This window comes from Malus sylvestris, chromosome 16 (genome assembly GCF_916048215.2).
Source record: "Malus sylvestris chromosome 16, drMalSylv7.2, whole genome shotgun sequence".
Taxonomy (NCBI): domain Eukaryota; kingdom Viridiplantae; phylum Streptophyta; class Magnoliopsida; order Rosales; family Rosaceae; genus Malus; species Malus sylvestris.
In genome coordinates, this window is record NC_062275.1 from 39,773,822 (window position 1) to 39,845,438 (window position 71,617).

The window sequence follows — 71,617 nt, forward strand, 5'->3', positions numbered from 1 at the left end:
GTTGTACCTAGAACGGTACAAGACGATATCAATACAAGCCCAGGATCAGAACCATGGCAACTGTCAAGTGAGTCCTTAAGTATTTAAGAAATACTAAAGGATAAATTCCTCAAAGATCGAGGAAGAATTAGAGTAACGTAATGGAAGCGTAAATGTATTAGATTATGAATCTAATCCATCATTGGATGTTTCTTCATTACGAATGAAGAAATAAACAGATATCTCTTTATTATGACTAAAGAGATATTTGGATGGAAACATTAAAGTAATGACTTTAGTGTGTTCCATTATGAATGCAAGATATATTGCCATATAGAAGTTTACAACAATGTTGTTTGGATGGGAAAGTTCATTTATGAACTCTCTATTCGGTTCCAACCAGAAAGTGTATGACACTAATGGGGCGATAGCTCAAGCCTGGGAATCAAGGGCTCATCAAGATCCGAACACAAATGAGAGACTGAACCACATGATTGAGAATCATGTATAATGGTGACGTCGATATTCTCAACGTTGCTTCTATGGATAACATATAGATATCCATTGTCTAGGCCTACTTTTCAGCCATTTATGAAATGACTACAGAAGAGGTATCATCACTGATGACCAATGCTGATTGGCCCTAGTGCAAGTGGGAGATTGTTGGAAATGTGCCCTAAAGCCAATCATATGATGATACTTTACGGACATTTCACATGTTAAACTAATCTAGTTTTACATATAAAGGGCAAAGATTATTGTTTGAGCCGTCTCATATAAATGTTATATGCTTAAACGATAAAGTCCAAGGAATATGTGATTGGGAGAATGTAATCTAATGAAGTTAGATTCATGAGACCATTCTTTCGTAGACACATCCTAAATGTTCCTGATCATAGGATTGTCAATTGGGCATTGACAGTCCGTAAAGATCGGTACGTACTATGTCTTCTCTCAGGGAGAGTGATTAGTCTCGAGTCATTGGTGTGTGTGACATCAAGACAAGTACGTAGGTGCTCAATAGAGAATGAGTACACTGAACGTGATCAACGAAGAGTTCTCATATTCCATGTCACATAAGAACTCATGGTTGGGATAATGCAAAGTAGTCCTTTGACCTGAGGCATCACAGTTGTCTTGTGGTTAAGTCCTTGATCTTTGATTATGTCAAAGTCACCCCCTCGGGGTGTCCACGGCATCGTTGGGGTTAAGCCACTTAGCTATGGAGACAAGTGAATGCGCAACAAGGGATCTCTAACCTTCAAACAGTTGAGGGAGAATACTCTATGATATGATTTGGAATCTCTGGCCAGAGTATGAATGAGATTAGGGAATGCGTTCCAAATCACATTCAAGGAAATCATATAAGCAAACGATTTACATTGGATAGTAGACATGAGTAAATAAACTATCATACCAAACAATGTGGTCAAGAGTATTAGATTAGAGAAGGACCGTATTGCATTTGTAATCCCGAACTGAATAGGTTCTCCACCTCTTCTGATTAGCTTGGGTAACCATGATATGCTGCTAGGTGTCACTCATGGTTTGTGGAAGCCCTAAACGTGTGTAATCACTAAAGGGAGAATTGAAAATAGTTTCAATTCACAATCGATGTAAAATGGTTTTAATCGCCCACTACCTCGTTAAAAGGAACCTAATGGATCGCACACCGTAAAAGGTAGAGATTGGAGATTAAACGGAAATGAGTAAGAATGATTAAATGGTTTAATTATTTAATTATGGCAAAGGATTAATTAATATGTTAATTAATCAAACGAATAAGTTCGTTAAAGACTTCGGGATAGTTTTGGACCTTAAGGCCCAATGGGCTTCGAACGTCAAGCCCATTAACTTAAATTGTATGACAATTTAATGAATAAAGATTCATTAAAGCCCAAAAGCCCAAACATCCCTAAATGGCCAGCCATATTAGATGAATTAGGGTTTTGGTTGTTTAGGTTACTTAAAGAAGTGACTATATAAATGACTTTATAGCCAAAATTCATTAAGGAAAAATTAAGGGTTTATTTTGGGAAAAAAATTGGTGAGAATTGTCTCTCCATTTTCTCTCTAAAGAGGCCAACACCTTGGAGGGTACATCTAGCAATCCTACTACTCCAAGGTCACTCATTTCTTCTACAATCAAACCTTGGTGAAGAGACTTAGAGGTTCCCTATTTTGGGAACTTGGAGAAACCTATTTTTCCATCCAAATCCATGGATCTAAGAAGCAAGGAATGAAGGCCCTATCTCTTTGGGTGATTAGCCTTTGCTTATGCAAAGAGGAATCTACAAAGGTAATAATTTCAACTCACTTTGTTTTGAGTTGATTATTGGTTCACCAATCTACTAGGCTTTGAATTTCATGGTAATGTTTTGTTTTTGAGTGCATGCAAGCATGATTCCGCCTTTAATTGTTAATTGCATGCTATATGATGTTGCTCAAATGAACATGTTTTCACAAAATAATTCCTTCATATTATACCTTTGTAGATTCCTCTTTGCATAAGCAAAGGATAATCACCCAAGAGATAGGGCCTTCATTCCTTGCTTCTTAGATCCATGGATTTGGATGGAAGAATAGGTTTCTCCAAGTTCCCAAAATTGAGAACCTCTAAGTCTCTTCACCAAGGTTAGATTGGAGAAGAAATGAGTGACCTTGGAGTAGTAGGATTGCTAGCTAAACCCTCCAAGGAGGCCGGCCACTTTAGAGAGAAAGGAGAGCTTATGTTCTCATCCTTTCCCCAAAAGAAAACCCTAAATGAATTTTGGCTATAAAGTCATATTTATACCTTTATTTATTGGAGTGGCAAACTTGTAATTAAGTCCAAAACCCACTCCTTTAACAAAATGGCCGGCCATAGGGTTTCATTGGGCTTTTAAGGCCTTTGTGAATTATTTGTCATTAAGTTGTCATACAACTTAAGTCAATGGGCTTGACGTTCGAAGCCCATTGGGTCTTGAGGCCCAAAACTATCCCGAGGTCTTTAACGAACTTATTCGTTTGATTAATTAACATATTAATTAATCCTTGCCATAAATAATTAAACCATTTAATTATTCTTACTCATCTCCATTGTTTCTTCAATCTCCACCTTACACGGTGTACAATCCATTAGGTTCCTTTTAGCGAGGCAGTGGGCGATTAAAACCATTTCAAATCGATTGTGAATTGAAACTTACTTTCAATTCTCCCTTTAGTGATTATACATGTTTAGGGCTTCCACAAACCATGAGTGACACCTAGCAGCATATCATGGTTTCCCAAGCCAATCAGAAGAGGTGGAGAACCTATTCAATTTAGGATTACAAATGCAATACGGTCTTTCTCTAATACAATACTCTTGACCACATTGTTTGGTTTGATAGTTTATTCATGTCTACTATCCAATGTGATTCGTGTGCTTATATGATTACCTTGAATGTGATTTGGAACGACTTTCTAAATCTCATTCATACTCTGGCCAGAGATTCTTAATCATATCATAGAGTATTCTCCCCCAAACGGTTTGAAGGTTAGAGATCCCTTGTTGCGCATTCACTTGCCTCCATGGCTAAGTGGCTTAACCCCGACGATGTCGTGGACACCCTCCTGATGGAGTGACTTTGACATAATCAAAGATCGAGGACTTAACCACAAGACAACTATGATGCCTAAGGTCAAAGGACTACTTTGCATTATCCCAACCATGAGTTCTCATGTGACATGATTATGAGAACTCCTCGTTGATCGTGTTCAATGGACTCATTCATTATTGAGCACCTACATGCTTGTCTTGTTGTCACACACACCAATGACTCGAGACTAGTCACTCTCCCTGAGAGAAGACACAGCACGTACTGATCTTAACGGACTGTCAATGCCCAATTGGCAATCCTATGATCAAGAACGTTTAGGACGTGTCTACGAAAGAATGGTCTCATGAATCTAACTTCTTTAGATCGCATTCTCCCAATCACATATTCCTTGGACTTATCGTTTAAGCGTATAACATTTATATGAGACGGCTCAAACAATAATCTTTGCCCTTGATATTAAACTAGATTAGTTTAACATGTGAAATGTCCGTAAAGTATCATCATATGATTGGTTTTAGGGCACATTTCCAACATATAGTCCATATGAGGATGCAATGCATTCGTTAGTAGTTCCATATAGTCTCGCTTATTTCATCAAAATAGTGGGAGTATTATATACTACTAATTCATATTAACTTGGACCAATGGTTGTGATATGCCCAAGTTCTTTTAATAATATTAAAATAAAATTGATGTAGCCCAACACTACTCCCTCAACAAAACGAATATTAAGTTGATAAGCGAGAGATGCTTTGAACATCTCTTCGTAGGCCTTCCGCCATGGTGGGCTCCAATCGTTTGTGACTCCTACACCGGCTTCACCCTATCATGGGGAAGTTCAAAGTATGTGCTTACATTCAAGAGGAGTCCATATGTACATACATGATGTGGTGAGGTAGGCAACGAGGATGGCCGACATCATATCATTGTGAGGCTATTCTTGAACCCCTACATGAACTAGCATGGTGGGAATAACTTAACTAAGTGCAATGGTGCCAACATCATATCATTGTGAGGCATCATTCTCTAGAGGCAAAACTAGATGGGTAATTACAAAAGTTGTAAATGACTAAAGCGTTATTCTCTCATCATTATTTTTGCTAACCAACATTGTATCATCGTGAGGTGGGCTTGGTAATGGTGAGCCTCCCATACCCCGCTAAGAGTTCAACATAACTCTCGAATTCCATTGAGGGATGTGGAATTTGCCAAAAATAGTGGGTGGTACTATTTGATTTAAGACCCAATCAAGTAGTTTTAAAATCAACAATGTAATACGATTTCTGTTATGTTATGTAGTTAACGACATGCCTAAAATAACACCCACCATTATACTTGACAAAAGGGGCCTTAGGGGCCTACGTTTCCTTGCTTGGTATCGCCACATTGAGAATGTCTCAAAGGTGAAAGACGTATTGTATGTGCTTAAGCAATCCCCTCCTCATGTACCTCTTACGAAACTAGCTTCAAATGAGGAGTGTCAAAATTATGCAAGACACTATGAGGATGACTTACAAGCCAAATGCTTAATCCTCACTTCACTTAGTGAGGAGCTTAAGAAGCTACTTGAGCACATGGACACTTCTTGTGCCATGGTTGATAGTTTGCATAAGATGCATGACATTGAGACTAGTAACGTACGATTCTCAAATGTTTGTAATCTATTGAATGCCAAAATGGCAAAGGAGGCATCGGTCCAAAAACATGGACAAAAGATGGAAAGGATCTTTCAAGATCTTGAAAGTTTAGGAACTTCCATCGATGGGAAAATGGCCCAAGACTTTTTCCTTGCATCTCTCTCGGATGATTTCACTAAGTTTATTGTAAACTATAAAGTGAATAGATTTGATCATACTTTTACCGAGATGATTGACATGTGTTGTAAGTTTGAACAAGGTTTCAAAAAGGACAGTGGGAGTGAGAATGCAATCACAAGGAAAAGGTTGCATAAGAAGAAGGCAAGAAAATCCAAAGGAACATGCTTTCATTGTGGAAAGGATGAACGTTGGAAAAAGAAATACAGGGTACGCATTGCGAGCCTTATGACACGAACTTTTGAAGGGACTATTTCTGTCATAGAGAGTGCTTTTACAATGAGCTCCAATTCCTGGATATTTGCTTCAGGCGCTAGTCAACATATCTGCAATTCGTTGCAGGGACTAACAGGGAGCAGGACATTGCGCAATGAGGAGATGATTGTGCGAGTTGGGAACGGCACTAAGATCTCTGCTAAAGCAATAGGCACCTACATGCTTAAACTGCCCTCTGGGGAAGTCTTGGAACTTAAAAATTGTTTATATTTTCCTTCATGTATAAAGAATTTGATTTCTATCTCTAAGCTTTTACGAGATGGGCACTCAGTATTGTTTGACAAAAAGAGTTGCACTTTAGACCTGAACGTGAAAGGAAATATTGTGAAAAACATGTTCATTTGAGCAACATCTATAGCATGCAATTAACAATTAAAAGGCGAAATCATGCTTGCATGCACTCAAAAACAGAACATTAACCATGAAATTCAAAGCCTAGTAGATTGGTGAACCTTGACTCAACTTAAAACAACATTTGTTAGTTGAGAAATTATACCTTTGTAGATTCCTCTTTGCATAAGCAAAGGCTAATCACCCAAAGAGAGGGCCGTCATTCCTTGCATCTTAGATCTATGGATTTGGATGGATGAAATGGTTCTCCAAGTTCCCAAATTGAGAACCTCTAAGTCTCTTCACCAAGGTTAGATTGGAGAAGAAATGAGTGACCTTGGAGTAGTAGGATTCTAGCTAAACCCTCCAAGGAGGCCGGCCACTTTAGAGAGAAAGGAGAGCTTATGTTCTCATCCTTTCCCCAAAAGAAAACCCTTAATGAATTTTGGCTATAAAGTCATATTTATACCTTAATTCATTGGAGTGGCAAACTTGTAAATAAGTCCAAAACTCACTCCATCTCTAAATGGCCGGCCTTAGGGTATTATTGGGCTAATTGGGCCTTTGTGAATCATTATTCATTAAGTTGTCATACAACTTAAGTCAATGGGCTTGACGTTCGAAGCCCATTGGGCCTTAAGGTCCAAAACTATCCCGAAGTCTTTAACGAACTTATTCGTTTGATTAATTAACATATTAATTAATCCTTGCCATAAATAATTAAACCATTTAATTATTCTTACTCATCTCCATTGTTTCTTCAATCTCCACCTTACACGGTGTACGATCCATTAGGTTCCTTTTAGCGAGGCAGTGGGCGATTAAAACCATTTCAAATCGATTGTGAATTGAAACTTACTTTCAATTCTCCCTTTAGTGATTATACACGTTTAGGGCTTCCACAAACCATGAGTGACACCTAGCAGCATATCATGGTTACCCAAGCTAATCAGAAGAGGTGGAGAACCTATTCAGTTTAGGATTACAAATGCAATATGGTATTTCTCTAATACAATACTCTTGACCACATTGTTTGGTTTGATAGTTTATTCATGTCTACTATCCAATGTGATTCGTGTGCTTATATGATTACCTTGAATGTGATTTGGAACGACTTTCTAAATCTCATTCATACTCTGGCCAGAGATTCTTAATCATATCATAGAGTATTCTCCCCCAAACGGTTTGAAGGTTAGAGATCTCTTGTTGCGCATTCACTTGCCTCCATGGCTAAGTGGCTTAACCCCGACGATGCTGTGGACACCCGCGGATGGGGTGACTTTGACATAATCAAAGATCAAGTACCTAAGCACAAGACAACTATGATGCCTCAGGTCAAAGGACTACTTTGCATTATCCCAACCATGAGTTCTCATGTGACATGAGTATGAGAACTCCTCGTTGATCGTGTTCAATGGACTCATTCATTATTGAGCACCTACATGCTTGTCTTGATGTCACACACACCAATGACTCGAGACTAGTCACTCTCCCTGAGAGAAGACACAACACGTACTGATCTTAACGGACTGTCAATGCCCAATTGGCAATCCTATGATCAGGAACGTTTAGGATGTGTCTACGAAAGAATGGTCTCATGAATCTAACTTCTTTAGATCGCATTCTCCCAATCACATATTCCTTGGACTTATCGTTTAAGCGTATAACATTTATATGAGACGGCTCAAACAATAATCTTTGCCCTTGATATTAAATTAGATTAGTTTAACATGTGAAATGTCCGTAAAGTATCATCATATGATTGGTTTTAGGGCACATTTTCAACAGAACGGTCGTATTATCTCTCATGGTAATATGATAGAGGGACTTTTTCACCTAGTGGGATACACTGTATTGAAAGCGGGAATACCTCAAAACCCAAAAAGGCTAGAGAAGAAGTTAACCGAGAAAAGATGTGGCATCTTAAACTTGGACATGTGAACATTGATAAGATTCGCAAGATGTCGAAAGACGGATATTTCCGCCCATTAGGTAATGACCAAATGGGTACTTGTGAATGTTGCTTAAAAGGGAAGATGACCAAATCTCCATTCATTGGGAAAGGAGAGCGTGCCACTGAAATTCTAGGGTTAATCCATACTGACGTATGTGGACCTATGTCTACTACGTCGAGAGGAGGCTTCTCCTACTATATCACATTCACCGACGATCACTCTCAGTTTGGCTATGTGTATCTTATGAAGTACAAGTCAGAATCCTTTGACAGGTTCAAAGAATTCAAGAATGAAGTTGAGAAGAAAACTGGGAAACAGATAAAGATCCTAAGATCAGATCAAGGGGGAGAGTATCTAAGTAACGAGTTCCTAGATTATCTCAAAGAGTGTGGAATAATATCACAGTGGACTCCACCGGGAACTCCACAACTTAATGGAGTTTCTGAAAGGAGAAATTGAACCTTGATGAACATGGTTCGTTTTATGATGAGTTCCGCTGATCTACCAGTAACATTCTTGGGATACGCTCTATATACAGCAGCTTACTTGCTTAATAGAGTACCTTCCAAGTCAGTTTCACAGACGCCCTATGAGATATGGCATGGAAGAAAGCCAAGTCTTAATCACATTAAGATTTGGGGTTGTGAAGCATATGTCAACAAGCTTGAAGCTACTAAGCTTGAAGCGAGATCAGCTAGGTGCTATTTTGTGGGATATCCTAGAGAAACTATGGGATATGAGTTCTACCATCCTGACGACCAAAAAGTTTTTGTCGCCAGAACTGCTAAGTTTCTAGAGGATGAATTTGTTCTCAAAGGAACTATAAGTAGAATGATGGAAATTAATGAGATTAATGATGAACCACAAACAAGCACTCGACAAGTTGACAACCCTGTTCCTGAACCCCTAGCTCCACGTAGATCTAAAAGGATTAGCAAGCCACCTAAGAGGTATGGCTTAGATAATGACTTTGGGGAATTGCACCTTCTAGGTGACAATGACACAAAGGAAGACCCTAGAGACTACACTGAAGCAATGTCCGACATTGATTCAAAGAGATGGCAAGAGGCCATGAAATCCGAGATGGATTCCATGTATCAAAATCAGGTCTGGACTCTTGTAGACCCTCCAGAAGGTATAGTACCTGTTGGAAACAAATGGGTCTTCAAGAGGAAGATATGCGTTGATGGGAACATGGAGACTTATAAGGCTAGACTAGTAGCCAAGGGTTATAGGCAACGAGAAGGGATTGACTATGAAGAAACCTTCTCTCCTGTAGCCATAATTAAGTCCATTCGGATTTTGCTTGCTATAGCTGTATACCATGATTATGAGATATGGCAAATGGACGTGAAGATGGCCTTTCTGAACCGCTACCTAGAGGAAGAGCTTTATATGACTCAACCCGAAGGTTTCGTGTCCAAGTCTGAAAAGACTAAGGTATGCAAGCTTCAAAGGTCCATTTATGGACTTAAGCAAGCCTCCAGGAGCTGGAACATTCGTTTTGATACTGAAATCAAATCGTTTGGTTTTACTCAAAATGAAGACGACAACTGTGTTTATCAAAAGGTCGTTGGGGATGCAGTTGTATTCCTAGTGTTGTTTGTAGATGACATATTACTATTCGGGAATGACACTGCAGTACTTTCTTCTGTAAAAGTGTGGTTCTCCAAAACCTTCCACATGAAAGATTTGGGAGATGCATCTTATGTACTTGGGATAAAGCTCTATCGTGATAGATCCAGAAAATTAATTGGATTATCCCAATCTATGTACATAAATAAAGTGCTAAGTAGGTTCCAGATGGAACAATCTAAGAAAGGTCTTCTTCCTGTAAGACATGGAATTCACCTTTCTAAGTCCATGGGACCTAAAACTCCTGAAGAGATACAGCAGATAAGTGCTATTCCTTATGCTTCCGCCATAGGAAGTCTCATGTATGCCATGATATGCACAAGGCCTGATATCGCGTATGCTGTGAGCATTACTAGTCGATATCAATCTAACCCAGGATCAGAACACTGGGCAGCTGTCAAGACGGTCCTTAAGTACTTAAGAAGAACTAAGGACATGTTCCTCATTTATGGAGGAGCAACAGAGTTGCGAGTGGAAGCCTATACAGACGTAGATTTCCAATCTAACGTCGATGATAGAAGTTCCAACTCCGGATATGTATTCACTCTAAATGGTGGGGTTGTCAGCTGGAAAAGCAAGAAACAAAATGTAATTGCTGATTCCAAGACAGAGACTGAATATGTCGCTGCAGCTGAAGCCGGCAAAGAAGCGTTCTGGATGAAGAAGTTCATTACTGAACTTGGAGTGGTTCCAACCATTACATCACCAGTAACTTTGTACTGTGATAATAGTGGGGCGATAGCTCAAGCCAAGGAACCCAGGGCTCATCAAAAGAACAAGCATTTTGATAGGCGCTTTAATATCATTAGAAGATATGCTGCCGAAAGGAAAGTCAACATCCTCAAGGTTGCCTCAGCCGATAACGTAGCAGATCCACTGACAAAGCCAATGTCTTAAATCCAACTTGACCGCCATATGGAAAAGATGGGTATTAGATACATGGGAAGGTGGCTTTGAGTGCAAGTGGGAGATTGTTGGAAGTATGCCCACAAAACCACTCATTTGATGTAATAGCTTTTGGAATACTTATTGTATTAAACTATTATATGTTTAATGAAGGGCAAAGCTTATTGTTAATCACTATTTATTGTATCATGTGTTTAAGCAATAAGGGAATCCAAGGAATGTATTTGATCTAAGAGATTAATGATTTAAGTAAGTTAGATTAACGAGACCTTTCTCTTATGTTCATTCCTAAAACGTTCCTAGCCGTAGGATTGACAATTGGGCATTGACAATCCGCTAAGGTTAGTATGTGTTATGTTAACTCAAGCGTGAGTATGACTAGTCTCAAGTCATTTAGTGTTGGACACTAAGACAAACACATAGGTGCTCGAAAGAGTGATCGAGTACACTGAACAACGATCAAAAGAGAGTTCGAACATACATGTCATGTAAGAACTCGATAGTTGCAATATGCAAAGTAGTCCTTTGACCTGAGGCATCATAGATGTCTAATGGTTAGGTCCTTGATCTTTGATCATGTCAAAGACATTCCATTGAGAGTGTCCACGGCATTGTTGAGGTCAAGCTATCTAATCATGTAGGCATATGAATGCACGACAAGGAATCTCTAACCTTCCATGGTAGAAGGAGAATACTCTAAGATATGATTCGAGAGTGTTTGGCCAAAGCATATGAATATGACTTAGGAAGTTTGTTCCAAATCATATTCAATTGAATCATATAGAGAAGTATCACATTGGATAGTAGACATGAAACAAACTATCACTCAAACGATGTGATTAAGAGTATTGTATTAGAGAAGGACCGTATTGCGTTGTAGTTGTAACTGGATAGGTTCTCCAACCACTTCTACTTAGCTTGGGTAACCATGACATGCTGCTAGGTGTCACTCATTGTTTGTGGAAGCCCTGAAGATTAGCAAACACTAATCTTAATCAAAGGGAGAATTGAAATGTAGTTTCAATTCATAATCGATCGTTAAGAGTAACAATCGCCCACTGCCTCACTAATTGGAACCTAATGGATCGTACACCGAGTAAGGATGAAAGTGAAGAAATATAAATGAAAATGGATATGCAATTAAATGGTTTAATTGGAAAATGGTCAAGATTAATTAATTAGTTAATTAATTTTACGAAAGGTTCGTATTGGGCTTTTAAGTTGGTTTTGGGTTTCGGGGCCCAAAAGTGTTTTGGTCCACAAGGCCCATTATGTTTAAGTTGTATGACAACTAAAACAAAATGGGCAATAAGCCCAATCACTTAAAAGAGGCCGGCCATAATGAGGGGAGTGTGAAGTTTTGCTTAATTGCAAGTTTGCCACTCACCTAAGAAAAGAGATATAAAAGCATCTTTATAGCCTTTTCTCATTAGGATTTCTTGAGACAAAAGATGAGAAACACTTTCTCTCTTTTTCTCCAATAGAGGCCGGCCACTTAGAGAGGAGATAGCTAGCAATCTTTTCTTCTCTAAGTCATCCATTTCATCTTCACACCTCATCCTTGGTGTGGAGACTTAGAGACACCAAATCTTTGGTGTTTTGGAGATCCTTTCCTCACATGCTCAAGGAGCAAAGGAGCATCAAAAGGAAGAAAATCACAAGGAAGATCCAAGGAGCTAGGAGGTGACTTGAAGGTCCTCCACTTGGGTGAATCCCTTGTGCAAACAAGGATGAGCTTCAAGGGTAATAAATCTCTAAATCCTTCATTCTCTTTAATGTTGTTAAAGAGTCTCATGGTTCACCATTCACTAGGCTTTGAAAGTCATGGGTTTTAGAATTGTTTTTTAATGCATGCCTACTTTAATGTGTTAATAGTTTGCATATGTGTTCAAATATTCTCACATGTTCTTAGCTAGGACAAAATTTTTCCTTCAGGCGTGGGAAATGACGAAATTTGAGGCTGATAAGGCTAGAGAGGAGGCAAAAGCTGCAGCTGTTGAGAGAGCATTTCAAGCTAATGAGAGGGAAAGAGAACTACATAGGCAAGAAAGGGAACATGTTAGAGAAGAAAGAATGGCTCAACAAGATCGTGAAAATTATGAACACGCCTTTAGAAGGGAAGTCTCCAAATTCTAAATATTTTTGGAAGTCGGAGAATGCGAAAGTGGTGCGAAAGAGGCGTGCAAGAGAAGCGAGAGCAAGATGAGATGGTCCTAGCACGACAAGAGAAGATCATCCTAGCACCACAAATTGGTTAAGTGATGATTAATAGAGTACTTTTTGTAATCAGAGCCCATAATTTTCCAATCATTTTGGGTTGTAATTTATTATTTATTGAATAGAGTACTTTATGTTGTTTCTAATTTATTGAATTTAGTACTTTATTTAAAGTGATGATAAATAGAGTACTTTTTGGTAATTTATTTCAAATGACATAAACACACCAAATAAAATTACATAAACATACCAAATAATAAAAAACTCACTAAATGAACTAAAAAAAACACACCAAATAAAAACAAACACACTAAATGAACTTAAGTACCTTGAGCTTGTTTTAATTCCCACTGGTACTCTATCAAATCAATTTGCCTGGCATTGTGCATATATGACCTTTGAAGTGCAGTATATCATTGAATGATCAATTCATTGTAACATCTATCCCTTTCTAATGGCTCATGTTGCACGAGTTCGTTGGTGGCATCATGAGCACAATATATACGTGTTCTTGAATTGTTCATCGTGCATGGCTCATATTCATTAACGGCATCATAATCGCACTCATCTTCCACAATCATGTTGTCAAGAACGATGCACGTCATCATGAAGGATCGAAGCGACTCTACATCAAACATTCTCGCAGCCCCCTTGACAATTGCCCAGTGAGCTTGAAGGATACCAAAACAACGCTCCACATCCTTCCTACACCCTTCTTGACAGCTTGCAAAGTGTTTTTCCTTTGCACTTCGCGGACGTGGTATTGTTTTGACAAATGATGATCACCTTGGGTAAATGTCGTCCGCTAGGTAGTATGGCCCGTCGTATATATGTCCGTTGATGCAGTACATGATTTTTGGTGCCTTTCCTTGCAGGACATCATTGAACACTAAGGATTGGGTAAAGACGTTTAGGTCATTTTGAGCTCCCGGAACCCCAAAAATACGTGTCAAATCCATGTATCAAAAGATGCCACCGCCTCCCAAAATGATACTTTTTGCTCATTTTCAGTCCCCATAAGCACATTGCCATGCACTTGGACAATTTTTCCACATCTAGTGCATACAATCGATGCTTCCAATCATCCTAGGAAAACCTCGCATCTCGGCCTTCTTCAGAAGCCTTTGCAAGTCCATGTTAGTAGGTTTTCGAAGGTACTCTACAGTGTAGATAGATTTGATTGCTTCGCAAAACCTCATTAGGGACTCAAGAATGGTTGATTGCCCCATCCTCGCTATCTCATCCACTTGGTCTGCAGATGTTCCATACGCAAGCATCCGCATCGCAGTAGTAAATTTTTGCTCAGGAAGGAGACCCATAACACCAAAAGCATCATTCTTTTCCACAAAGTAAGAATCATGGTTGCAAACAACAATCATGATTTTGTTGAACAAATGTTGTTTCATTCTAAAACGACGTCTGAAGTACGTATCAGGGAATGCATTTTTACGAAAAAAATAATCATCCAAGAGCTCCACACCTTGTCATTGCCTGTTTCTATCAAGGTTTCCAGAACGGCTGGGTTTGGAGATCAGAGCCACAGCTTGGATGACTCGACAGGAATGTGAGGCTCTAGCCATTCTTGCTTCGTCATCCCTCTTTCTACGCTCTTCATCCTCTACCATCTCATTTTGGGCCACCTGGAGATTGAACATTCATTCTGATTGGTTAAACAATTCTTCCTCTTGCTGATCGATTTCCCACATCATCCTTGAAGAAGAAGACATTGTAGGAAGGAAGCAGAAACTATGCATAATGATACATATTTTGATTTTGGTGAAGAAGGAAGCAGAAACTATGAATAATGATAAAGATCTTGAGAAAATTGGTGTGAGATTTCAAAGGATGGATGATGGATTATATGGAGGATTTAGAAAGGATTAGGTTGTATATAGTGTCACGTGGCATGCCGTCATTCGTTAAAAATCTGATCGAAATCTATTCTCAAAGATTCTGAAAAGGTAATGACACATGGCACGACGACATTGTATAAAAATCTTATCGAAATCCATTACCAATAATTATCTTTTCGGATAATGACACGTGGCATAATGAGAACGATTTAAAATCTAATCGAAATCTATCCTCAAAGATTTTGAAAAGGTAATGACACGTGGCACAACGGCATTGGATAAAAATCTTATCAAAATCCATCACCAATAATTGTCTTTTCGAATAATGATACGTGACGCAACAAGAACGATTAAAAATTTTATCCGAAATTACAAATAAAATTATTTTGTATTATTAAAAAAAAAATTAATATTTTATTGTCTATTGCCAGGGCTATTCAAGTGCAACGGTGAAGATGCAAAAAACAATTAATGTTCACTAAGGGCAATTATTGTTTACTGGGTGGATTAAATAGTGAATAGTCTGGGAGGGGGTTCCCACGGTGGAGTTGCTCTTAATAGAATATATCTCCTAAGTCCTATCTTTCAAAATTAATCAATCAATGAATTCAATCAAAAGCTTACGCGACAATGCGTTGATGCTTACGCTATATGCCGTCTATAATTTCTACCATAGAAACATTGGGCTTTGGACAAGAAAAAACACAAATCAAATCCCGATAGTAACATGATACATAAATATGCGGCCACATATGTTCAACAAAGTAAAAACTAATGAAATCGGCTTGCTGGCTGTAAACAAATGCTACTTACAAAATATGATACTCCAAAGTAATGTATTATGCAAATAGCTCAACAGATTTGTACATACAATATCGGAGGTGGGATTTTCATTAGCAGCAACAGCACCTTAATAAACCCCGAAGCTTTTAAGTATTGAGCCATCAAAGAAACCAAGAAATCCCCGACTCTCAAGTATATAGTCTCAGGCGTGTTGATATGGGTTCCCGACACAAAGGGCACGATACAAGACTAAGCCCGCAATCCTTGCATGTCTTAAACCAACAAAAGGAAAAGACAAAAAAGTACACAATAAATAATTGCTGGTAACGTTCACTTTAATAATATACAACTATACATCACTACACATTAAGCACAAATAAAAACTCCATCACTAAATTCAAAATGCTTCCATAGCAACACTTACCGTATGACCACATCCGAAAGCCATATCCTTTGGATTTGTCAGGCAAATGGGACAGACCTTAAGCATGAACACGTTTCAAACTATAAGGTCACTTGAACCAACGTTTGGGGCTAGAAATAGTAGTAGAAACATGAGGGAAAGGAGAAAGAAATACCGGTTCCTCGGGAGCTGTAGGAGCTGTTGGGTTGACTTTCTGAATGTTCACCATGCGTGGGATTGAATTAACTGCAATATCATGATTCATCACCTCACATGGAGGTGGAAGTGGCCTTGTACGAGGACCACCTACAGGTTCAGGACTGCTTTAAGTAGAAAGAGTCAAACATCTGCAAATCCATGAACTGAAATCACGCATTTCCTAGAAGCTTACACCCAAGTCCATACCTGACTAAATGAAGCCTTTGGGTGGCTCTGTACTGAAATGGAATTTCCATGAGGGCAGCAAGTGCAAACGCTGCTTCCTTCTTTGATGCATTTGTGTTGTCTGACATGATTTTGGTGAAGTTGACAAACTGTAGGAGGAAAACATGTAAGGAGGTTGACACAATGTACCATCCGCTCTCCAAATAAGACCACTCAATCGATCTCATCCACTTCAAAATTGGTAATAAGAAGGTTTGCTTGACTTACTATGTATTTAGCAGAACAATAAATTTCCGGTGTCTGGTTTCCCTCAGTGAACTTTCAATTTATTTTGGTATTGCAGAATCCAATACTACTGGGGTACAGTCGCAATACCTTTTTATTTTTTATTTTTGAAGAAGAAAATACAGTTACAATATGTACTTTTACTAGTAACACTTTAATTATCAACTTCAACGGAATCTTTAAGGAATTCGATTTTATGGAAGTAAAAGGACAAAAAAAGCAAGTTGATATATCAACTAACTACTAAATATCAAAACAAAAATACCTGATTTGAAATATTTATTTAACCCCATGTCCTATGATTAATAACCATGTTTAAAAGATTACCCACTTCAATATGTCCATGTTTTCAAGATTAGCCACTTCAATATGTCCTTGTATCACAGCAAATTTCATGCCTTTATCCATGCTTCATAGAGCAATCCCGATTAAAAAAAAAAAAATCATGTTTCATTACTTGTAGACAGAATCCATTTTAAATTATCAACAAATAAGAACACATCTAAGAAGCCACAGGTATGTCAAACATTGATTAAAAAAAAAAAAAAAAACAACCAGTTTAAAACAGAGACGATCAGGGTCCAACCTACGGAAGGGAACCAAAATCCAATTTTGGTGCCGGACGTCATTCAATACCTGGAAGTTGTCAAATGAGCGCTGTGGAATGTAATCATCAAATTGCTGCATTGCATCCCATGGTCCATCCCCAACTCCAACCAAGATAATTGAGAGAGAATATTGACTGTTGAAGGAATCTGGTGGTCAACACTAGAAGAAAAACAGGCGTACTACCCAAGATGAAGAATATGTTTCTTTACCTAGCTGCAACAACGGAATTTATAGTCGCTTGTTCTTGTGGACTGAATCTTCCAGGAGGAGTATCAGGGCTCCTAGTAACCTGTGTCAAAATAGAGGCATTCCAAGACCATAAGTAGAATATAAAATAGAAAATGCAAATGAACCTACAATATAGAAGAAAAAGAAATGCATCGAACATGTTTCATCAACCTGTCCATCTGCAATAATGACAAGAACGTGGTATTGCCCATTGCTTTTTTCAACAATGTCAATTGCCGCATCAATTATGGGGGCAAATGAGGTCGGACCTGAGAATAAGTAAACAAAAATAACACATCCAGTGTATGCACCACCTTGGAATAAGAATAGTTGAGCCTAAGGTGACTATAGCTATTGATATAAACAGACAATCATGATCAGGTATATGGACTCAAGCTGGCTTACTATCGTACTCAAGTAAAGCTAAAACAAGTGTGACAGTAATTATCTTGTACCAAAAGGATCCACTAAAAAGCTAAAGGACAGCATAGACAGAATTATTTAACAAACTTGAAGCTCAAATGACATCACAAACTAAGAAATATGGCATGACTCAAGAGAGTAATATAATCAGTGAACTAACACAATATCAACCTCATTCGCAGCTGTTAAAGGAGATAATCACATATGGTGAGCTACAATACAACAATGGTTAAAGATCTGAACATAGCTAGATAAACAGATAATTGAGCATGCCATGACGTTGTTAGGATCATTCTAACAAGAACTTGAAAAAATTTCAAAATACTCAAAACACTTGGCATAGTTTGAACTATAGTTAGCTAGATCTTGGCATATTCCCGGCCCCTTTTTTAATCAGTTCAAAGGAGTTGTGCACCTTTAAATTCAATCTAACAAACAACCGATCCATAATCCACTTTTTTGTTGTTGGCTAAGCAAAATTACGATGTAAGTCAGTCAACCTAATAAATGAAAATCATTATTCGTAATTAAAACTAAGGAAGAATAAATAAAAGGCAATGGTCAATAGCCTGCAACTTTTTGCACCTTTGTGACAGTAAAGGCCACTTTAGCAGCAGTGAACGTAACCTCCCCCCATGTATGAGCTGGAGGGTGAGCTTGTTGGCAGGAGTAGTATAGTTGACTAACATTTTAGTAAAGTTGTCAAAGTATTGGCAAGTTCCTGTGATTGCTTGAACTACTAATTCAATTTCTTACCCTACCTTGGGAAATGAATAAAGCATTAGATGATTTCTCCAGATTTTCTACAGAGGTCAAGATCCAGAATCAATTGGATTCATGAGAGCGAGAGAGAGAGAGAGGGAGAGAATTTTAGCTAATGAAACTCTACGAGACAGACCCCAAAATAAAAACAAAACCATACACACAATAAAGGAATTTAAATTATGCCAACTTGCAGAAGGAAATAGCATAAACAATAAGGAAATTTTGAAGAACCTGACAACTTCAAAAAGGGAACAATCTCCCTATATCGTGCAAGAGCTTCCTCGAAACCATGACAATATCGGCCCTCAGGATAGAAACTGAACACGCATTGATCATGCGTTGATGCTACACAAGAAGGTAATATCAGACAATTTTCACAACGTACTTTCAACCAAAGTAAAGTTGTGGTTCAAAACTAACCTTCGCCGAATCCAAAACAAGGTATTAGATTATCTTCATCAAATGGAGATAATGTACGGCCAATTATTGAGATCGCATGCTCGTAAGGATTAGATGTGCTACCAATTGCATGAAGGCTTTTCCTATGGAATGAATATCTTCCTGCAAATCATCGAAAGGTGACTTTTATCTCCATCCAGAACTCATGTGAAGAAGCTGATCTAATAGGAAAATTACCTGTCCATTCATTGCTCTTTGTGAAGTCGACACCAAGTATTAAATTTGATGATTCAAGGCCAGCTTCTCTCAATGCCGAAATAACCTGGGAATATATAAATGCTTCAGGTTACTAAACATGATTGCTGACAGATAGTGAAAAATTATTTGACCTTAATGGCACTTTCAAAAGGCAGTTAAGATACGACGGCCATACATCTTTTGCAGTTTAAATGTCATCTGTACAATTTTGTTGAAACTGGCATATCATAAATGTTCTTTCATCCTTCTTACCATAGTAAAAAGTGAAAAAGAAGCTTATACTGGTCCGACAAAACTGATATGTAAACACTTTAAATGGAAAAGTAAAAAAGAAGCTTGTACTGGTCCGATAAAAGAATTCTTGGGATGCTAATCTTGTAAAAAAAAGAGTCAAGGGTTAAACCTGATCCAAAGAGTTAAAGTTATCGGGTATGTGTGTGGATTGTCGCTTTGGTGGATGATTAGAACCCATTGAAGTCCCTGCATAGGAAGGTGGTTCATGCACAAAGCCGTCCTGAGAAGCATCATCAAATGTTGATTCCCCATTCCCCATTTCCCTGTTTCAAAAAATGAAACAGAAAAAAAGAGAAGAGTATTAGAATCAGTGTATGGGCGACTCCTAAGACTGAACTCCAGAATCCAGATCAATTTCTTAGTTGATGGAATACAAAAAACAATAAATTCTTAGTATACCAACTAATTAAGAATAATCAAAATTTGTCCTAAATCAATACACACATAGATGCTAATAAGAAAGGCGCAACTGCTCATCCCCAAATATTATTATTGTTGTTGTTAACAACCAAATTAAAAACACAAAAAAACAATCGGTCGGACACAGAGAAAGAGAAACCTGTTTGCTTGCTGCTCTTAATTCAGTTTTTGTGTCTAAATAAAATAATAATGAACATTAGGGAGCGTTCTTCCCCTGTACTAGTTAGAGAGAGAAAAAGGGAGAGCGCTGACGTTGTTTATTCTATTTAAAGGGCAAAAAAAGAAAAATATCAATCGTCTCCCTCTTCTCTCTGGCTTTAACCGTGAGAGCCGTCGTTGTTTACCCTTTGTCTCCTTCTTTGTCTCCCTCGTTAAATGGACAGGACCCTCAATAGTTCTCACGGGCAGCTTAGCATCCTGAAGGTTCAAGCAGACAACGACAGCTCAAACTCTCCTGTTCGTGACATGTAAAAGTCAAAGATAATAAAAATTACTAAATCCTATCTTTAATACATTCTCAATTGAAAATCAACTCAATCGAGTAATGAATCCCTATCACAATCAATTAGAGCACTTCCAGCGTTGGCTGGAGCTCGGGGGACAAGCCAGCAAACAGGGCCCGAGAGCCCGGCCTATTGACTCCAACCTGTGGGAGCCCGAGGGATTGGACATGCTCGAGCACCAGGCATGTCATGAATTGCCAGCCCGTGAGCCCGAAGGCTATCTGACGCAAGGCTGACGTCAGCCCCTTTTTTTATTTTTTTTTGTCAGGCGCGTGCACTGCACTCGCCTGTGGGGGCACGTCACCCGACATGTTTTTAACGAATGAGGCCCGCAGCGCAGTTTCAAATTGTTACCGTTGGATCTCAACGGCAAGAAAATGTGGACCGTCAGATTTGCAACAATAAAAAAAATCTTATTTAATATCAACGGTTGATCTCAGATCAACGGTTGATATTGTTGATGCACAAAATCAACGAGGACTTTGGTACAACAGAAAGTGTTCAAAAAACCTTTGCTAGATTGTTCCAGTCACTAGTGTGGATAAGTATGTAAGTGGATAGAGACAGGGAAGCAAACACAAGATGTACGTGGTTCACCCAGATTGGCTACGTCCACGAATTAGAGGAGTTCTCATTAATTGTGAAGGGTTTACACAAGTACATAGGTTCAAGCTCTCATTTAGTGAGTACTAGTGAATGATTTAGCACAAATAACATTAGGAAATATTGTAAGAGAATGATCTCTATTTATAGAAGAGAGTTTCTAGTTTCATTCTGACATTGACACGTGTCGTGTTGTGATTGACTACTGATGTTGACACGTGTCGCGCTATGATTGGTTTCTGATATCGACACGTGTCGCGCTGTGATTGGCCTCCTGGTTAGAGGGAAACTCTTTTGGGTCCTTGACGATATAACGTTGACCGGTGCTCAGTAGTTTCGGGATTGGTCAAGTATGGTACAAACAGTGCTCCCCTAAGTTCCTGAGTGAGGGAAGCTCCTCGGTTGGGGACTTGCAAGATCCAAGCCATTGAGTAATCACGAAACTTCTAAGTACCGAAGTGTGGTATCATTTTCACTTGCCTTATCTGTCTCATACGTAGCTGTGGCATCTTCTCTGGAAGTATTTTTCCTCCATCCAGGGGTGGTATCTTTAACCGATGAAGATGCACAAGGTAATGTATCAATTTCCCTTGAAGCTTACTTGTAGTTTCGGGCTTGGTCAAGTGCGATACAAAACCCTATAGTAGGAGTCCCCCAAGTCGCCGAGTTAGGAGATTTGCTGAAAGAGGTAACAGACAAGGTAAGCAATCAGACTTCCAAGCAAGCAACGTGGATCGAAGGTTCGACTTCGCCTTTCGGTTGATTGTTTCTCCTTCTCCTTGTGTCGTAAACAGCAACAAGGATAAGGAGAAGCAAATGGAGAAGAGATGATATGAGATACTTTTGCTTTTGAAGAAGTAACTTTCCACAGGCTTATTCTTGAACTGGGCTGGAGGGTTTTCTGGTTTCCTCTAGAGTATAAGGTCGACTCAAGAATTTGAGGGTTAAAACAAGTCCATCAAATCAAGAGTGCGTTCGACCTTGATGATATGGGATACTTTTGCTGTTGACGAAGTAATAGATGAATCGACACGTGTTTCGTTGCGCTTATCTCCACATGCTTCCTTGTATCCTTCTCACTTGCCTTATATGTTCCTCAGACAGATGTGGTATCTTTTCTGGAAGCATAAGATGTTGCAGATGAGTACTCGAGAGCAATGCCAGGTAAGTAATCAGGCAAGGGGTTCCAGGCAGTCAGTTCCTGACTGGAAGCTTGATTCAAAGTGCTGACTGATTGCTCTCTTTCTCCTTGTCTTGCAGGTAAGAACAAGGGCAAAGGAAAAGACAAGGAAAAAACATGATATGGGATACTCTTGCTTTTGACCCTGATGATATGAGATACTCTTGCTCTGGTGTGGCTGGTTTGCATATGTATTATTGGGGGGGGAAGAAAGCTGAGTATTTCGAGAGGCTTCGTTGGGAGTGCCCTCTCAGATATGAGGAAGGGTTGAGCATTTTTGCAGGTCTGCCTGTCCGTGGAGGATGGATGTCGACACATATAGGAGTCTCCCTAACAACAAGTAGTAATGCTATTCCTTTACCCTTCTTGGTCGTAGCAAAGTAGTGGGAACTGCAAGCTTCAAGTGTTTTAACTTTGTCAGAGCACTTTGAAAAAGTGGTATGTGGTATCTGGAAAGCTGATGTTGCGTGTGAAGATTGCAGACAAGTTTTATCCAAGGAAATCTGACTGTCGAAGTTCAGAGAGCCATGCCTCTTCGGTTTTCGAACAAGCAATCCTGTCGGGGATCTTGCTCTCGAGATTCAGAGAACGGTGCGTCTTCGATTTTTGAGAAAGCAATCCTGTTGGGAGTCTGGATCTTGAGATTTGGAGAGCAGTGCCTCTTTGATTTTTGAGAAAGTAATCCTGTTGGGAGTCTGGCTCTCGAGATTTGGAGGGCGGTGCCTCTTTGATTTTTTAGCAAGTAATAATGCTATTCCTTTACCCTTCTTGGTCGTAGCAATGTAGTGGGAGCTGTAAGCTTCACATGTTTTAACTTTGTCAGAGCACTTTGAAAAAGTGGTTTGTGGTATCTGGAAAGCTGATGTTGCGTGTGAAGATTGCAGATAAGCTTTATCCAAGGAAATCTGGCTCTCGAAGTTCGGAGAGCGGTGCCTCTTCGGTTTTCGAACAAGCAATCATGTCGGGGATCTAGCTCTCGAGATTTAGAGAACGGTACCTCTTCGATTTTTGAGAAAGCAATCATGTTGGGAGTCTGACTCTTGAGATTCGGAGAGCAGCGTCTCTTCGATTTTTGAGAAAGTAATCATGTTGGGAGTCTGGCTCTCGAGATTCGGAGAGTGGTGCCTCTTTGATTTTTTAGCAAGCAATCTTGTTGGGAGTGTTTTCTCGAATATGAGTAAAGGTTAGGCCTTTTTGCTTGTCTTCCTTGCCACGGAGCACGGAGGTTGACACACATTAGGACTTTCTAGTTATTAAGCAGTGGTGTTGTTCCTTTACCCTTGTGGGTAATAGTAGGGTAGCTGGATCTTCAAAATTTATGTGTCTAAACTTTGTCAGAGATCTTTGGCAAAGTTATCTGTGGTACCCGAGGAGCTGATGTTGCGTGTGGAAAGTGGTGCCTCTTCGAAATCCGGAGAGTGATGCCTCTTCGATTTTTGAACCAACGGTCCTGTTGCCCTTTCTTTTATAAGGGCACCAATTGTGTGCAAGAAGTACATTTAGAGAGTTATTGCTTGTAGGAATTTTCCCCTTACTTTAGAGATTTATTGCACCTCATTTCTCCTTCATCATTTCTGAGAATGTCTGGCCCATCCGACCGTCGTTTTGACTTGAACTTTGGTGAAGAGGTAGCAATGCCTTCTCAAGACAACATATGGAACCCATCATTCTTATCTCCTACTGGTCCTCTTACCGTTGGGGACTCTGTGATGAAGAATGATATGACCGCTGCGGTGGTGGCCAGGAACCTTCTCACTCCCAAAGATAACAGACTACTTTCCAAACGGTCTGATGAGTTGGCTGTTAAGGATTCTCTAGCTCTCAGTGTTCAGTGTGCAGGTTATGTGTCTAATATGGCCCAACGCCTATTTGCTCAAACCCGCCAAGTTGAATCATTGGCGGCTGAAGTGATAAGTCTCAAACAGGAGATAAGAGGGCTCAAGCATGAGAATAAACAGTTGCACAGGCTCGCACATGACTATGCTACAAACATGAAGAGGAAGCTCGACCAGCTGCAGGAATCTAATGGTCAGATTTTACTTGATCATCAGAGGTTTGTGGGTTTGTTCCTAAGGCATTTATTGCCTTCGTCTTCTGGGGCTGTACCGCGTAATGAAGCTCCAAATGATCAACCTTCGGTGCCTCCTCCTTCTGGGGTTCTGCCTAGTACTGAGGCTCCGAATAATCACCCTCTGGTGCCTCCTCTTTCTAGGGCTTTGTCGACTGCTGAGACTTCTCCTAAGCAACCTTTATGAAGGCTCCCTCTTGTTTGTTTATTTTTATTCATGTATATGTACATATTTGTAACTTACCGAAGATATCAATAAACAAGCTTTGCTTCATTTCAACGTATTGTGTTAAATACACCAAGGCCTTCTTCACTAAGTTCTTTGAATTTTTCTTTTTGTTGAAGCTTGTATGTTGAAGCTTTGCGAGTGAAGCATGTAGGTTAAGGTAGTGCTCCCTTAATTTACCGAGTGAGGAAAACTTCTCGTTTGGAGACTTGAAAAATCCTAGTCACTGAGTGGTCGTGAGACTTCCGAGTATCAAGGTGCAGTAGCATATGGTAGGAGTCCCCCAAGTTTCCAGTCGAGGGAGTTGACGAATGAGGCATTTCCTTTCTAAGTGGTAGCCCAAAACTCCTTCTTCATATATATTTGTTATGAAAGTTGTTAGGCCCAAAGAAGATGAGGCCTAGGCAATTTTTGTTTTCGATTTTTTTTCTTTTTGAATTTTTGAATTTTTGAATTTCTGAAAAAAAAAATTATATATATATATTTTAAAGCATTGTAGGTGAAGCTTTGGTGTTGAACCTTTGTAGGTGAAGCTTTGAGGTTGAAGCTTTGTTAGGCACCATGAATTGATTTTGCTTCACACTATCTTGATCAAGATAGTGTGAAGCTTTTGTAGGTGTAGCTTTTGTGTTGAAGTTTTGTAGGTGAAGCTTTTGTGGATGAAGCTTTTGTGGATGAAGCTTTTGTGGGTCAAGCTTTTGTGGGTCAAGCTTTTGTGGGTCAAGCTTTTGTGGGTCAAGCTTTTATGGGTCAAGCTTTTGTAGGTCAAGCTTTTGTGGGTCAAGCTTTGTAGGTGAAGCTTTTGTGGGTCAAGCTTTTGTGGGTCAAGCTTTGTTGGGCACCATGAATTGATTTTGCTTCACACTATCTTGATCAAGATAGTGTGAAGCTTTTGTAGGTGAAGCTTTTGTGTGGAAGTTTTGTAGGTGAAGCTTTGGAGTTGAAGCTTTTTTTGGGTACCATGAATTGATTTTACTTCACACTATCTTGATCAAGATAGTGTGAAGCTTTTGAGAATTTGTAGTTGTCCTCCATTGATGAAGCTTTGTTGAATTTCCTTTTTTTCTTTTTTTTTTTGGGGAAACTAGAAATTTGAAAATGTGGGAGAGACAACATATACAAATTTTGCTTCCACACTGTTGAGCAAGAGATTGTGATGCAAGCCACACCTTGTAGTAGTCGAAGGTTTGGATGAACCATATAAATTGAATTTGCTTCGAATAGTCTTGAATTTGATTCGAAGGTTTGAGAATTGTAGTTACCTTCCATTTATGAAGCTTTTGTTGACACCATAAATTGGTTTTGCTTCACACTGTCTTGATCAAAAGTGTGTGAAGCTTTTGAGAATTGTGGTTGAACTCATTTGATGAAGCTTTTGTTGGCACCATAAATTGGTTTTGCTTCACACTGTCTTGATCAAGAGTGTGTGAAACTTTTGAGAATTGTGGTTACCCTTCATTGATGAAGCTCTTGTTGGCACCATAAATTGGTTTTGCTTCACATTGTCTTGATTAAGAGTTTGTGAAGCTTTTGAGAATTGTGGTTGAACTCATTTGATGAAGCTCTTGTTGGCACCATAAATTGGTTTTGCTTCACACTGTCTTGATCAAGAGTGTGTGAAGCTTTTGAGAATTGTAGTTGCCCTCCATTGATGAAGCTCTTGTTGTTGGCACAAATTGGTTTTGCTTCACACTGTCTTGATGAAGAGTGTGTGAAGCTTTTGAGAATTGTGGTTGCCCTCTATTGATGAAGCTCTTATTGGCACCATAAATTGGTTTTGCTTCACACTGTCTTGATCAAGAGTGTGTTAACCTTTTGAGAATTGTAGTTGCCCTCCATTGATGAAGCTTTTGTTGTTGGCACAAATTGGTTTTGCTTCACACCGTCTTGATGAAGAGTGTGTGAAGCTTTTGAGAATTGTGGTTGCCCTCTATTGATGAAGCTCTTGTTGGCACCATAAATTGGTTTTGCTTCACACTGTCTTGATCAAGAGTGTGTGAAGCTTTTGAGAATTGTGGTTGAACTCCTTTGATGAAGCTCTTGTTGGCACCATAAATTGGTTTTGCTTCACACTGTCTTGATCAAGAGTGTGTGAAGCTTTTGAGAATTATGGTTGCCCTCCATTGATGAAGCTCTTGTTGGCACCATAAATTGGTTTTGCTTCACACTGTCTTGATCAAAAGTGTGTGAAGCTTTTGAGAATTGTGGTTAAACTCATTTGATGAAGCTTTTGTTGGCACCATAAATTGGTTTTGCTTCACCCTGTCTTGATCAAGAGTGTGTGAAGCTTTTGAGAATTGTGGTTGAACTCCTTTGATGAAGCTCTTGTTGGCACCATAAATTGGTTTTACTTCACACTGTTTTGATCAAGAGTGTGTGAATCTTTTGAGAATTGTGGTTGCCCTACATTGATGAAGCTCTTGTTGGCACCATAAATTGGTTTTGCTTCACACTGTCTTGATCAAAAGTGTGTGAAGCTTTTGAGAATTGTGGTTAAACTCATTTGATGAAGCTTTTGTTGGCACCATAAATTGGTTTTGCTTCACCCTGTCTTGATCAAGAGTGTGTGAAGCTTTTGAGAATTATGGTTGAACTCCTTTGATGAAGCTCTTGTTGGCACCATAAATTGGTTTTACTTCACACTGTTTTGATTAAGAGTGTGTGAAGCTTTTGAGAATTGTGGTTGCCCTACATTGATGAAGCTCTTGTTGGCACCATAAATTGGTTTTGCTTCACACTGTCTTGATCAAGAGTGTGTGAAGCTTTCTACGAGTTGTAATATTTGCATTGTTACAGAGGGGAAATGTTTGAAGCAGATGCAAGAGGGCTGAATAGATTGATCTTCTTATGCCATGCACTGAAGTTGTTGTTGGTTTTCAATAAGACTTTGTTAGTGACTATAACTCTTGTTGGGCATAAGTGCTCCTCTAGTTGAGTTGTCAAGGTTTTTGGTTACTTGTGAATGCTAGGAGTTCACATGTACAAGTTGTACCACTCGTCTTCTAGTAGGTGGAATGAATGGTGAGTTTCTTTCATCACTTGGTTGGTGGTACGAAGGTGAGTTCCTTCTTCCCCTGGTTGGTGGCATGAATGGCAAGTTGCCAAATGATATTAGAGTACGGGTTGTACATTTCATCACCTGGTTGGTGGCATGAAAATGAGTTCCTTCTTCACCTGGTTGGTGGCATGAATGGCAAGTTGCCAAATGATATTAGAGTACGGGTTGTACATTTCATCACCTAGTTGGTGGCATGAAGGAGTGTACGGGTTGTACATTTCATCACTTGGTTGGTGGCATGAATCGCAAGTTGCCAAATGATATTAGAGTACGGGTTGTACATTTCATCACCTGGTTAGTGGCATGAAGGAGAGTATGGGTTGTACATTTTATCACCTGGTTGGTGGCATGAAGATGAGTTTCTTCTTCACCTGGTTGGTGGCATGAGTGGCAAGTTGCCAAATGATATTAGAGTACGGGTTGTACATGTCATCACCTAGTTGGTGGCATGAAGGAGAGTACGGGTTGTACATTTCATCACCTGGTTGGTGGCATGAAGATGAGTTCCTTCTTCACATTTCATCACCTGGTTGGTGAGAATAAGGGCAAGGTGTCTAGGCACGTTGTAGCAAGTGTCGAATGACACAAAATATATTGAACCCTTTCAAAGCACAGTTGGCTTATGTATGAATGTGTTGGAATGTATGATTGAACAAATATACTGTGAAGCTGTTCGTTTATTTGTATAGTCTTGTTGACATATACTTAGGCCTCGTTTGGCAGCTCGGACTGTACTGACTATATCCGTCGGATAGGATAAATAGTCACCGGACAGTACTGACTAAATTAGTCGGGCGTTTGGTGCAGTATCGGATTAATGACCGTATTATTTATACAGTGTTTGGTATTATATCAGATAGAAGGAAAACTTAAAATAAAATTAAACTTTAAAAAAAAAATGAAACCCATATCTCTCCGCCGCACCCCCAAACTCCCTCCCTCTCTCCCTTCTTCTTCCCCGACTACAGAACAGAAGAATCCCAAATAATGAAACCCAGATCTCTTCGCCGCACCCCCAAACTCCTTCCCTCTCTCTCTTTTTCTTCTCCTTCCCCGACTGCAAAAGATTCACTGGCCTGGGCTCAGCCTTAGCCTTTGAGAATTTTTGGAAGGGCTCTATTCGGGGTAAAGCCCTGCAATTCTAAGTCCAAATTTCTTGCTACCTTCACAATCTCCTGATTCAAAGTTCCCAGGTTCCTCACCTGCCAGTTGCAGGCGATGATTGAAGAAGCGGAGAACGAGAGTGAGAATGAGCGGAAGTTCCCAGGTTCCTCACCTGCCATTTGCAGGCGATGGTAAAAGGAGCAGAGAGCGAGAGTGAGAAGGAGCGGAGAGCGAGCGGAGAGTGAGAGTGAGAACGAGCGGAGAGCGAGCAAAGAGTGAGAGCGAGAACGAGCAAGAGGCCGACTAAGTTATACGGAGAAATTGGACGGGATTAGGAAGCAGGTATACACCGGGTAAAAAAGGTGGGCCCGGATTATTTAATCCGGTGCTTATTTAATCCAAACGGCACCAAACACCGTACACTAAACAGGGCCTTAGACTTTGTTTCATGTTGGAAGCATTCATGTTGAAGCTTTGAACCTGAGTGTTTCATTACTAGGAATGTAAGAGGATTATGATCGAGTTGTCTAAATCACCTCTTTATTGAATTCATGCCAAATAGTCTTCGTTACATAGGATGTCGAACGGCTGAAGCTTAACATTTGTACAATGTGAGTTTACTTGTAATAGTACTTCAAGTGATCAGCGTTCCATGGATGGCCAAGGATCTTGCTATCGGAGCTTCTAAGCTTATAGGAGCCAGGGCGACTGATGCCAACAACTTCAAACGATCCATCCCAGTTTGGATTAAGTGTTCCTTCACTCGAGACTCTGTCGCAGAGTAATCTTTTCTTCAATACCCAGTCCCCCACTTTGAAAGAACGAGGTTTGACCCTTGAGTCATAGTAGTTGGAGATGCGCTACTTGTAGGCAACATTCCTCAAGTGAGCCTGGTTTCTGTGTTCCTCGACTAGATCTAAGTTGAGGGTAAGTTGTTTGTTATTTTTGCTTTGCACATAGTTCTGGACTCGGAACGTTGCTTGCTCAAGCCCAACTAGGACAACTGCCTCTGTACCAAAGGCAAGTGAGAATGGGGTTTCTCCTGTTGATGTCCAATACGAAGTGCGGTAAGACCAAAGAACTTGGGGTACAAATTCTGGCCAATAACCTTTAGCTTTGTCCAAGCTGGTTTTCAAAGTTCGCTTAATTATTTTGTTGATGGCTTCAACTTGTCCATTAGACTGGGGATGAGCTGGGGAGGCAAAACATAAGTTGATGTTGAACTTAGAGCAAAACATCCTGAACTTATTGTTCTCGAACTGTCGCCCGTTGTCAGTTACTATCACATTGGGAATGCCAAATCTGCAAAGGATGTTCTTCCATACGAAGTCTTCTATTTTTCCTCAGTAATGGTTACCAAGGGTTCTACTTCAGCCCACTTTGTGAAGTAGTCAACTGCAACGATTACATAACGAACCTTGCCCTTCCCTGCAGGCATTAGGCCGATCCCCATTGGGCGAAGGGCCAAAGGCTGATCATAAGAGTGAGCGGCTCGGGAGGGGAGTGAGGAATAGTTGCGTAGCGTTGACACTTATCACATGAGCAGGATATTCTGATAGCATCTTGGTGGAGTGTTGGCCAGTAATATCCTTGGCGAAAAGCCTTGTGTGCTAGGGATTGAGATCCATCATGATCTCTGTAAACTCTTTCATGTATTTCTCGAAGGACAGCTTTCGCCTCTGCGGGCGTAAGGCATCTTAGGTATGGTAGGTTAAAACTCCGCTTGTGGAGTTGGTCATTAATGATCAAGTAACGGGTAGCCTTGTATCGAATTTGCTTAGCTTGGACTTTGTCATTTGGAAGGGTGCCATGAGCAAGGAATCTATAAATCGGGGTAATCCAACTATCTCCTTGTTGTAAGTTGCACACTTCCGCAACCATGGTGCTTGGTGCTGCCAACAATTCGACCTGAATTTTTCTCCCAATCTTGTCTTCCACCGCTGAGGTGAGGTGAGCCAAAGCATCTGCATGACTGTTTGCCGCTCGAGGAATTTGGATGATTTGGTAGTGGAAGTGCTTGAGCAACAATTGTGTTTGTGCCAGATGTGCTGCCATGGAGCTATCCTTACCGTCAAAGTTGTTGGTAACTTGGTTAACCACCAATTAGGAGTCATTGAAGATATCAATTGGTTTAACCCCAAGGTGTTTGGCCAAACGTAAGCCTGCTAGGAGGGCTTCATATTCGGCCTCATTGTTCGACGCCTTGAATTTAAAACGAAGAGCATACTCATTCGCCACTTTGTCAGGGGTCGTAAGGAGTAGTCCTGCTCCACAACCCTGTTGGTTGGACGAGCCATCAACATATAGACTCCATGCTGAGGCTGTTGGTTCTATTTTCTAAGCTTCCGAGGGTAATGAAACCACTTCTTTAGGTGTAGAAACAATGTCAACAGGATATGTGAAGTCAGCGATGAAGTCTGCCACTGCTTGGCCCTTCTCAGCTAGCTTTGGTTGGTAAGAGATGTCAAACTCACCCAATGCTATCGCCCATTTGATCATTCACCCGGAAGTGTCAAGACTTTGGAGTATCTGTCGAAGAGGATGATTGGTAAGCACGATGATGGAATGTGCTTGGAAGTAAGGGCGAAGTTTTCGAGCAGACATGACCAATGCTAGAGCCAATTTCTCAATGTTGGAGTATCATGTCTCCACATCTTATAAGGCCTTGCTAACGTAGTAGACAGGCCATTCAACATTACCATCCTTTCGAATGAGAACGGAACTTACTGCTGAAGCCGATACCGACAGATAGATAATGAGAGTGTCACCAACCTCAGGTTTGGAGAGCAAAGGGGCTTTACTCATGTAGTCTTTGAGGTTCTTGAATGCCTCAGCACATTCATCGGTCCATGTAATGTACTTCTTACTTCCCTTAAGTGCTTTGAAGAAAGGAGCACATCTATTTGTGGCCTTAGAGATGAACCTAGTTAAGGCTACCACCTTGCCAGTAAGGCTCTGGATGTCTTTTGAAGTTACCGGTTCCTTCATGTCGAGGATTGCTTTGATCTTCTCGGGATTAGCCTCAATGCCTCGTTGGCTTATCCTGAAGCCTAAGAATTTGCCAAAGCCTATGCCGAAGGCACATTTGTTGGGGTTCAACCTCATTCGATACCTTTTCAGAATGGTGAAAGTTTCAGATAGGTTGGTGATGTGTTGGTCAGCATGTTTACTCTTGACTAGCATATCATCAACGTAAACTTCCATGCTTTTCCCAATCTGTTCGGCGAACATTGAATTGACCAGTCTCTGATAAGTCACTCCTGTATTGTTTAGGCCGAAGGGCATGACTTTATAGCAATATAGTCCCCTGTCAGTAGTGAAGGCTGTGTGTTCTTGGTCCGGAGGGTTCATGAGGATTTGGTTGTATCCTGAGTAAGCATCTATGAAGCTCAAGAGTTCGCACCCAGCCGTAGAGTCTATAAGTCTATCTATAAGAGGAAGAGGAAAGCTATCCTTTGGGCATCCTTTGTTTAGGTCGGTGTAATCGACACACATTCTCCACAAGACCTTTTGGAGCATGAGACTTTCCTTGGTCGGATTCTTCTTAACAAGGACAACATTTGCTATCCATGTTGGATAATTGACTTCGCGAACAAAGCTTATGCCATTGAGTTTTTCAACTTCTGGCTTCATTGCCTCGTACCGTTCAGCGTCGTAAGATCTTCGCTTCTGTTTTACTAGCTTGGTCTTGGGTCAATACTTAAGCGATGACAGATGATATCGGGAGAGATGCCTGGCATGTCCTCGTATGACCAAGCGAAGACCTCAGTGTTCTCTTGCAAAAAAGAGATCAATGCCAACCGAATAAGTGGTGACAAGATGGTGCCAATCTTCACCATACGATCCGGATAATCTTTTGAGATATAGACCTTCTCCAACTCTTCAGCGGGTTGTGCTTGCTGGGTGAAAGAGTCATCTCGAAGATCGTCGGGTTGACTGGTGCCACTGTGAAGATCCAAGTTGGCTTTGCCTGGGCTGGTCTTTATGACTTGGTCATGTATAGAAAGGGTTTCCGTGGGCATAGGCAGGTGCTGTTGCTTGACCGAAGTGTTGTTACATGATCGTGCACTAAGTTGATCTCATCTGATGTAACCATTGCCATAGAAGGTTGGAAATTTCATCAACAACATATGTGTGGATACCATGGCCTTGAGATCATTGATGCCTGTCCGTCCGAATATGACATTGTATGTCGTTGGGCAATCAACCACCAAGAAGTTAGTGGTAATGGAAGCTGTGTAAGGGTCTGTACCAATGGTGAAAGGTAAGTGTATGCTCCCCAAAGGTTGCACGATATCACCGGAGAAGCTTATCAGAGGGGAAATCAAGCGGTCGAGCAAGTGTTTAGCTACATTAAGTGCCCTGAAAGCTTCAACAAACATGATATTGACCGAAGCCCTAGTGTCTACCAGGATTCGTCGTACTTCAAAGTTAGCTATGTGAGCTTCCACGATCAGTGGGTCGTTGTGAGGGTAGATGATACCTCTTTCTTCCTCAGGGTAGAAACATATTGGATCCCAGTTAGGCTTTTCATACTTACCTCCCCTGATGTCTTCCACGTGAAACACTTGGTGGCCAGACCTTAAAGCTCGTTCACTATTTTTCATGGCCCTGTTGGAAGATTTAGATATGGGTGTGCCACCACTTATGGAATATATCACATTTACCTGGTGTTGGTTACGGTTACCCCTTGAATGGTGAAGGAGGAATTGATCAATTTTTCCTTCACGTGCCAAAGCTTCAATATGATCACGAATGGTGATACACTTCTCGCCGTCATGGCCGTTATGCTCGTGGTAGCAGCAAAACGTGCCCGTGTTCTTCGTGGGCTTGTAATCCGGGTGCCTCGGCTTTGGCTTCGGTATCAAGTGTGTTATGCTAGGGTAATTGGCCACGCATGTGGCATTCAAAGGTGTGTATGCCTCATACCTTGGGGTAAAGGTTGTCCTGACATGTGCTTGACCCACTGTGTTGATTGCCTGGGGTCAGGGATTATCATGGCGATACCCTTGGTTATCGCGGTAGTGTCCCTTACTCCTTTTACTAAAATGAGACTGGTAAGGATGTAAATCTTTCCTTTTGCCCTGAGATTGATATGTCTGTTGACTTGGCAAAGTATTAAGTAAGGCAGGGGGAGGCACCGCTGCCATTTGGAAGGTTGAGGTCTTCTCATTTGGTTGGATCTGGCTTCCACTCCCTACTGGCTGTTAAAGGGTGGTTGTGGGGGGTTTCCCTTGATATGTCCTTGCCTCGGCGGAGGCATGGTTGTAAGCCTGTGCCATCACCTCAGAGTAAGTCTTCCAAGTGTTGGCATTGGTCATGTACTTGAAGAAACAATCACGTAGGCCTGCCGTGAAGGCCTTGAGGGCGGTCTTGTCATCTGCCTCAACGCAGCGAGAATACTCATGGCTGAAACGACCAGCATACTCTCGTAATGACTCGTCCGGCTTCTGGTGAATTGTGTACAAGTCATCTGCAGAATGCAAGCGATCAGTCTGGAAGATGTGTTGAGAGACAAACAGTTTCCTTAGTTCCTCAAATGAGTCTACTGTCTCAGGTGGAAGACGGCAATACCAGTTTAGAGCTTCGCCAGAGAGGGTGGAGGGGAAGAGAAGACATTGCTCTTTGTCGGTGTGCATCCGATATGCCACAGTGGAGTCAAAGAGGTTAAGGTGTTCAATTGGGTCCTCCCTTCCAGTATAGAGTTGTAAACCAAGCTTTTTTTTTGTCTTCGCTTGAAGGGGGGTGTTAAGGATCCTCCTTGTGAGAGGGCCAGGCCTGGGTTGGTTCCAGTCAGGTATCTCGGCCTGACGTTCGACCTTCAACTTGTTTACTTCCTTAATGAGCTGTAAGACAAGGGGGTCTTGAGTGGAGTCATGTACCACTGGGATTTTCTTTCGTAAGTCTCCATCGCCTCTTTAAAGTAGGAAAGTTTGAGCAAGGGTGTGTGATTTTTCCTTAGACTCGCCGTACTGACTTCTAAGGCGAGTCTGTCAGAATACCTCAGAGTCCCCTGTACCTTCATGCTCCTCTAGGACATGTCGTTCCTTCCCTAGATTGGCAGCTGGCCTGGGTCGTGGGAGGGGACCGAGTCTTTCAGAAACCCTTGGGTCACTGATCTTCGAGCATATGTGGAGGGGATTCTCTCAACATTGCTTTAGGAAGTCTCAGCAGTCCCAATAAACGGCTTTCGATCATTCCAACCCTTTTGCAAGGAGGTGTCTTCCTCCACTTCTCTTGCTTCGGGTCGAAGCAGCTGGGTTGAGAGAAGTCTCATGTTGATCAATGGTTTGATGATTAGCTTGCTCCTCATCAGGGATACCCGTGTCGAAGGAAGGTGACCCTCTGTGTTGGGGGGCACCCAGATGATGGTTGATATCCACATGGGCAACAAGCTCGCGTGTTTGAGTACGCATAGTTTCGTGGAGCGTCTCAAAGAGCTTCTCATACTGCTCCTGGAGGACCTCATTCTTCATTGCTATCTTGTTGTTTTGAGCTTCTAGCTCATCGACTTTAGCTTGAAGAGCAACCTTCTTTCCTTCCTTCTTTCGTTGCTTGTGCTGTGGCTTCCTTCGATCCCCATGTTGGAGAGGGATGCCTAGTCAAAAGAGAGTGTACGAATGGTGGAAACCAGCTTGACAAAGCTGAAGAGAGTGGGAATAAGTGTCGTTCCCACAGACGGCGCCAAATGTTGATGCACAAAATCAGCGAGGACTTTGGTACAACAGAAAGTGTTAAGTTTGTGACCTTCGCTAGATTGCTCCGGTCACTAGTGTGGATAAGTATGTAAGTGGATAGAGACAGGGAAGCAAACACAAGATGTACGTGGTTCACCCAGATTGGCTACGTCCACGAATTAGAGGAGTTCTCATTAATTGTGAAGGGTTTACACACGTACATAGGTTATCTCACACCATTTGCTTCATACTGGGCACACATTGTTTCAAAGCCTTTTGATGGTGATGAACTCCATTGCTTCATCCTTGGTTTGTTTTCGAACATTTGGTTTCAATTAATTATTTTAATTTTGAAACCGAAGTGAACTCCGAAAACAAATATATATTCTTGTTTCTTTATTTCTAAACTTTTCCTTGGATGAGCCCTTGGAATTTGGAAAGGGGAAATGCATATGAAAAAGAAAACAAAAGGGGAAAAGCAAAGAATGAAAACCCATAATTCTTCATTCTCACCCCAATTGGAATTTGGATAGGAAACGATTTTTTTTTCTTCTGGCTTTTAGAAGAGAGTAATATTATTTGTTTATATTTTTTTTTAAGATAAATTTATCTCTAATTATATATAGGGTTATTTTAGGAATAATGGTGGGTGGAGAAATAAGATAACGGGGTGGGTCTAGCAACTCTCTTAATTTTTTAACTTTTTATAGTGGGTGTAAATATAACATGGATGAGAAAATAAGATAACGGAGTGGGTCTAGCAGCTCTCTTAATTTTTGTGGTTATGTGAATAAATATAGTATTTCTGTCTCTAAATCGAATGGTTGTCATCCCTATGTAAATGCAATTTCCAAAAGTGGCTATTTTACAAGACTAATTTTCCAAAATGGGCATTTCAGCCAAATTGCCTTTGTTTGAAGATAATCACGTGAAGTGAAGTGAAGTGGCGGTTGAGAAGTAAAGTTGAGTGGGAAGGGAAGGTACTCTACTAGTAGAGAGAGAGAAACATGTCGAACGCAGTGGCGAATGGGCTGGCAGGAGCCGGAGGTGGTATCATTGCCCAGATTATCACTTATCCCCTCCAAACAGTATCTCTCTCTCTCTCTGAACCAAAGCAGAGTTGGTAGTTGGTACAACACCACCCACAACCACACCCACACCGTCGTCTGTTTTTGGTGAATTGCAGGTCAATACGCGCCAACAAACGGAGAGAGTATCCAAACAATCATTTGCTAATTCCAAACGGCTTGGCACTCTTGTTCAAATACTCCAGGTAATCATCATTCTATAATTATCTAATTAATTCCTCATTCCATTTGCTTAATTTCAATATTCAATTCAATTCGTTTCGCCATGCTATTCCTAATTAATTCGATTTCATTATTGTTAATTGTTATAAGGTCATAAGAAGCGACGGTTGGGGAGGATTATACAGCGGCCTTAAGCCTTCTCTGCTCGGGACTGCCGCTTCACAGGTTCTTCTTTCCTTCCATTTTTATTATTTTTGATGTTTAGTTTTAATTCCTTCAAGGCCTCGTTTGGTGTATAACATTTGTTTGGATTGGATTGGATAAATTACTTTACCTTCTTCAACAAGGATAAGATATGCAAGCTGACTTCCGCTTGTTCCTTCCACATTTCTTCAACATTCATTGAATCTTAGTGATTTATCCTATTCCAAACCAATCCCAGACACCAAACGAGGCCTTAGCTCTACTTGTACATTTCTGATTTCCCTGCCCTCTTACAATGGACAAGATAATGAATGTTACTGATACTTCATTCAATCTTTCAGTTTGTTACTCTATGCTCTGCCAACTACGATTTATGATTCCTAGTATCTCAATGCTATGTAAACTGTGTTGTATGTTGTAACGTTTATCTTAACATTCACTGTTTCATGCTTGCAGGGAATTTATTACTATTTTTACCAGGTTTTCAAAAACAAGGCCGAGGCCATTGCAATTGCCCGTAGAGCAAAAGGACGCGGGGATGGTACTATTGGGATGTTTTCTTGGCTTCTTGTGGCGGCATTTGCCGGGTAAAAAGGAAAAAAAATCTTTTTTTTATGCCATCATAAAAAGAGAAAAAACAACCATCTGTTTTCTACCCCCGAATGAGTTCGGAAGCCTGGGGTAAGACTGGGAATTTTTCACTTTGGTGGTTCACTAAGAATTTTTTACCAATGTTTTTCCTTGCAGTTCCTTGAACGTGTTGTTGACAAATCCTGTTTGGGTTCTCGTCACTCGTATGCAGGTTCCTTCACTCTATTTTACTTCAACAAGTCAATGATTTTTTGGATGAGTTATGCTAAGCAAGTTGTGATGCTCCAAAATAATTACTTTGTTTTAGATTTCAGTTTCCTTATCCAAGTTTGAAAGTATAAAAAGAAAATAATTGTTTTGGGATTGCATCTGTATGTTGTAATGTACTAAAGGGGTGCGGGCGTGGGCTAAGCCTCACAATAGAATAGGCTAGCAAGTAAAGAGGAATACCTTTAGACCGTAATAATAAGTGACATATAATTATGTAATTATGTAGTACTTATATAATCACTATTTTTAAAACTGATACAAAATGATTTATATATTATATTAATTCGGATCAGATAAACTCTAATTTGCATTATCGGGTAGCCTTAGGAAGAATGCCCGAAACTTAAGAAAGTTATGGAAACCTTAGTGTAGAAAGACTGCCTTTATGGTGGTTCTTACTGGTTACATTTATAGGACTGGTGCCTTTTGGAAATCTCCATGCCTATTCAAGTATCAAATAAGGGCTTATTTTAGCTACGCCCCTTGGAATTCAAATTTAATCTTACTTTGCACCTTGTAACTCAAAAGTCGCCACTTTACTTTCTGAACCACAAAGTTCGCTTCACTTTGCCCATTGGAACTTGATTTTGATCCTATTTTGCCCCCTGAAACTTGAAAGTTGTCTCTATAAAACTCAAAAATTCGCTCCACATTGTCTTTAGTTATGTTAATCTCTTCTGTGAGATTGATTTGGGTGCACCAAGGCTAATCAATTTCTTTTTTATTTTTTTCATTTCGTCAATTTCTTTTAAATTTAATATTCTCTGACTATGAATGGTATCACATAATGGAGACTTATAATCAAATTTATTGCAATTGTGGCATAGTCTTATTGGGTGTTGGGTCCCACATAAGTTTTAGGAGGCGACCTATAAGTTTGAGGGAGAAGAGCGAGTCCACAAGCCAAAGTGGAACGAATTTTAAGTTTCCGGGAAAAAAGTAATGACTCTTGAGTTACTGGGGCCAAAGTGAGATCAAAATAGAGTTTGTTTATACCATATTTAGGGCCTCCGTATTTAGATCTCGTACAAATACTCGGGGGACTTAAATGTAATTATGTGATAAAGGAAGGGACAAATATGTAATAAGTGAGGAGTCCTTATTCTATAAAAGGACCCCTCGCTCTCACAATTGGAGGAAGCCATTTCTTAAGGCTCCTTCATCCTCTCAAAGCTCTCACATTACAGAGCTCCCTCACTCCCCTCACCTCTCAAATAAATACATAATCAGTGTGAACGTAGCCCAAACCTTGGGGTGAACCACAATACATCTTGTGTTATTTACATTACATGCAGATTCACGGTCGGATTTACGTTGTTCCAAGACCTCCGGTTTTGTGCATCAACATTTGGCACCGTCTGTGGGAATCGATACGAAAAGTTATGTCGGATCTCTCTCAATTTTTCACCTCAGCCGTGAATCTGCAAAATCTGCAAAAACCCAACAACCCAAAGCTTTCCCAGAAAAAAAATCCAAGAAAACCAAACACCACAGCTACCGCCGCATCTGTTCATGTCTCTAAATATAGACTACTTTTTGCCCCTTCTCAGGAGCCATAGGTTCTTTGCAACCCGGTCTTGGAGCCCAATAATTTCAAGTTTCGGCCTTTTATTTCTGCTTCTCTCTTACCTTGTTCCTGGAACTGGGTTTTCATTTCCATGAAGACCTCACTCCCCTTCGCTCCGAGCCAAACCTGCGACGGTGAGAATGGCGGGTATTGTCAAAACGCCGGGGGCTTTCGCAGTGACGCCCTCTCAAATCTCAGTCCTGTCTGCATACAGCTCCAGATCTACGTGCCGATCTACATTCCGCTCCAGAACTACGTGCCGCCCTTTCAAATCTCAGTCCCGTTCCCCTTCTCCACCGTCGACCAACACAACCTCGACGCCGACGCCAACTGCACAATAGACTTCTTTGATGCAAAACCAATTACTTCCCGGGTCTGCCGTCAATGGCGGATTCTGTTGGAAAGCCAAGAATTTTACCATCACAGGAAGAATATCGCACGCAACCACAAAGTTGCATGCTTGGTTCAAGCTCTTCCTCGAAAGCTTGTTGCATCAGAATCTGACGTACCCAAATCCATCGAGCCATCGAGTTTCGGAATCACCGTGTTTGACCCGGTGAGTCGTTCGTGGGATAGACTCGACCCGGTTCCTCAGTACCCAAATGGTATGCCCTGGTGGTGGGGACTGGAGGACAAGGCGTGGAATGCGGGACATTGTCCGAGGCATTGTGTTGGAGTAGTAGGGGAAAATGGGAGATTGGTGAGTTGGGGTGAGTTGGACTCGGCGGTCCGAGTTGGAACGTGTGGTGTCATGCTTCAGGGTGGGACCTTGGTGGTGGGGTCGGAGTACCAAGGGGCAAGTCAAGGTTTCTATATGGCGGAAGAAATGAAGGGAGGGCAAAATGGTAAATCAGATATGATTAGTGTGCTTGATGAGTTTTCTGGGTTTGTTCAATCAGGCTGCTGCGCTGAGATTTAGATATTAACTAATAAGGATAACGACGCATGAGTATATGTATGATTTATGTTTCAAAAGTTTAGACACAAGTTCGTGGGATGGAAAGCACTCTCTCTCTAACAGTCCGGAAGATCCAAATATCCACAAACCATATCGCGTTGATATCTTAGCTCAGCTTGATCGCCAATCTACGCCATCTCGCCGAAGTTTGCTCTACCAGACCATCGAGGAGGCGTCGGCGATCTATTCTGAGGTTCAACTACTCTACGTCCAGCCCAAAGTCCAATTGCCCTTCTCTGACAGGTTGAAATGCTGCAAAGACATTATGTGGATGTTCTTTCAGAGGCGTAGTGGAAAGAGAAAAGAAAAGGGGCAAGGATGTCTGGAGATGGAGAATATTTCAGAAAGCAGAAAAGGGAAAGCAAAAGCAAAAGAAAAGCAACCAGGCCGAAAGCAACCAGGCCAGCCCTTCAGCATTAAAGGAGCCACGTGCTCCACCGAGGCCACGAGAACCCCTACCACGATGTTTTCTATTTCTGTCACGATTCCCCTGTTGCCCTTAATCATGTCACCAAGCGAAAGATCAAGAAAAGCAAAACGAGAAAGCCATCATTTTCTGATTTCTGAGAAAGCAAAAGGAGAAAGCCATCATTTTCTGATTAATGAGAAAGCATAAGAAAGGCACATGGGGACACTGCAAAAGCAAGGAATAAACACCCCACCAGAAAGATGTGATTTACTTTTCTTATTTTTGAATGGTGTAAATTATTTTTCGTATCTTTTGGAGATATCTATATAAATCTCATCAGAGGGTTAAAAAAAAAAAAAAAAAAAAAGCCGCAAAGCCCAAAATAAATGGGCTGGCATATTGTGTGCAGGGCGAAGGCCCATAAGCCCAAAATAGCACCAACCAGGTGATCAAAAGTACGCCCAGTAATCCACAATTATTCGGCAACCTGCCGCTATTACCACCAACCAGGTGATCAAAAATACGCCCATTACTCCAAAATTATTCGGCAACCTGCTGCTATACCATCAACCAGGTGATGAAATGTACAACCCGTACTCTAAATATCATTTGGCAACAAGCCATTCATGCCATGAAATGTACAACCCGTACTCTCCTTCATGCCACCAACTAGGTGATCAAAAGTACGCCCAGTACTCTAAATTATACATGAGCATTACTCATGTCATTCATACATAAAACATTCATGAGCATCACTCATGACAATCATACATAAACATTCATGACCATCATTCATGTCAACATTCATGAGCATCACTCATGTTAACATTCATGAGCATCACTCATGTCAATCAGCTTCACAAGCTTCATTTACAGAGCTCTAACTTCAAAAGCTTCATTTACAAAAGCTTCAGCTTCGAAAGCTCCATTTACAGAGTTCTAGCTTCAAAGCTTTACTTGCAAAGCTTCACCTACAAAGCTTTAGTGCAGGGTTTACAAATATCGCCTCCGAACAACACCGCCACTTCGGCCCATACATGGATTCAATTTGAAGTCTCCAGCCAACACTCTATTGACCGAAGGCTTGGGGGACTACATTATGTACCATATATTGGGCCTCAACTAGGCCTCATGAAAAATACTTGGGGGACTTAGCCCATCATTTATGTATTGAGGAGCGAGCCCTTATTCTATAAAAGGGACTCCCTCACCATCATTAGAGAGTATCAACTCTAGCCCATCATTCATGTATTAAGGAGTGAGCCCTTATTCTATAAAAGAGACTCCCTCACCTTCAAACGCCACAGGCCGACCCAACCAAGGCAACATAAGCCACGAGCCGAGCAGCCTTGCATTGTGTGCTACTTCTAGTTGAGCATCATTTCAGATTGAGCACTGCCTCATATTGAGCATCAGTTCAAGACAGCATCTAGTTACTTTGACCCACACATGGACTGAATTTCAAGTCCTTAACCAGAAGACTCTCTTGATTGAAGACTTGGGAGACTACTGTTTATACCATATTTAGGGCCTCGTATTTAAATCTCGTATAAATACTCGGAAGACTTAAATGTAATTATGTGATAAAGGAATGGGCAAATATGTAATAAGTGAGGAGCCCTTATTCTATAAAAGGACTCCTCACCCTCACAATATGGGAGAGCCTCATTCTCACCCTCAGAGGCCATTTTCTGGAGCCTTCTCACCCCTCTCTCACATCTCCTCTCACTCTCAAAGCTCTCTCTCTCCCTCAGATAAATACATAATCAGTGTGGACGTAGCCCAAACCTTGGGGTAAACTACGATACATCTTGTGTTATTTACATTACATGCAGATTCACGGTTGGATTTACTTTGTTCCAAGACCTCCAGTTTTGTGCATCAACATTTGGCGCCGTCTGTGAGAATCAATATGAAAAGTTATGTCGGATCTCTCTCAATTTTTCACCTCCGCCATGAATCTGCAAAATCTGCAAAAACCCAACAACCCAAAGCTTTCCCAGAAAAAAAATCCAAGAAAACCAAACACCACAGCTACCGCCGCATCTTTTCATGTCTCTAAATATAGACTACTTTTTGCCCTTTCTCAGGAGCCATAGATTCTCTGCAACCCGGTCTTGGAGCCCAATAATTTCAAGTTTCGGCCTTTTATTTCTGCTTCTCTCGTACCTTGTTCTTGGAACTGGGTTTTCATTTCCATGAAGACCTCACTCCCCTACGCTCCGAGCCAAACCTGCGACGGTGAGAATGGCGGGTATTGTCAAAATGCCAGGGGCTTTCGCGGTGACGCCCTCTCAAATCTCAGTCCCGTCTGCATACCGCTCCAGATCTACGCGCCGATCTACATACCGATCCAGAACTACACACCGCCCTCTCAAATCTCAGTCCCATTCCCCTTCTCCACCGTCGACCAACACAACCTTGACGCCGACGCCAACTGCACAATACACTTCTTTGATGCAAAATGGCTACAATGAATGTTTCTCTTGATGATAGTCTAAAAATCCACCGCCTCTGTATATTTTTTGTGTTTTTGATCTTCCTCTGCTATGCATGGACACGTCATCCGGTATCTAATGCAGTATCGGATACAATACTTGATGGATACGATTGGATACACTTCGGATACCTATCCTGGTCAACTCCGATAGATACGTGTGTCAAAACTTCGAGATACGGGTATCCCCTTTTTTGGATACGTCTGACCGTCAAACGGAAAATTAAAACAAAAGTTTAAGAGAAGTCCAAAATTGTCTGAAACTCTGATTCGTAGAGACACCCCCTACAATTCTTCTTTTGTATCGTAGAAAGAAGGATACGAATCCATAATCCCGTATCTTCAGAATTTTCGGTTCTTCATAAAACTAATAAATACCTTATGATATTCTGGTGTGGGTGAGAACTGCGCCGACGACATCTATCAACCCACTGCGCTCTAGTTCATGTTTCAGTGATGCGCCAATGACATCTCTCTGGTGAACATCTGTAAACATTCTGTCCTTTTTTTTGGTCGAAAAGCTTTGGGCTCTTCGGCTAAAAGCTTTGGACTGTCCGTCCTGTTTTTGATCGAAGAGCTTTGGACTCTCAGTCTAAAAGCTAACAAAATATATGCTTTTGTTATCCACTATATAATATTAAAATATTTGTACCCAGATTTTTTTGTTTGGAATTATTTTTACTTTTTCTAATACTTTATAAACTAGACATGTTCAGGAAAATGAGTCTTAGTTTGAATTTGAATGCTCATTTGATATTGTTTTAGATATATATATATATATATATATATGTGTGTGTGTGTATTTAATTGCCAATTGCCATATCCATGTTGTATCGTGTCTTTGTTTTTAAAAAATTAACATATGTCATGTGGTATTCCTGTGTCTGTGTCCATGCGTCGTAGATTTTCCTATGTTTGTATGTGTGTGTAAACTCCGAAGTGTCCTTTGATTTATAAAAATTTTATAAAAATTTTCAAGGAATTTTTCCTAGATCACATATGTAACAACATTAGCTGTAAGAAGGCAAATATATGCCAATGCCATCAACTCCTGTGTAATTTACAATAGTTTCTTAATACTTGAATGCTTTTGATGATTGTAATGTGATTTAATTTCCAATAAGTTGATAACTTCACTTTGCATTTCATCATTCAAAGAATGACTGTCTCTTTTCTTACTCTTTTTGAAGACACATACTCAAGCAGAGAGAAAAATTATGGAGGAAAGAAAGGAAGCTCTCTTAAGGGAAGCTTCTAAAAACTGTTTGACAGGTTCAGCATTGCAAGATAAATTGGCTGAACTTGATTCAATAAAACCTCGTCCGTATGGAACTTTGCAAGCGGTTAGTCAGTTCAACTTCTTTTGTCCATCATATATTTCCATTGACAGTGGCATGTGATTTTTGGTGAGTATTCAGTCAATATTATTTTTTTTATTCTCGTGTGGATGTGTTGCATCCCAACCTGTATAATGTTCAAAGTGTATGTTTCTAACCAAAAGTTATATAGTTAATAAATATGCAGAAATTTAAGTTCTTACAAATTAACTTAAAAGAGGTCGCACTTGGTGTGATAGCAAGTGCCTTCGCCCATGAGCGGTAGGTCTCGGGTTCGAGACTTGGGAGCAGCCTCTCCATAAATGGGGGTAAGGCTAGCCGACATTCACCTCTCCCAGACCCTGCGTAAAGCGGGAGCCTTGTACACTGGGTACGACGACAAATTAACTTAAAAAAGAGTGGAAAATTATGTCCATAAAACTTCAGCCAAACCTCAATATTGTAGCTTAAGTCTGATAAGGCCTTTGTGATTGAATTTGTGTCTAGAACTATTCTTGTAGGAAATCAACCAAATAGTAACCTTTGGGACATATTGCCCAAGGAAACAGCCTCCCAAATCCAGTTAATTATTCTTGGTTATCTAGTTACATATTACACTAATTGTTGATGTCCAAAATGGATCAGTGGAAGATGATAGAGAAAGAGAGAGAGACACACACGCACGTAGGGGCTACGCCCACAGAGAGATTTCTCATTGCGCTTACATTTTACAAGCTGGCTTAAGGCTTAAGTGTAAGAGCCTTTAATTAAGGACTAGATCTAAGGTCAGGATTGGTCCTCTTGCTCCCCTTTCGTGTGGGACTCTGGGATCGCTTCTGGTGCTGATATATGATCTCTGTTTGCTTTGGCTCCTTGTGAAATGTTGGCGGCTTCCTATGGTTAGGCGGAAGCTTATCATCACTTCATAAGTGGAGGGCTCTATGTCCAGAATTATTGTTCGGTCAGTCACAGTGCAAAATTGCAAACATTAATAATAAGCATAAAAGTTAGTAAGCAATTTCAGTGGTGATTTACCATAATTCAAATGGTGCTTATTTATTCCATTGTGCGTAGTGGGTTAAAAGCTTTGTTCAAACTGGAACTAAGCTTTGACATTGAAGCAGATCCCTATTTCTTCATGAGTGGTACTGCTTATCATCATTTTTCCCTCTGTGCATCACATATTTGCTGTTTTGATAGGTGCACGAGGTTCATACTGAATCTGGAATTGCCGGATTTTGGAAGGGCATTATCCCAACACTTATTATGGTTAGGTGTTTGAATAAATTCTATATATCATTGAATAAATTTTAGCTACAGTAAGAGTTATTTCTTCATGAGTGATTCTGTTGGTAGGTTTGCAACCCATCAATACAGTTCATGATTTATGAAAGCTCTTTAAAGCATCTGAAGACGAAACGTGCTGCCAGGAAGCAGGGATCAAAAAATATAACTGCTTTGGAGGTATATGATCTACTTGAAATGATAGTTTTGAAAGTTTTTGTAGGTTTTACATTTTGTCCAAAGGTCCTAATAACCTGGTAATAATAATCAATGTGAAGGGTGCCCCTAGGGCTGCCGCTTTCTTCTGCGAAAACTGAACCGTCTGATAGTGGCCAAATTTTTGGGTTTGATGAACGGTTTTTACATCCCCAAAATTGGAAATTACCAAAATATTGTATTTATTTGTTAAGTACCAAAAAAGTCAACTTTAACCAATTACTGACTGATCATTACTGAAAAGTACCAAAATATAGTATTGTATTTATTAATACTAAACCACCAATTTTACTATTATTTTCAATGTTTACACGCTGAAGTACGCACGCACACACATCGCTATAGACTTGATAGCAGAATGACAAATAAACCTTATTATGTAATGATGTTAGTAAATTACTATATTATACTATGTCAGTAAAATAGAATTTATTGAAATCTTCTGAAACCCATGGAAGTTACCGACTTATCGTATATTACCATACTGAACCCATTTTTTTGCTCTCTCTCTCTCTCTCTCTCTCATATTACATACTTTGTGGATAGGTTTTTTCGTTAGGGGCGATTGCAAAACTAGGAGCAACCATCTCAACATACCCATTGTTAGTTGTCAAGGTGAATTATGCTACTCTGTGCTTTGCATAAACCTATACTGGACATGGAAAAAAATAGTTCAACATTACGCTAAATCCCACTTCATGTGAGTGAAATTTGTATGGTTATCAATTCGCATTATTACTAGGTCATGACCACTATTTCCACTTCTCTATATCACTCAACAAATGTGCTTGAATCTGCATTTCATTGCATGTGAGTTTATCCATACTAATCTGCTCTAAATGTTCAATAATCTGTGTCACCTTGAGCCTATGCAGTCAAGACTGCAAGCAAAGCAGGAGATCGGCAGGAATATTTCATTAAGATACTCAGGTTCACATTTAACTGATATATAAGACATCAATTTTTGTTTTGAGGAGCACGATTGTATCTTTCTTGTCTCTCTTCCTCTCTGCGATTTATTTTATTTGAGGAAATATGACCAGTCTTTGTTCTGCATAACTGAAAGGAAGATAGTTTTCACTTGTGTTTTCCCTATTGTACATGTTAAGTATCCATCGCTTGTGTGGTACACAGTTTGATGTGGTTTCTTGGGACCATAGGTACTTTCGATGCTATAACGAAGATGATCAAGTATGAAGGATTGCCTGGATTTTACAAAGGGATGAGCACAAAGATAGTACAGAGTGTTTTTGCAGCCTCGGTACTTTTTATGGTTAAGGAGGAATTCGTTAAGATTTACATGTTGCTGGTAGATAAGTGCAGTAGAGTGCTGCTTAGTTCAGCAAAATGATTACTCCAGTGTAAGATGAAATTGTGTGTCCTTGATTAAAATGTGGAATATATTTAAACTGTCATTGCTGCCCGAGTGACCAGCTTATGTACTTTTCAACACACGCACGGGCACACAAAAACGCACTGTTACAAGTGTAAATAAGTGTGTGTGTTGTATGTACTCATTCTGGGAAATCGCATGGGGATCAAAGGTTCAGGGTGTTGTGTGTATTTGTATGTACTCATTCTGGGAAATCGCACGGGGATCAAGGGTTCAGAGTGTTATGTTTATTACATCTATAATCATTGTAAAACAAAGGAAGTAATTCTCGACAATACGATATTAGTGATGTATAGATTTATGAACCATCTTTCCATCTCAATTTGGGATTTCACACTACTTTCTGAATTCTTGTGCTATATAATTTCAGGTTATTCCTGTAGACAAGGGTGACGAAAAACAAAGTTGACGGAAAAAATCATCTTTGTATATGGTTTGCATTGATTACAAGATATGTTGCTATCTTTGAAGAAGAAAGAAACGACAGACCTAAAGCTCAAAACATAAAGAGTAAAACAATAGTATTTATATACATGACTACGTTTGAAACCCTATAAGAATATTCTTCTTGCTCATCCTTATCTATGCACAATTGTCCAAGCCTTGCAGTCAATGTACGGTTCAGGTGATGCTAGATGAGTGATGAGTGTTTTGATCAATTGAATAGGTGTCTTGGTAAGGTGTAGGCACCATGGGCTTTGTTCACTGGACTATGGTTAATATTCCCTCTCAAGCTAAGTTGCGGAGATTGAGTAGTTAGCTTGGAACCAAGTAGCTTGAAACGAGCTTTGGGCAAGCTTTTAGTGAATATATCAGCTTGTGAGAGGTCACATATGATATGACAACTAACTTCTTGATGACCAATTCACAAATGTAATGATAGTTGATCTCGATATGCTTCGTTCTAGCATGAAAAATAGGATTGGCAGCAAGAGCAAGAGCACTTAGATTGTCACATAAGAGCAGCGGTGGATTATGGAGATAAAAGCGAATGTCATGGAGGAGGTAGCAAATCCATGATACTTCAGCAACTGTTTGGGCTAGAGAACGGTATTCACTTTTAGTCGAAGACTGAGCAACAATTGGTTGCTTCTTCGCATTCCATGAAATAAGGTTGTTTCCAAAAAATAAGTAGAACCCGAATGTAGAACGACAATGAATGGGACAATCAGCCCAGTCGACGTCCAAAAACGCAGTGATGTTTGTAGAGCCTTTGGTGAGAAGAAGTCCATGATCTGGCGTCCCTTTAAGATAACGTAGAATCCACTTGACAGTTGTGAAATGAGTTGTTCTAGGATTTTGAAGATGTTGACAAACTTGATTAACGGAAAAGGCGATGTCAAATCTTGTCCATGTAAGGTATTGCAAAGCACCAACCAATGATCTGTACATGGTAGGCTCTTGAAGCAATTCACCATCGTATAGAGCAAGTTTAGAAGCAGATGAAGGTGATGCACATGGTTTGGAATCCACCATGTAGGCTTTTGTTAGGAGGTCCTAGACATACTTGGTTTGACACAAGAAGAGTATGTCTGCTATTCGATGAGCTTGAATACCAATAAAAAAGTGCAATGGACCAAGATTCTTAATAGCAAACTGAGTACTGAGCGTGTTGATCAGAAATTCACAATGAGAATAAGAGTTGCCTCTAATCAGAATATCATCAATATAAACAAGTATAAAGGTGAGTGAGTGATCATCCTTAACAAAGAGTAAAAGATTTCCTATAGAGGAACAAAAACCGAGAGCTATAAGACTGCGATAGAGCTCCTCATACCAACCTCGTGGAGCTTGTTTGAGACCATATATAGACTTGTGAAGCTTGCACACAAAATGAGGTTTGAGAGGATCTACAAATCATTGAGGTTGCACCATGTGCACATCTTCATGAAGTGTGCCATGAAGGAAGGCATTGGAGACATCCAATTTAGTAATCTGCCAATTGAACTGGACAGCCAAAGATAAATGAGTCTGATAGTTGTTGGTTTAGCAACCGGACTGAATGTTTCATGGTAGTTGTTTGTACCATACTTAGGGCCTCCGTATTTAGATCTCGTATAAATACTCGGAGGACTCAAATGTAATTATGTAATAAATGAAGGGGCAAATATGTAATAAGTGAGGAGCCCTTAGTCTATAAAAGGACTCCTCACCCTCCTCATTTGAGGAGGCCAATTCTTAGGCCTGAGATCCCCAAACCCTCTCAGATTCAGAGCTTTCATCCTCACAGAGCTCTCTCTCCCTCACAATCCTCTCAGAGAAATACAATAATCAGTGTGGACGTAGCCCAAACATTGGGGTGAACCACGATACATCTTGTGTTCTTTACATTTCTTGCAGATTCACAGTCAGATTTATGTTGTTCCAAGACCCCTCTGATTTTGTGCATCAACATTTGGCACCATCTGTGGGAATCGACACGAAAAATTATGTCGGTTCTCTCTCAATTTTTCACCTCCGCTGTGAATCTGCAGAAACCCAAGAACCAACAACCCAACACCCATACTCAGAGATACACCCATTCAATCTATAGAGAGGAAGAAACGAAACATGGGTTCTCCTGTGGTGTTTGCGCAGCTCTCAGTCCTCCTACTGAGCTGCTTCACTGTCTTCAGTAATGTAATTACCACTTTACCCGCCATTCCCCCACACCACAGCATTCACCATTCACACCAAATTTATTTACAGAATACCATATCGTCATTTTCACTGAGGAACTTGGGTTTTGATCCCAACCTGTTGGAGACCCTGCACGACCTGCTCGACATCTCCGACGAGCAGAACCAACAAAGCTACAAGGCCCCCTATTGCCGGTACGTCTAGGAGGCGAAGGCCATGGCCACCACACTTGCAGATGTGAAGGAGACTAAAGATGCCTACGTTTTCGTGGTGGATGTTCCAGGGCTGAGGCCGAATATGATTAATGTGAAGATTGAGGAAGATAACGTGCTGGTGGTGAGCGGGGAGAGGAAGAAAGAGAAGGAAAGGGATCAGGGGATCAAGTACTTGAGGATGGAGATGAGGCTTGGGAAGTATCTCAAGAAGTTTGTGTTGCTGAACAACGTCGATATTGAGACGATTTCGGCCGAGTGTCAGGATAGGGTGCTGACTGTGACAGTTGCGAAGAAGCCGCCGCCAGAGGAGAAGAAGCCCAAGATTATTCAGATTCATAGGTATATATGAAGAAGCACAAAACCCCTGCCGCATGGATAGGCTCCAAGAAACCTTCCCAGCTCTCTCTCTCTCTCTCTCTCTCTCTCTTGTTTATGGGGTTGTGTGCTTTTTAGTCATTGAGATCTGCATCGAGATAGGTTGTCCTGTTTTCGTCATTGGCTTATCCTGTTTTCTCCCACCTTGCCAGACAAGGCCACCCCACATTACATGGACTTGATTGATCAGACAATTTTAGGCCATCAATTTATTCTGAAAGAATTTGGTCAGGTTCCTCGAATCGGCTAGCAGATTGACCCTTTCGGTCACTCAGCTGTTCAAGCTTACCTGCTTGATGCTGATTTAGGATTCTGCTATGTGCATCAACTTTTGGGTCGAAGATAATTGCAGAAAGCATGGCTACCCACTAATGCACAACAGCCCAAGCTCCAAGTTGATTAAGGGAATCAACTTGGCACGATGACAGCGCAGAAGATGCCCTCCAACTTTCATCATGCATGTTCCCACTTTTCATAGACGACACCATGATGTTAAAGAAAAAGAAAAAGGAGGAGGAAAAGAATAGAAAAAGAAAAAGACAAAATGGTGGTGGTGAGGATGGCACGCATAAGAGGGAATTATAGGCGTGACCCATTGAGAAGAGGGTCAGATTTATTTTTGAGTGATGTAATTTATTTTTCTTATCTTTCGGAGACATCTGTATAACCCCATCAAAGGGTAATAATAATAATAGTAAAAAAAAAAACGACAAGCCCAAAATAATGGGCCGCAATGCTATGTGGAGGGCGAAGGCCCATATGCCAAAAAGAGCCAGGCCCTTTATTATCACCAACCATGTGATCAAAAGTACGTCTAGTGCTACAAAAAATTATTTGGCAACCGGCCGCTATTAACCCTAAACCAGGTGATCAAAAGTACACCCAGTACTCTACAATTATTCGGCACCCTGCCACTATTATCACCAATTAGGTGATCAAAAGTACGTCCAGTACTCTAAAATTATACATGAGCATCACTCATGTCAATCATACATAAACATTTATGAGCATCACTCATGTCCATCATACATAAACATTCATAACCATCATTCATGTCAACATTCATGAGCATCATTCATGTCAACATTCATGAGCATCATTCATGTCAACATTCATGAGCATCACTCATGTCAACATCCATGAGCATCACTCATGTCAATCAGCTTCAAAAGCTTCATTTACAGAGCTCTAGCTTCGAAAGCTTCATTTATAAAGCTCTAGCTTCAAAAGCTTCATTTACAAAAGCTTGAAGCTACATTTACAAAAACTCCAGCTTCAAATGCTTCATTTACAGAGCTCTAGCTTCAAAAGCTTCATCTACAAAAGCTCCAGCTTCGAAAGCTTCATTTACAGAGCTCTAGCTTCAAAGCTTCACTTGCAAAGCTTCACCTACAAAGCTTCAGTGCAGGGTATACAAATACCACCTCCGAACAAGCCGCCACTTCGGCCCATACATGGATTCGATTTGAAGTCTCCAGCCAACAGACTCTATTGACCGAAGACTTAGGGGACTACACTATGTACCATATATTAGGCCTCAGCAGGGCCTCATGAAAAATACTCGGGGGACTTAACCCATCACTTATGTATTGAGGAGCGAGCCCTTATTCTATAAAAAGGACTCCATCACTTTCATTAGAGAGCACCCATTATTCATGTACTAAGGAGCGAGCCCTTATTTTATAAAAGGGACTCCCTCACTTTCATTAGAGAGCACCCATTATTCATGTATTGAGGAGCAAGCCCTTATTCTATAAAAGGAACTCCATCACCCTCATTAGAGAGCATCGTCGCCTACTGAGCAACCGTTTCACCGCGAGCATCAACTCTAGCCCATCATTTATGTATTGAGGAGCGAGCCCTTATTTTATAAAAGGGACTCCCTCACCTTCAACGCCACAAGTCGAGCCAACCAAGGCAACCTAAGCCATAAGCAGAGCAGCCTCGCAACATGTGCTACTTCTAGTTGAGCATCATTTCAGATTGAGCACCGCCTCATATCGAGTATCAGTCCTAGACGACATCTAGTTACTTCGTCCCACACATGGACTGAATTTCAAGTCTCCAGCCAAAAGACTCTCTTGACTAAAGACTTGGGGGACTACTGTTTGTACCATACTTAGGGCCATGTATTTAGATCTCGTATAAATACTCGGAGGACTAAAATGTAATTATGTAATAAATGAAAGGGAAAATATGTAATAAGTGAGGAGCCCTTAGTCTATAAAAAGACTCATTATCTCCCTCATAGAGAAGCTCTCTCCCTCCCTCATAATCCTCATAGAGAAGCTCCCTCTCTCCTTCATAATCCTCATAGAGAAGCTCCCTCTCTCCCAGAGAAATACAATATCAGTGTGGACGTAGCCAAAACATTAGGGTGAACCACGATACATCTTGTGTTATTTATTTTCTTGTAGATTCACGGTCGGATTTACGTTGTTCCAAGACCCCTCCGATTTTTTGCATCAACAAGAGTCAATACCATGTTGTTGAAGAAACCCTTTAGCAACGAGTCATGCTTTGTAACGATCTAAATTGCCTTCAGCCTTGTATTTAACTTGATACACCCATCCAATAATGTTGTGAAAATGAGGTGGTGGGACAAGTGGCCAGGTGCATGTAGACTTGAGAGCTTCGATTTTTGCAATCATTGCTTCTTTCCAGTGAGGATCAGAGGAAGCTTGTTTGAAGGTGGTAGGAATAGATGTTTGGAGATATTGAAACCGGTTTGTATGGATGAGTTGTATGTATGAGTTGTCATCCTCACTTTAGCTAAGTCATAGGCTAAAGTTACTTTCCATAGCTTGTCATTCACCAGTCACTTTCCATAGCTTGTCATTCACCTTACATCAACCTTTGTTAGTTGCTTGTAAAAGCTTCTTTACTTGTAATTTGGTTTTTGCTTTTCCACTTGTTAGGGCAGGTTTTAGGGATTGTGTTTGTGTAGTTACCCTACAATCTATTGTAGCTTTCTTTTGGCTCTCTATAGGAGTTGCCTTCACTCTCTTGTAATCTTCATAATGAAATATACAACAAATATTGAAACCAAAACTCAACATGGTATCAGAGCAGGAACCATAGGGTCTTGACTTTGTTCATTTTTTTTACTTCTTCATTTGCTCATCATCGATAAAGATGGCAAAAGAAAATGAGTCTAGTGCCGACAGTACCTCATCCTCTTCCCCAAACTTAACCCAAGGGGTTGAGAACAATCCAAATCAACGACTCTGCTTGGTGCTACTGAACGAGTTCAACTACCTTCCTTGGTCAAGAGCTGTGTCACTTGCTTTAGGAGGAAGATCGAAGCTAGGGTTTATCAATGGAAGCTCTGAGCTCCCAGAATCCACTTCACCAACTTACGATGCATGGCATGCTACTGATCAGTTGGTCATGTCCTGGTTACTTAACTCCATCGAGCCAAAACTGTCTGAGCTTTTCAGCTACTCAGAGTCTTCCCTTCTCCTATGAGAGTCTGTCAAAGACATGTATGGCAGCCAAAACAACTCAGTTTGCATCTTTCAACTGAAGAAGAGTGTGGCTAGTTTAAAGCAAGGTGATCACTCCTTTGTTCAAGACCTTGGAATTATGAAATCCATGTGGAATAAACTCGATCTATATCGTCCACACATGACTGATTCTGCTATGCTACTGAAGAGGGTTGATGAAGACAAGGTGTTTCAACTCTTAGCAAGCTTGAGAGCAGAGTATAAAGACCTGCGTAGTCACTTGTTAATGACTCAAGAGCTGCCCTCCTTTACCAGCGTGTGTCATGCAGTCTAGAGAGAGGAAACTCGAAGAAGAGTGATGAACGTTGAGCCTAAATCGAACTCTGAAGCTAGGGTTTTCATGACAAATCACAAAGCAACTGGTGATAGGGTGCTTGGCAAGAAAGCAGACTGGAATTGTTCTTATTGCAACATGAAGGGACATTTGAGAGAAAAATGTTGGATTCTTCATCTGGAGTTAAAGCCTAAGTTTGATAGGGAAGGCAAGATGATCAAATATGGGAAGGGTGGAGTCACTCCAAAAGCATTTCATTCAGCTTGTTCCTCAACTGATGGGATGGCCAATTTCTCAACAAATCATGTGTCCTTGATCAACGAGTTTGCTGCTTTTCTTCAAAAGAAGCAAGGAAACACTGAACCTGATGAAATGACACCTGAAAACCCTACTGCAATGCTAGGGAAATTTGTTGGATTCTTGGCTGACTCGGAGAACACATCGAAAGGCAATATTCCAGGTATTATCAGTGCCATTTCCACTGGTCTTAATGCAAATGTTACACATGATTTTTGGATTATTGACTCCGGTGCCACTGATCATATAACTAATAAACCCTCTAATATCCACGATTTTCAAAGAACTATTGATCCAATTCATGTATCTGTTGCAAATGGGAAAGGGGAACCTATTATAGGGAAAGGAAAGATTAGATTGCTAAGTGAGCATACTGATTCCATTGCTCTCTATGTACCTTATTTTCTTTTTTATCTCTTGTCAATAGGAAAAAACACAAAAACCTTAGACTGTCTTGCCATATTTTCCCCTCATAATGTTGTGTTTCAGGATCGAGTTACTCAGAAGAAGATTGGTGAAGGATTCTTCTTGAATGAACTCTACTATCTCTCAAAGGAGTCCAATTTTGTGAAAAAGCTCAATGTCAACTTAAGTCAAGTTCAGGAACACCAACTCTGGCATCAACGCCTTGCCCATCCTTCAGAACATGTGATGACCAAGTTGTTTCCCTTTTTTTGTAAAACCACACTAGAGTGTGAAACTTGTCAAATGTCAAAAGCCACTAGACTTCCTTTTGTTTCCTCTAATTCTAGAACTAGTAAACTTTTTGAGCTTGTTTACTCTGATATTTGGGGTCCTTCTCGTGTAGAATCCTTTGATGGGTATAGATATTATGTTACATTTATTGATGACTATTCTAGAGTAACCTGGTTGTATCTTTTAAAACTTAAAAGTGATTTGTTTGATGCTTTTAAGGACTTTCACAACCTAATCACCAATCAATTTTCATCTAAGTTATATATGTTAGGGATTGTGTTTGTGTAGTTATCCTACAATCTATTGTATCTTTCTTTTGGCTCTCTATAAGAGTTGCCTTCACTCTCTTGTAATCTTCATAATGAAATATACAACAAATATTGAAACCAAAACTCAACAGGAGAGTAGTGGATAAGGCATTAGAAAAGGGATGACGGGTAGATAAAAGTTTAGGCTTATATATCTGATTTGGAATGTGTTTGCATGGGATGAATGTTGATAGTTGTTGGTGGGAGAGTGATTGAAGGTGGGTTAGCTGTAATACGAAGCGAAGAAATTTTTTGATCAATTGAATAGGTAGAAGGTTTGGAAGAAGATTGAGGAGAGATTAAGGCAGGTGTTATATTTGGTGGTGATGTGGATGAAGAGGAAGGTGAAAAAGTTATATTTGGTATGTGAGTGGGTGATGTTTCGTTTGTATTTGTGATCAGGTCAGTGGGTGATGTTTGGTTGGTATTTGGGATCAGAGGGCTATGAGGAGGTGAATAGGATGTTGGTGGGGTCGAATGTAATGGTCATAAGGTTGTAGTGGTTGATGGCATGTGAGGTGGAGGGTGGGGAGGATCAGGTAGAAAAGAGGGCAATTGTTGTATGTGGGGTTCTTGAACAGGTTGTGAAGTGGAATGTGGCAGTTGATAGGGAAAGCTTGCTTTATCAAATGTTACATTTCGCAAAATGTAGACATTACCGGTGACAAGATCCAAGCATCTATATCCTTTGTGTTGAAACCTATGTCCAATAAATACATATTTTTTACTTCAAAAATAACACAAGATGTATCGTGGTTCACCCCAAGGTTTGGGCTACATCCACACTGATTATGTATTTATCTGTTTGTGAGGGAGAGAGATGGAGAGAGCTTCTGAGGGTGAGAGAGCTCTTCCATGGCCTAAGGAATTAGCCTCCCCTAATTGTGAGGGTGAGGGGTCCTTTTATAGAATAAGGACTCCTCACTTATTACATATTTGCCCCTTCCTTTATCATATAATTACATTTAAGTCCCTCGAGTATTTATACGAGGTCTAAATACGAGGCCCTAAATATGGTATAAACAGTAGTCCCCCAAGTCTTCAGTCAAGATAGTCTTTTGGTTGGAGACTTGAAATTCAGTCCATATGTACGCCGAAGTAACTAGATGCTGTCTTGAACTGATGCTCAATATGCGGCAGTGCTCAATCTAAAATGACGCACACGCTGCGAGGCTCATGGCTTATGTTGTCTTGGTTGGCTTGGCTTGCGGCGTTTGAAGCATGAATGATGGGCTAGAGTTAATGCTCTCTAATGATGGTGAGGGAGTCCCTTTTATAGAATAAGGGCTCGTTCCTCTATACATAAATTATAGGCTAGAGTTGATGCTCGCGGCAAGGCGGTTGCTCAGTAGGCGACGATGCTTTCTAATGGTGGTAAGGGAGTCCCTTTTATAGAATAAGGGCTCGCTCCTCAATACATAAGTGATGGGTTAGGAGTGATGCTCACGGCGAGGCGGTTGCTCAGCTGGCGACGTTGCTCTCTAATGATGGTGAGGGAGTCCCTTTTATAGAATAAGGGCTCGCTCCTCAATACATAAGTGATGGGTTAGGAGTGATGCTCGCGGCGAGGCGGTTGCTCAGCTGGCGCCGTTGCTCTCTAATGATCGTGGGGGAGTCCATTTTATAGAATAAGGGCTCGCTCCTCAATACATAAGTGATGGGTTAGGAGTGATGCTCACGGTGAGGCGGTTGCTCAGCTGGCGACGTTGCTCTCTAATGATGGTGAGGGAGTCCCTTTTATAGAATAAGGGCTCGCTCCTCAATACATAAGTGATGGGTTAGGAGTGATGCTCGCGGCGAGGCGGTTGCTCAGCTGGCGCCGTTGCTCTCTAATGATGGTGGGGGAGTCCCTTTTATAGAATAAGGGCTCGCTCCTCAATACATAAGTAATGGGCTAAGTCCCCCAAGTATTTTTCATGAGGCCCAGTTGAGGCCCAATATATGGTACATAATGTAATCCCCCAAGTCTTCGGTCAATAAAGTTTGTTGACTGGAGACTTCAAATTGAATCTGTGTGTGGGCTGAAGTGGTGGTCGTTCGGAGGTGGTATTTGTATACCCTGCACTGAAGCTTTGTAGATGAAGCTTTGCAAGTGAAGCTTTGAAGCTAGAGCTCTGTAAATGAAGCTTTTCGAAGCTAGAGCTTTTGTAAATGAAGCTTTTGAAGTTGTAGCTCTGTAAATGAAGCTTTTGAAGCTAGAGCTTTTGTAAATGAAGTTTTTGAAGCTAGAGCTCTATAAATGAAGCTTTTGAAGCTGTAGTTCTGTAAATGAAGCTTTTGAAGTTAGAGCTTTTGTAAATGAAGCTTTTTGAAGCTAGAGCTCTGTAAATGAAGCTTTTGAAGCTGATTGACATGAGTGATGCTCATGAATGTTTGATTGATATGAGTGATGCTGATGGATGTTGACATGAGTGATGCTCATGAATGTTGACATGAGTGATGCTCATGAATGTTTATGTATGATTGATATGAGTGATGCTCATAAATGTTTATGTATGATTGACATGAGTAACGCTCATCTATGTTTATGTATGATTGACATGAGTAATGCTCATGTATAATTTGAAGTACTGGGCGTACTTTTGATCACCTGATTGGTGGTAATAGCAGCAGGTTGTCAAATAATTACGGAGTACTAGGCGTACTTTTTGATCACCTGGTTGGAGCTATTTTGGGCTCATGGGCCTTCGACCTCCATATAACATTCCAGCCCATTTATTTTGGGCTTTTCCGGTTTTTTTTTATTACCCTCTGATGGGGGTTTATACATATTACCCTCTGATGGGGTTTATAAAGATGTCTTCGAAAAAAAAAATTACATCATTCTGATGGGGTGTTTATCTTGCTTTTGCTTTCTCTTTTGCTTTCTCTTTTTCCTTTTGGCAGATGGCAGACAACGCTTTCCGTAATGGTTGAGGAGGTGCGCAGGCAATTATTAGCTGTCATAGCTGGGTTTCTTGGGTCATCCTCGGGAATATTTCTTTCAACCTTGCTGACAAGATCTGCCTCACTATTAGCAGCTTTGGTATATATGCCTCCTTTTTTTTTCTTTTTCTATTGTTTGAACACAAGCTGGTGTACTCCAGCTGTAAAAGGGGTCTTCAGAGTGCTTTTCTTTCTTTTCCTGTAGCTTTACTGGTTGGTTTTATTTTTTGCGTCTCTCTCCTCAATCTGGGACTTCTGCTCCGAATGACTTATGATGCGAATTTTAACTTAAGACACAAATTAAACCCTCTTGTTGTCAAATTGTAGTATAAATGCAAGTAGGGATCGTTCTACATCGGGAATTAGGAGGGCTTGCTAAAACCTCTAAACTGACTTAAAAACATATAAACAAAGTGAAAAACACTAAACTAGACTCAAAGAACTTAAAACAAACTCAAAGGACTCAAAACAAGCTAAAAACGCTCAAATCTGCCTAAAAACACAAACTGGGCAGATTTGGACTCTAACACACTTTTGGGACACCTAAAAACATAAATCAAAACAAATTTTGACTAATAAAACACTTTAAAGTAAAGGGGTTTTGGTTTTGACGAATTTGAAAACAAAACAAGTAAATTAAAGAACTAATGAAATCTACACGAATTTGAGTAAATTGAATGGATGGAAGGCTAGCTAGAAGGTTATTCTCCACACATGACACACTTGCACATAAACCAATTTTCAGTTGTTCTTTCGATCAGTCATGAAACTCAACACCCCAGGTTAATTAAGTCCACTTAAATTAACCTTCAAGTTCTCCTTAAGTTATTGAATTGGATGGGAAAACACATACAACAATTCAAGCATTCTTCAAAAGTTCTTTACGTGAACAGCACAATAAAGATACAATCAAAGATCATTAAGCATTATGAAAACTATAAGTATTGACGAGGCATTCGTTACTATGATGAGCATGAAACTCCTGCCAAGAATTTATTTAACGCGATTGTTTATAAGCGACCTCCACTACTTGTGAATATAAGTTTGTAACTATTAGGTGAAACTCCCTTATAATCTAGCATCATATTCATGCATGCAAACTAAGTGTGCACTCTTAATAAACATACACGAATAAGTTGTCAATCAAGCAGTTAAACAAATTGAATTCAAAACTTATGAAATCACAACTGAAGGTAATCAAATCATATTGCAAGCATGAACATGGTTTCGAATTCCCCCCTAGCTAAGGGGGGTTTAGTTCCTCATACTCACAAGGCAAAGATAAACAAATTTAGACATTGAAAACAAAAGAATGAAAACACCTAAAAACGCTCCAACAATCCAACTTGAATGGCAAGCACGCCCAAGGGTCCTCCTTCTTCTCTTTGTTGCGGCACAAAGTGTGGTTTGATGAATGAGTGGTAAATTATGGTGGTGGATGGATATAGGTGAGTTATGGTGAAGGGTGGATGGGTGGATTGTCTTCTCCCCTTTGTTATGGTGAAGGGTGGATATATTTATAGGCTAGGGAGAGGACCACCATCTAATTAAGGTGGTAGTGATGAGTGTTGTGGTAATGAGTGGATGTAATGGGTGTAATGGGTGAGTGTTTGGTAACGATTGGATGTAATGGGTGTAGTGGATGAATGTTTGGTAATGAGTGGATGTAATGGGTGTAGTGGATGGATGTTTGGAGTTGTAGGTCAACACACTTGCACACACACATGCTGATTTTTAGCCTTCAAATCTTCAAAAACGTCCATCCTCATGTCTCCATGCTTGCACTATCCAATCTTGGCCCAAAAATGCTCCAAAATGCTCCAAATAGCACTTTGTTGCTAACTTTGTTATTTGAACCTATAAACACACGAAAATAGCTTAAAGTACTAAAATAACTAGAATTAAACTAAGTAAATGCCAAGAAACAAGCTAACTAAGTTGCATAAATATGCTCTTATCAAATTCCCCCACACTTAGCTTTTGCTAGTCCTCAAGCAAACAAAAGAAACAAAACGAAACAAAACAAACAAAACAAACAAAACACAACCTAACCTTCCAACATTTGCCTTAGGGATTTTCAATGAAACATGACATGCCAAAGATCACCACTTACATAGATTTAAGCATTCCTTACCCTCGAGCATACTTAATCATAGTCACCATTCACTAGCTCACATTTAATCAATTAAAACAACATTTTGAATATAGTAACATGCCTTAGAGAATTTCCTTAATTCCTTACTAGATACACTCTTATTTTCACACAAGAATTTTTTACTACACTCCCTATACTAGGTATATGTGAGAAGATTGATGTAAACATGAAAACTAGTACTCACATATGTTTTTCAACAAAGAAGCAATTTCTGGAATTATTAATTCATTTATATATATGATCTCATGAATGGAATGCTACTACTTAGATGCGAGAACCAGTGACACCATATGCTCATATCAATTTCAAACTCCACAAATTGAAACACACAACACTCAAGATTGAAGTCAAGGGTTGTAACAGGGCTTGGGGGTAATGGCTAACAAAGAAAGGATAGGAATAACAAACGTTCTTAAAGCGATAGCAAGCAAAGTAATGGAATCGACACTTGGAATTTACTTTAGAATGCAAAAATCAACTTTTAAACACAAAGGGAAGATTCATGCAACACTTAGGGTCGAATTCAATGCTTTCGACCCCTTCTTCAACAAGCAACACTTTAGAGCTCTTTCTCATAAAATTTTCAACTCTTTTCACAACTTTTCTTCTTTTCATTCTATTTTCCACCAATTTTTCTTTTTCTTTTCCTTTTCTACTGGTGCCTTATGAAGGACTTTGGCACACACACACACACAAGAATCACTTCCCCCACACTTGTTTTTCTACAAGAGTTCAACAAAAGGAATTCCTTCTAAATTATACTTTACTATGCTTCAAGAACAAGGGTGTGGATGGTCCTAATCTAGGCTAGGTGAGGATAGTGTGGGTAACAAAGAACATAGGCAACACAAGGCTCAACGGGGTTAAACTTAAACACATAATGAAATAGGGGCACGGCAATTTGGCTTTGGTGGTCACTACAAAACTTCATCTTGAATATGTGTTATGCAAATCAATAGCATGCTTTGAATGAAATAGGCATGAGTTCTAGCATTTGGAACTAAATGATGAAACGCCTTCTAAGTAGCAACCAAGCAAAGAATAATGAGATCATGCAACGACTTTTAGTAAACAATGGTGCACAAATTATTAACTCTCCAAATAAACATTTAGGCTCAAGTCTCACAAGGTTGTAGCGTTCATTTGAGTTCCTTCCTTCAAGCGTGTTACAAAAACTGATTTTTCCTTTATGATTGCATGTGAATTCATAATTTATAACCACAACCAAGCATACATCAAAGAGTAAATCAAAATTTCATCCATGTTTATAACTCTCTTTAACAGTCATGTAATTAAAAACCAATCCTCATCATTGTGTTGGAAGGTACCCTAAGACACAAAAAAAACACACAAAAAAAACTCTTTTTGGGTTTTTCAAAACAATTTTTCAAATTTTTATGAGATTTTCGGATTTTTATGTCAAAACACACTAAAACACTCCAAAACAGCTTAAAAACACTTAAAAACATCAAGGAACAACACTTAGAAGTAATGGATGATAAACTCCCACGAATTTCATGCAAAACAACTTGGTTACCCCCCCCACACTTAAATCAAACATTGTCCTCAATGTTTCAAGCATAAACTCACACAAAAAAAAAAAAAAAAAACAAGCAAACAAACAACGAATAAACATGACAAGTATGGCAAAGTAAAAACCAGACAGAGTAAAGTTTAAGAACGCAAATCTGGTTTTGGAGATAGATGATCTTGTTGTCTTTCCACAACTTTGATCTCAAACTGGTTTGGAATTCTGAGCGAGGAATATGAGAGTTCCTTGGTTTCAAATCAGACTCCTTCTGCAGGGTTGATTTGATTGTGCAGTCTGCATTCTTCTCTGCTTGTTTCTTCTGCACGGCAGGCAGGCACGAGGTAGAGGTATTGGTCTATTTCTTTCTTCAATCTTTCCAAGTGCCCACCTCTTGCTTTCTTTCTCCTTGTCCCTAGCTGAGGATGAATTGGCAAATTGTCTCCACATGCTTCGAGGTATCATTTTCACTTCCCTTATCTGTTCCCCAAGCAGACGTGGTAGACGAAGAGGAAGCATAAAATGATGAAGATGAGCACTCGAGAGCAAGGCTAGGTAAGCAATCAGGAAGGGGTTCCAGGCAGTCGGTTCTAGATTGGAAGATTGATACCAAGTGCTGGCTAATTGTTCTCTTTCTCCTTGTCCCAAAACAACGACAAGGAGAAGGATAGGGAGAAAACATGCTATGAGATACTCTTGCTTTCAACCTTCATGATATGAAATACTTTTGCTTTGGATGAGTTGTTTGCAGAGGTACCCCAAGGAATAAGGAACATTAAGTGACTCGAGAGGGTTTGTTGGAAAGGCATTCTCGGAGAAGAATAAGGGTTATGTATGTCTGCCTTGCAATGGAGGGTGAAGGGTGACATTTATAGGAATTAATAACAGGTACTATTCTTTCACCCTTGTCAGCAACCGTTGGATGATTTAATAGTAAACTTCACGTGTTTTCTACTTCACAAGAGATCTTTGACAGATTGCCTGTAATTTCCGCAAGGCTGAGTGTGCATGTGACAGGCGCTAACACGTCTTGAAAACAAGTGCCTCTTCGATATCTGGAATCAGCGCTTCGACAAACTGCCCGTGATTTCCGCAAAGCTGACTCTGCATGTGACAGATGCTGACACGTTTGGAAAAGCAGATGCTTCTCCAATTTCTGAGCTTACCTCTTCGAGTTCTGAGCTCGCCTATTTGATCTCTGAAATCCCGTCGAGTGCAGAGGTTGCATGTGACAAGTGCGGACAAATCTGAAAAAGAAGATTGGCCCGTGGTTTCTAAGCAAGCCCAGCTTTTGTGAAAGCTAGCGCCTCTTTGATTTTTGAGTTGGTTTCTTCGATTTTTGAGCTCGCCTCTTCGATCTCTAAAATCCTGTCGAGTGCTGATTTTTATAGAGGTACGCAGGACGTTCAAAGCACACTTGAATTTCTGCCTGTAGAAACTCTATTCTTGCACTTCTACGACCTTGACTTGTCCGACCTCTTCTTTCTTTAACACCTCTAAAAATGTCTGGCCCCTCCGACCGTCGTTTTGACTTGAACCTTGGTGAAGAGGTAGTCTCGCCTTCTCCAGACAACATATGGCGCCTATCCTTCACATCCCCTACTGGTTCTCTTACCGTTGAGGATTCGGTGATGAAGAATGACATGACCGCTGCGGTGGTGGCCCGGAACCTTGTCACTCCCAAAGATAACAGACTACTTTCCAAACGGTCTGATGAGTTGGCTGTTAAGGATTCTCTGGCTCTTAGTGTGCAGTGTGCATGTTTTGTGTCTAATATGGCCCAACGCCTATTTGCTCGAACCCGTCAAGTTGAATCATTGGCGACTGAAGTGATGAGTCTCAAGCGGGAGATTAGAGGGCTCAAGCATGAGAATAAACAGGTGCACATGCTCGCACATAACTATGCTACAAACATGAAGAGGAAGATTGACTAGATGTAGGAATTTGATGGTCAGATTTTACTTGATCATCAGAGGTTTGTGGGTTTGTTCCAACAGCATTTACCTTCGTCTTCTGGGGTTGTACCTCGTACTGAAGCTCCAAATGATCAACCTCCGCTGCCTCCTCCCTCTGGGGCTCCGCCGACTGCTGAGGCTCCGTTGACTACTGAGACTTCTCCTAAGCAGCCTTTGTGAAGGCTCCCTCTTGTTATTTTCTGCTTAATATTCCTTTTTTTTTCATGAAAATGAATGTAAGAATACCTTGCATATCTGTCAATGTTTCAAAAATAAACCCACACCCAAAAATAATTAAATAAACAACAAAAATAAAAAATGACAATCATGGCAAAATAGAAATGCAGAAAAGGGAAGGTTTTTAGAAACTTAAAACTGATTGTGGAGCGATTAAAAAATCTTCCTTATTTGAATACATGGGTTGCCTCCCAAGAAGCGCTGGCTTTAACGTCCTTCAGCCGGACGAAACTTCCTTCTAAACTTGGATAGGGCCCATAGCATGGAATTGATCCTTGAATGGAAGGTGATACTTGACGTGATCCGGCAATGGTTTAAATTCTAGTGTAGGTGCCTGAATCATTAAAATCAACAAGTTAGTATAAAATAAAATCGAAGTTGGAGAAGATGGCTTACTTTCTTGCTCCAACACAAACTCAATTACGAACACCACATCTTTGAAGGTTGTAGGGATATGGGACTTGGCCAGATTTGGTGTTTTGAGAGTTATGACTTGTCCCGTGTCATAAAATCCAACTTCTTTGGGAATTTTGGTCTCAAGTGTATCTTCTTTGATGAATTCTAGACATTCTCCATCCACTTCTTGCTCTTGATTCTTTGGAAAGGTTTCGAAGATGCCTTTCTCACATTCTTCTTCCTTAGATTGCATGATCCTGCAAGGAATAAGGACATTTGGTGAAACGGGGTCAGGACAATTTGAATTTAGGCTTACCTTGGTTGTAGTGGACGGCATAAAGGGCATATGGGGCTGCGGCAAGGGTGGTTCTTCCCTTGGCGTGGCCTTGTTATTCTCCTCTTCTTCGAGCAGCAGCTGTTCATCCATGTTTTGGCTTGGTTTGGATGTCTTGGGTTCACCTCCAACCTCCACAACACTTCCCAAAGTGATAGCATCATGGATTTCAAAATCTTCTTTCAAATTTTCAACAGTTGAGTTGGAGAATTCACTTTGCTCTTGAATTTGTGCCTTGAACTCCATAATCTGCCCAAATTGCTTTTCCAATTCGCCCGTCTTCTTGGCTTGATTTTTCACCTCTTTGTTTCGGTTTTCTACATCCTGGTTCAAAGAGGTGAGTAATTTATTAAACATATCATTATCCAAAGATGTACCTGAATTGAATTGGGCAGATTGTTGTGGTGGTTCATATGGCCAGTGATAAAACTCCTCTTCTTGCTGCCAATATCCATCTTGTTGGAATTGTTGCAGTTCTCCACACATGTAATCTGAATAATCTCTCCAATCTGAATTGTAAGCGTTGGAAAACATGTTGTCCCATGATTGGCTATGGCTTTGATAACCCCAAGCATCTTCATTCGCAGTGAATTGAGAACATTGATGAGTTGGATATCCTTGCCTATAGGACACACCACATGTAGGGACACTTTGCATTGTGGTCCTTTCGGCATATTGTGACAATTGAGAAGTAAGTTTCGCCAATTGAGCTTGAATGGTAGCAAAATCCATGTCTTACTTCTCTAGTCCCTAAAATTAAGGAAACAAAACTAAATCAAATATCACAAGTAAAAATAAAAGATAGAAACAAAGTCAGTAACTAAAACAAAAAACATGAAAAAGAAACAACGGGGGATTAGCAAAGTTGCAAATCCCCGGCAACGGCGCAAAAAATTTGATGCGAATTTTAACTTAACACACAAATTAAACCCTCTTGTTGTCAAATTGTAGTATAAATGCAAGTAGGAATCGTTCTAAACCGGGAATTAGGAGGGCTTGCTAAAACCTCTAAACTGACTTAAAAACATATAAACAAAGACAAAAACACTAAACTAGACTCAAAGAACTTAAAACAAACTCAAAGGACTCATAATAAGCTAAAAACGCTCAAATCTGCCTAAAAACACAAACTGGGCAGATTTGGACTCTAACACACTTTTGGGACACCTAAAAACACAAATCAAAACAGATTTTGACTAATAAAACACTTTAAAGTAAAGGGGGTTTTGGTTTTGACGAATTTGAAAACAAAACAAGTAAATTAAAGAACTAATGAAATCTGCACGAATTTGAGTAAATTGAATGGATGGAAGGCTAGCTAGGAGGTTCTTCTCCACATATGACATACTTGCACATAAACCAATTTTTATTTGTTCTTTCGATCAATCATGAAACTCAACACCCCAGGTTAATTAAGTCCACTTAAATTAACCTTCAAGTTCTCCTTAAGTTATTGAATTGGATGGGAAATCACATACAACAATTCAAGAATTCTTCAAAAGTTCTTTACGTGAACAACACAATAAAGATACAATCAAAGATCATTAAGCATTATGAAAACTATAAGTATTGACGAGGCATTCGTTACTATGATGAGCATGAAACTCCTGCCAAGAATTTATTTAACGCGATTGTTTATAAGCGACCTCCACTACTTGTGAATATAAGTTTGTAACTATTAGGTGAAACTCCCTTATACTCTAGCATCATATTCATGCATGCAAACTAAGTGTGCACTCTTAATAAACATACACGAATAAGTTATCAATCAAGCAGTTAAACAAATTGAATTCACAACTTATGAAATCACAACTGAAGGTAATCAAATCATATTGCAAGCATGAACATGGTTTCGAATTCCCCCCTAGCTAAGGGGGTTTAGTTCCTCATACTCACAAAGCAAAGATAAACAAATTTAGACATTGAAAACAAAAGAATGAAAACACCTAAAAACGCTCCAACAATCCAACTTGAATGGCAAGCACGCCCAAGGGTCCTCCTTCTTCTCTTTGTTGCGGCACAAAGTGTGGTTTGATGGATGAGTGGTAAATTATGGTGGTGGATGGATATAGGTGAGTTATGGTGAAGGGTGGATGGGTGGATTGTCTTCTCCCCTTTGTTATGGTGAAGGGTGGATATATTTATAGGCTAGGGAAAGGACCACCATCTAATTAAGGTGGTAGTGATGAGTGTTGTGGTAATGAGTGCATGTAATGGGTGTGATGGGTGAGTGTTTGGTAATGAGTGGATGTAATGGGTGTAGTGGATGAATGTTTGCTAATGAGTGGATGTAATGGGTGTAGTGGATGAAAGTTTGGTAATGAGTGGATGTAAAGGGTGTAGTGGATGGATGTTTGGAGTTGTAGGTCAACACACTTGCACACACACATGCTGATTTTTAGCCTTCAAATCTTCAAAAACGTCCATCCTCATGTCTCCATGCTTGCACTATCCAATCTTGGCCCAAAAATGCTCCAAAATGCTCCAAATAGCACTTTGTTGCTAACTTTGTTATTTTAACCTACAAACACACGAAAATTGCTTAAAGTAGTAAAATAACTAGAATTAAACTAAGTAAATGCCAAGAAACAAGCTAACTAAGTTGCATAAATATGCTCCTATCAACTTCTAAATTCTGATACATTTTTCTTTTGGTGGTAAATTTACTTATACTTCTCACCTGTATGGATCATTTACCGTGTGCCATGTCATAAAGTGAGGACAGTCTCGTCATTTGGTCTGCCTTACAAGACGTCATGTTACGCATGGTGAGACTAAACGAGGCGTTTTACTGGTTGTGGCTCCTTCTGTTCACCCTGATACTCTGTTTTGTTGCAGAAGCTGATCTGATCTGAGCTCTGGTTGGTGGCAAGAGCTGATCTGAGCTTCTCAAGTTCATCGGCAGAGATTGAAGAAGCTGCGAGGAGAGCAAGATCAATAACTGGAACATCCTTCAATTGGGCAGCAGAAGCATCTGGGACTTGGATTCCACCATCTTCAACTTTATGGATATATTTCTCTGGCACCTGTTCCCCTTGGTGTTGGAAATGTGCCCTAAAACCAATCATATGATGATACTTTACGGACATTTCACAAAGTTAAACTAATGTAGTTTAAATATAAAGGGCAAAGATTATTGTTTGAGCTGTCTCATATAAATGTTATATGCTTAAACGATAAGTCCAAGGAATATGTGATTGGGAGAATGCAATCTAAAGAAGTTAGATTCATGAGACCATTCTTTCGTAGACACATCCTAAACGTTCCTGATCATAGGATTGCCAATTGGGCATTGACAGTCCGTTAAGATCAGTACGTGCTGTGTCTTCTCTCAGGGAAAATGACTAGTCTCGAGTCATTGGTGTGTGTGACTTCAAGACAAGTACGTAGGTGCTCAATAGAGAATGAGTTCACTGAACACGATCAACGAAGAGTTCTCATATTCATGTCACATGAGAACTTATGGTTGGGATAATGCAAAGTAGTCCTTTGATCTGAGGCATCACAGTTGTCTTGTGGTTAAGTCCTTGATCTTTGATTATGTCAAAGTCACCCCATCCGTAGGTGTCCACGGCATCGTTGGGGTGAAGCCACTTAGCCATGGAGGCAATTGAATGCGCAACAAGGGATCTCTAACCTTCAAACCGTTTGGGGGAGAATACTCTATGATATGATTGAAAATCTCTGATTAGAGTATGAATGAGATTTAGGAAGGCGTTCCAAATCACATTCAAGGTAATCATATAAGTAAACGAATCACATTGGATAGTAGACATGAATAAACTATCAAACCAAACAATGTGGTCAAGAGTATTGTATTAGAGAAAGACCGTATTGCATTTGTAATCCTAAACTGAATAGGTTCTCCACCTCTTCTGATTAGCTTGGGTAACCATGATATGCTGCTAGGTGTCACTCATGGTTTGTGGCAGCCCTAAACGTGTATAATCACTAAAGGGAGAATTGAAAGTAAGTTTCAATTCACAGTCGGTTTGAAAGAGTTCTAATCGCCCACTGCCTCGCGAAAAGGAACCTAATGGATCATACATCGTGTAAGGTAAAGATTGAAGAAACAACGGAGATGAGTAAGAATAATTAAATGGTTTAATTATTTATGGCAAGGATTAATTAATATGTTAATTAATCAAACGAATAAGTTCGTTAAAAGACCACGGGTTAGTTTTGGGCCTCAAGGCCCAATGGGCTTCGAACGTCAAGTCCATTGACTTAAGTTGTATGACAACTTAATGACTTATATTTCACAAAGGCCCTAAAAGCCCAATGAAACCCAATGGCCGGCCATTTAGAGATGGAGTGGGTTTTGGACTTATTTACAAGTTTGCCACTCCAATGAATTAAGCTATAAATGTGACTTTATAGCCAAAATTCATTTAGGGTTTCTTTTTAGGAAATTGGAGAGAACACAAAGCTCTCCTTTCTCTCTAAAGAGGCCGCCCCCCCTGGAGGGATTAGCTAGCAATCCCACTCCTCCAAGGTCACTCATTTCTTCTCCAATCTAACCTTGGTGTGGAGACTTAGAGGTTCTCTATTTTGAGAACTTGGAGAAACTTTTTCATCCATCCAAATCCATAGATTTAAGATGCAAGGAATGAAGACCCTCTCTTTGGGTGATTAGCCTTTGCTTATGCAAAGAGGAATCTACAAAGGTATAAATTTCTCAACTCACTTTGTTTTGAATTGAGTCTTGGTTCACCAATCTACTAGGCTTTGAATTTCATGGTTAATGTTTTGTTTTTAAGTGCATGCAAGCATGATTCCGCCTTTAATTGTTAATAGCATGCTAATAGATGTTGCTTAAATGAACATGTTTTTCACAAAATCATCCTTCAAGTGGTATCAGAGCCTAGGTCTAGTAGTTGGTGAATCCTTTTGGGTTTTGTATTTCATAGTTTTGATTTAAAAGTTGTAATATGTTACCAGCTTTATTCTTGTTTCTTTGAATGTAAATTTTGTTAGAAAATTTGCCATCTCAAATGTTGTAGATGTAGTTAATATGAGCATGAATATTAGAGCTAAAATTTGGTGCCAAGTTTTTGGGGATTTTCGGCCAAATCCAAAGGGTGATTTTTTGGGTTCTTGCTTGACTTGTTAAAAGTGTTTTAAAGTGACTTTTGGAACCCCTAAGTACCCTAGGATGTTAGCCCCATTTTGAATGGTGAAAATTTGAGTTTTATTGCTTGAAAACGTTCATGGAGCTCTTATGGGTTTTCATGGATGTTCTTCATTGTTCTTGATGTTCTTGCCAAGAACAAAAAGGTTTGATGTTTTGATTTAAAGTTTTGATTTATTTCATAAAGTCTTTGTTTTGTGTTGGTGGGCGTGACTTATCTATCATCAAAACATTTATTATTTTTTAGAGGTGATAGAAATGGTGATGGGTGTGTAAGAATGACTTCTCTTACACACACACCACTTGCATGGCTTTATTCACATCAATCTATTTCCACTTGCATGGCTTTATGACTTAGTTGAAAAATTTCCAAATTTTTGTGGACTTATCTCCACTCCTTTTTCTCCCTAAAACCGGCCACCCTATTAAAATAGGGTATTTTTGGGGCTTTATGCAATTACATAAAGTTTTGATACTTTTGTGTATTTGTATTTTGACTCGAAAGTTTACGTTTTGACGTTAAGGCCTAAAAACGCTAAAGGACAAATTGTTTTGCTCCTTTAATGATGTTTTGAATTTATTGAAATTTTTGGGTTCTAGTTGTAATTACATGAAGTAGTGGACTTTTGTTTTTTTACAAAGTGACCCCAAAAGTTTGTGTTTTTGCAATATAGCCCATAAGTTGTGGTAATTGCATTTTGGCCCAAATTAGGTTGAGAACAAAATTGTTTTGTCTCTTTAAATGAGAATTGGATTTTCATTTTATTTAGCTCCATTTAAATCAATTTAATGGATACAAAAACCAAATGAAAATGTTGCATTCAATTTAATTAGTTAAAGTGTTAATTAATTAAAGGGTGATTATGAACCTAAGCCTACGATAATTGAGCTATGTGAAAGGCCGTTTCAAATTTGTTTGAACCATGGGAATGTGTAGATTAGATTTTGGTTGTAATTTGATTTGATCAAATGTTGTAAAAGAGCTTAAGCTCTTCTTTACTTTAAAGTAATTTGAATTGTTCAAATGTTGTAATGAGCATAAGCTCACCTTTACTTTGAAGTACTTCTTTCTTGCTTTATTTGATATGCATGAAAATGAAGTAGTTGGGTCCAACGCCCCTAAGACAACACGCCTTAATGTGATTAAAACGCGTAACTAAAATCAATCACCATCCCTAGACCGAGATTCAACACTAGGCTCGTGTTGAATCTAAACAAAGGTTCATAGTCATCCTAAGGCCCTAAGGCAACTATATAGTCCATCAAATGAATGCAAAAGTTTATGTTAGTAGTATCATATACTTTTGCTTTAAAAACCGTTTTATAAGCATAGTGGGAGTATTATATACAACTAAAAACAATCAAATGGACCAATAGTTGCAATAGGACCAAAATTGTTTTAATAAAGATTAAAATGAATATTTATATGTGATGAGACCTAAAACCCTTAACCAAACCAATATTAAGTTGATAAAGCGTGAGAGTGCTTTGAACA

General features: G+C 40.0%; 3 protein-coding genes, 2 long non-coding RNA genes and 1 pseudogene across 8 annotated transcripts; 3 read left to right on the forward strand and 3 right to left on the reverse strand.

Annotated features, from left to right (window-relative positions):
• Positions 1–15,260: 15,260 nt before the first annotated feature.
• On the reverse strand, positions 15,261–20,116 carry LOC126608877 (E3 ubiquitin-protein ligase RGLG3). Of its 2 annotated transcripts, none has more exons than XM_050276895.1 (12): positions 19,937–20,116; positions 19,487–19,640; positions 19,063–19,147; positions 18,847–18,987; positions 18,658–18,771; positions 17,410–17,507; positions 17,220–17,299; positions 17,038–17,143; positions 16,138–16,265; positions 15,908–16,052; positions 15,754–15,810; positions 15,261–15,601 (listed from the first exon to the last, which is right to left on the reverse strand). In XM_050276895.1, exons 2-12 carry the CDS (start codon positions 19,634–19,636, stop codon positions 15,518–15,520), a joined length of 1,188 nt encoding a protein of 395 aa, XP_050132852.1. In that variant the 5' UTR covers positions 19,637–19,640; positions 19,937–20,116; the 3' UTR covers positions 15,261–15,517. The 2 variants fall into 2 exon arrangements, with proteins under 2 accessions (XP_050132852.1, XP_050132850.1); XM_050276893.1 differs by lacking the exon at positions 19,937–20,116 and adding an exon at positions 19,822–19,911.
• A 16,025-nt stretch (positions 20,117–36,141) lies between these two features.
• On the forward strand, positions 36,142–47,746 carry LOC126608878 (peroxisomal nicotinamide adenine dinucleotide carrier-like). Of its 3 annotated transcripts, XM_050276897.1 has the most exons (12): positions 36,142–36,304; positions 36,403–36,489; positions 36,617–36,691; positions 37,127–37,257; positions 37,418–37,472; positions 44,153–44,305; positions 45,479–45,547; positions 45,635–45,742; positions 46,325–46,393; positions 46,654–46,708; positions 46,939–47,139; positions 47,542–47,746. In XM_050276897.1, the coding sequence occupies exons 1-11, from the start codon at positions 36,224–36,226 to the stop codon at positions 47,127–47,129; spliced, it is 1,074 nt and encodes a 357-aa protein (XP_050132854.1). In that variant the 5' UTR covers positions 36,142–36,223; the 3' UTR covers positions 47,130–47,139; positions 47,542–47,746. The 3 variants fall into 3 exon arrangements, with proteins under 3 accessions (XP_050132854.1, XP_050132853.1, XP_050132855.1); XM_050276896.1 differs by lacking the exon at positions 47,542–47,746 and having other exon boundaries at positions 46,939–47,493; XM_050276898.1 differs by lacking the exons at positions 46,325–46,393; positions 47,542–47,746 and having other exon boundaries at positions 46,939–47,493.
• Positions 38,573–42,865, reverse strand: LOC126608886 (uncharacterized). Its single transcript, XR_007618008.1, has 2 exons — positions 42,635–42,865; positions 38,573–39,160 (listed from the first exon to the last, which is right to left on the reverse strand). It is a non-coding gene; the product is annotated as an uncharacterized LOC126608886 (long non-coding RNA).
• Positions 39,156–40,798, forward strand: LOC126608880 (uncharacterized). Its single transcript, XM_050276900.1, has one exon. The coding sequence runs from the start codon at positions 39,190–39,192 to the stop codon at positions 40,015–40,017; it is 828 nt and encodes a 275-aa protein (XP_050132857.1). The 5' UTR covers positions 39,156–39,189; the 3' UTR covers positions 40,018–40,798.
• A 1,975-nt stretch (positions 47,747–49,721) lies between the features above and the next one.
• Positions 49,722–50,354, forward strand: LOC126609363 (17.1 kDa class II heat shock protein-like; annotated as a pseudogene).
• Positions 50,355–59,574: 9,220 nt separating this feature from the next.
• LOC126608887 (uncharacterized) lies at positions 59,575–67,115 on the reverse strand. The gene is made up of 2 exons (XR_007618009.1): positions 66,938–67,115; positions 59,575–59,708 (listed from the first exon to the last, which is right to left on the reverse strand). It is a non-coding gene; the product is annotated as an uncharacterized LOC126608887 (long non-coding RNA).
• Positions 67,116–71,617: the final 4,502 nt, after the last annotated feature.

Bases quoted from the DNA above. Each gene is read 5' to 3' on its own strand.
- LOC126608877 (XM_050276893.1), bottom strand. The intron at 18,772-18,846 runs GTTAGTTTTGAA...CTTCTTGTGTAG, and splicing joins TTGTTTTGGATTCGGCGAAG to CATCAACGCATGATCAATGC. The intron at 17,508-18,657 runs GTTCTTCAAAAT...ACTTATTCTCAG, and splicing joins TCCCTTTTTGAAGTTGTCAG to GTCCGACCTCATTTGCCCCC.
- LOC126608878 (XM_050276897.1), top strand. From the start codon at position 36,224: ATGTCGAACGCAGTGGCGAATGGGCTGGCAGGAGCCGGAGGTGGTATC. The intron at 36,305-36,402 runs GTATCTCTCTCT...GGTGAATTGCAG, and splicing joins TCACTTATCCCCTCCAAACA to GTCAATACGCGCCAACAAAC. The intron at 45,548-45,634 runs GTTAGGTGTTTG...TTCTGTTGGTAG, and splicing joins TTATCCCAACACTTATTATG to GTTTGCAACCCATCAATACA.
- LOC126608880 (XM_050276900.1), top strand. From the start codon at position 39,190: ATGAAGACCTCACTCCCCTTCGCTCCGAGCCAAACCTGCGACGGTGAG.